This window comes from Plutella xylostella, chromosome Z (genome assembly GCF_932276165.1).
Source record: "Plutella xylostella chromosome Z, ilPluXylo3.1, whole genome shotgun sequence".
Classification (NCBI taxonomy): Eukaryota; Metazoa; Arthropoda; class Insecta; order Lepidoptera; family Plutellidae; genus Plutella; species Plutella xylostella.
Window position 1 is genome coordinate 8,989,638 of NC_064012.1, and position 50,920 is coordinate 9,040,557.

Consider the following 50,920-nt stretch of genomic DNA (forward strand, 5'->3'; position numbering starts at 1 on the left):
ATTGTGGTAGACACAACAACATTTAATTCTAGAGGCACAAAGAAACTGAGCCAAATACAGGGTGGCCCATTGTTTGAGCAGCCACATGATGCTGTTGGAAATTCATCTTAGGTTCATCGTTGGGTTACATAAATAAGTTAATATGTCAATGCCAAAATATATAACTAATAAACTATAAACTCGTGATTTTACATTGATTGCATAAGTACGATTATGTTCTATCAAATAGCTGCATTATATTATGGTGCCCATAAGGGTAGGTTTTGGGTTATTCGTAATTGGTCATGGTTAGTCTGAAATGTATCAGAATACTTATATTATTCAATTTAAGTACTTATATTACAATGAACCAATTAAGTTACTTATATAATTTATTTTAGTATCCGTTAGTACATTATTCAAGGTTTCCAATAACCATAATGAAGCAAAAACTATGACAAGTGTCTCATTCACAGCCTGTCAAGAGTTAAAATTAAAACTTAACCACCGGCTAGAAGAAGCACTAAAATTAAACCGGGTAACAATTATTTTCAAACTAGGTAACAAGACCACAAGAAAAACTTAAAAGACGCGCTAACTAAAACACAGAATGCAACACAAAAGCCAGACGCGCAGAAAACAAAACATTGTTTGTTTTTTTTTCACATAATTTCTGTGTGTTTTGGTTTAACAGCTTATATAGATTATGTGAACAAAGGTGCTGCATGAAGTGCGTAGTTTTCGGGTGGCGGAGTCCCCGAGGCGGCGGCGGCGGCAGGACCAGGCAGGATGGAAAGTCCGCGCTCGGTCTCGCCATGACGCACGCGCGGCGCGACGAAAGGCACCGGGGGTGGGAGGCGCGCCTAACACTATTTAAACTGTTCTTACGTTCCAACATTATGCATTGGTCTGTTTGCAATCGCAAAGTTTAGTTAGCTACTGTAATACGACAGCTCAAGTCGTAGACAGACAGGCAATCAGCCCGTGGTCGAGACCAGCTCCGCAGACGTACGCTAGCTAAACGCGCAGTGAACCCCGTGTTCAGGCACAAGATACCAGGAAACCAGTGGTGTGATCAGCAGACATGGCAGCAGTAGCAGCAGCCCAGAAGAACCGCGAGATGTTCGCCATCAAGAAGTCCTACAGCATCGAGGTGAGCTACCACCTGGCATACCCTGCACACCCCCTAGATAAACGAATAACAACAATACACTATTGCACAAAATTATTAAAATAAGTCAATGAGTCTAGAATTAAATAAAAAGTATTTTTCAAAAGTTCTGAGCTATAAATTCCTGAAAATTAATTTTAAAACTGCAAAGAAACTTTTGCGGAAAGTTTCTGAAACTTTTACCGGGTATTTGCAGCCAGTCAGTGGTTCTTCTGTACTGTTTATTGTTTGTTTATCTAACTACCAGCATTTAGCTATAATATGATGAATTACTTATAACGTAAAATATTAATTCAGTTACAAAAACATGTAGTACTTTCTTATGTTTAAAGATCCTGTGAAAAGCTCTCCTATTGCAAAACTTTATTTATCATTGTGCAACTGTGCAGTTTTTCTTATAGAACCCTTTACGTTGCACCATACAGTAGAAATTGCAAAGTTTACCAGGGATCTATTTAGATCTTCGATTAAAAAATAATCCAATAATTTCAAAATTAAATAAAATATAGGTAGATATTCTAAAAGCTCGTTATCACATAAATAGGGTATAATTTGAAAACCTTTCAATCATTTTTATGTTGATAAATACTGTACCTAACGAAAACCAAAATATCAACAAAACTTTATTTACTTCCGATGAAACACCTGTTGCCGCAGTAAAGTGTGTAAATATCAGTTACAGTTCGTAAATCTACTCACAATCTTCAGTGTTAACTTTTAAAACGCGTAGGTAGAATTCCATAATTAAATTACCTCCATCAATAAAATAATAACAAATTACAAGAGGCTGTAAAAAAACTAATTACTCATCTCAGTACTAACTTTATGATACAATGCAAGAAGATAATGCTAATTTATGTATTTACGGGCACAGATTAGTTCTTCGACAACAACCAACATAGTTAAAAATATGTAGTTAGTATGGCAATTATCACCGGGCCTGTGATTAATATGCAGTACCTACTTGTCAGTAAAAAATATAAAATTGTAAAGTCCCATTGTATGAGCAACGCGTAAATTGTGCAGCAACAAAGCGTCTTGCGTAGAACCTTCTGGAAGGGCGGGTGGGACTATTAGGTATGAGTTCGTGACACCCCGAGTGACCTCTGCGTCGCCGGTATATTGCACGTCATCTCCACTAATCGCCATCACCTAGATGCTACTTCTCCAATCACCTCCGGCCTTGTACATGCAAACGTAAACAATGGACACCGTTGCCTCCAAGTAGTTCGATACCACTTACAACTCAGCTTAATACTCACATTAACATAATCACCTCAACGTACCTAGGCAGAGTTATTTATCATCCTACACTAGAGTACCAGTGCTGCCTGGCTAGGTGTCTGCCACCGGGAAATCACAAAGCTCTATCGGAAAATCCTCGCTCAATTCACGGTATTTACGGCTTTGAAGGGCATTCACGGACTTCCAAATATAAAGTTTCCGGGTCACATAACACTAAAGCACTTATAGAGTCGTGGAGATTGAATAATGTAACCTTTATTCTGGAAATCATCGAATTACTTAGGACCCGTAATTAAAAAAGCTCAATCTCAAAATAATGTTAACAAGTTCGTGAAATCGTGTGAAAGTAAATGTCAAAGATATGTGCCCAAACACCTCGACAATATGTGATTATAATAAGATGGTAAATGTTTTCACTGATCTTTCGCTAAATGCGGACGAGCCACGGTTGGGGCTGCAGGCTCGGCCTCGTATTGTCCCAGGTGTAATCACAATTAACTCTCGAGTGTCGCAGATACCTTACTTTCTCATCGTGTGACACCTTGCGTAATACCAGAAAACAAGAATTTCATCAAAACAAAAATCATTGTTGACAAGATTCACCGACGAAACTGGCTCATGTGTGAACACCGCAACGCGCTGCCATCTGACTATTCTTATTGTTACAAAACAGAAAAATTCCGTTTGTAATTATTACATGATTACATTCATTCATGTTTGTAGCTGTAATTGTTCGCATTTATCGAGTTACTGCCATTATTATCGTTTGTCTAAGCCTCTGCGATTTATTTTCTAAGAATGCTCTGCGATGTCGGTTGCTGCCTTGCGACAATCCAATGTGTAGTTTTCAATTACCGCATTTGTAGTAATAAGTAAGCATGCGCATTAATGGTCATTGGGTCGGTGTATACTTGACCGACAAAGCTGTGTATCAAGAGCGTCGCCGCAGCGACCGGCGGCGGCGGCGCGGGACGACCCACGCTCATTATTAGATAACAAAAAATGTACTCATCAAGTTATGGCTAATTTAACATCGCCTAATAGATAAACCTCCAACTTTAAATTCGCATGTGCTTTAAACTAATGTTTTCCTCTTTTTGATATTCCTTGTAAAATAGCGACCTCATTCCGGTTAAATTTTATAACATAATAATCCTAATCATCACGCAAAGTCAAAGTGGTTTTTAACTGTTTACTACAATTTGGAGGTCACCAAGAAGTGTTCTTGACCGTGCAGTGATCCTCTCGGGGTCACTCAGCCACCGCGGCCGGTATGTCCCTGATCTCTACTATTATACCGTTCACTGATCTTATACATTACATAACATGGGAAGTATTCCAATTCGGTAAATCTGAATGAGTGCGACTCATTAGTCACTAATGACATTAGACCGTAGGGGATTCTTAATTGGTTACTCCGGGCAAACCTCACTCGTCATAGGTATAACCGCTGGTTATGATATTATATTATATGCGACTTCAATTAATTGCTACGCGTACGGTGTACAGCGGAGTGGCTATCGGCGATCAATCAACGTAAGCGTCAAGCCTCTGTGGCGTATTCCACATGGTGACCCAGTCATTAGACCGTGCATTTTCATCTCATTGAAATTAATCGCGAGAACCTAGACGAGCAATGAAATATATTTTCAAGGGTATCAGATTAACGTGGTCATTACTGATTAATCGCTTCAGTAGTGAGTGTAGTAGGCGTGTGTGTGTACATAGCATTGAGTCGGTGGTGTTAGCGGCGCGGGGCGGGTGCGGAGCGCGCTGCCGGGTGCTCGGCCTCGCGCCGCGTTTAATTACCCGCCGCAGATTGGAGCGGCCGAGTGGCCACTCCACCACCAAGGCTATCAACCGGATTCTGAATCCTGCTCCAGTTAGGCGAACCTTTAAAACTTAACAATGACTCGGCGCCCGTGATCTCGACGTGACAGTTCACGGACACACGAGTGCAAATTTAATTTGTGTCCTGCATTTTTTTGTTTGGAATCGGTTAATTGAATTGCAGGAAGAACGCCAGTCACGAGAACAATATAAAAGTCAATGACGCGCTATTAAATCGTAGCTTCGTTAGATTAGACAAAAGAAGAGTATTTTTTATGATTCTCGTACAAAAATGCATTTCAGGGTCCAGTAACAATCGCGAGTGATTAGCACAACCCTTGACACAGTTAGAGTGCGCGCGGCCGCTCTAGTGGAAAATGCTTGGTCTCGGAACGACGCCCGCGCAACGCTCGAGTGTCGCGCTACTGCACTCCACTGAACGATCAGCCACCGCCTGAACGACCCAAGAGGGGATTACTTGTGGCGAACTTACACCAATAAATCATACTACGATGTTAAATCGATACGGCTTCTAGACAGATGCAATCATCTTTTACGGACTCCGCTACCGCAACAGTTTGATGTATAGCTTCATAATTGCGACTGAAATTTCATGACATTTATACCTACGTTCTTGGCACAATAGAGCGAGTAGTGGTACTGGGGAGCTGCAGTCCGCACTGTAATTGCCTACATCCGGGCCCACTCGGATAGAAAGTTCGTGCTCCTTTGAAGGATTTCCATTGCGAGATGGCGTTTCCGTCGCGGAGAGAATAATGGAAGCACTTTACCCCGAGGAAATAAGCTTAGAAACTTCGTAAAAGCAATTCCTGCTCGCACATGAAATATAATGCGATGTGACCGCTTTATATTTATAAGGTTTTAGGAGATCAAGCTATTTTTAGCACAGTCCGTTCTTTTATGTTGGGATCAAATTCAATGGAGAGCTGACCTATATTTTTGTACTTTATCCGTTTATCACTTATCGGAAAAGCGTTACACGTGCACTCTTTGATTATCCTTTCGGGGATTATTGAAAGTCAATCTTAATTTGCTTATTGCATAACATACTTCTTATCAATAGTAATTCATCATATTATGCTAATGAAACTGGTTGAATAATAATTTACATACAACAACAGAGAAGATGAGCTTATCGATATTGATTGTGGTGTGGTTGTCAACAGAACGGGTACCCGTCTCGCCGCCGCTCGCTGGTGGACGACGCTCGCTTCGAGACCCTGGTAGTCAAGCAGACCAAGCAAAGCGTTTTGGAGGAGGCCCGCGCCCGCGCCAATGGTTTGTACCACCATTTTTTACCATACCGACCTTCTTTTGTTGAATTTTCTTGTTTTCTTTCTTTGTTTTATATTTTTATTTCATTTGTTTTTTTTTCATGTCCTTATTATTTCTTTCTTTTCTCATGTAGACTCTGGCTTGGATTCCGAACTTATCCAAGACGATGTCCTGATTGGCACCGGCGCTGTCACTCCAACTGTTGAGGTGGGCACTCAGCAGGACGACACTAAAGATGGTCAACTCGGTAATTGTTTTTTTTTCTTTGACTTATTTTGTTTGTATTATTTGTTTTTAAATTTTGGTTCTTATTTTTTTTTCTTTTCTTTTCTCTATAGCCGATGCGGAGGTCGGTGGAATAGACGGAAATGCAGATGATGGTTAGTATATTTTACCGTTTACTCACACGCAATCAGTGAATCATTCATTATTAGCGAGTTTATTGCGCTGAACTTGCAGCGGTCACGGACTGCGAGGAATTTCGTTGAACCTCTTTGTGATGTTGCAGATTACACCTTGACCGAGGAGGAGGTGATCTTGCAGAACTCCGCCAGCGAGTCCCCGGAGGCCGAGCAGGCGCTGCAACAAGCGGCTTTGCTTCTGCGCCTGCGCGACGGCATGGGCTCGCTCGCGCGCATCCTCAAGACCATCGACAACTACAAGGGCTGCGTTCAACACCTCGAGACCCGCCCCTCCAACGCCAACGACATCCAGTTCGATGCTCTCATCAAAGTGAGCATGTCCCGCGGCAACCTGCTCCAACTCATCCGATCTCTCCGCCAGTCCACCGCCTTCGCCGGCGTCGACCTCATCTCCGACAACGTCTCCAGCAAGACCCCGTGGTTCCCGCGCCACGCTTCCGACCTCGACAACTGCAACCACCTCATGACCAAGTACGAGCCCGAGCTCGACATGAACCACCCCGGCTTCGCGGACAAGGAATACCGCGCGCGCAGGAAGACCATCGCCGAGATCGCCTTCGGCTACAAGTACGGCGACCCGATCCCGCACATCGTGTACACGGAGACGGAGAACAACACGTGGTCGCGCGTGTTCAACACGGTGCTGGACCTGATGCCCAAGCACGCGTGCCGGGAGTACAAGGCGGCGTTCAGCAAGCTGCAGGGGGACGACATCTTCGTGCCTCACCGCATCCCGCAGCTGGAGGAAGTGAGCAACTTCCTGCGCAAGCACACGGGCTTCACGCTGCGCCCGGCCGCCGGCCTGCTCACGGCGCGCGACTTCCTCGCCTCGCTCGCCTTCCGCGTGTTCCAGTCCACGCAGTACGTGCGCCACAACAACTCGCCCTTCCACACCCCCGAGCCGTAAGTACCTTTACTATCCATCTTCTTTCAAACTTCAACAGGTTATGGCTAGAACTACGACTAAACACGCTGACTTTGATTACGCTATATTATTATTTAGAACCGATATCTGAGTTACCTTGTGAATTTTACGGAAATGTTATGCAACGTGTCCTTGTCAGTCGTTGTGTTAATTGATCTCGTCAAATTTTAATTTTATTACGACGCTAATGAGATAATTTATTGTCATTTTAAAGTTGGTTATTGAAATAAGCTCTTTCATGATGTCGTAAAGTAAGATTTTAGCTGAAATTGGCAGACCGGGCGGAGGCTAGTTGCCCGTGATGAAACTATAACTCAGTTAGAGGCCCGTTTAAATGGTGACGGCATCGAGTTAGACCCGCTTCGGAAAATTCAGACAAAACTTTGGTGTTTCAAAGTGAATCTCTATTTAATTAAAACATTAGTTACAGAAGCTTCAATTTGAACTACATAACATTGTTAGTCGATTCCTACGACTAAAAGTTCAAAATTGGGTTTTGATAACTAGAGATGGCCATATGATAAATTGAGTTGAATAAATCTAGGAAAAACTATCCTTTTTTTCTAACCATGCACAATCATGGATTTTAACGTTGTTTGTTGTTTCCAGTGACTGCATCCACGAACTCCTCGGCCACATCCCTCTGTTGGCCGACGCCAGCTTCGCCCAGTTCTCTCAGGAGATCGGTCTCGCTTCCCTGGGAGCTTCTGACGCTGAAATCGAAAAACTGTCTACCGTAAGTCTCTTTCACCACCACCATTCACTATTAATTATTTGTTTATTTGTTGCTCTATATTAAGACTTAAAGTTTAAAGTAGTGCCTCATTGATACTCAAAACGATTGCTTCTCCTCCAGGTGTACTGGTTCACGGTGGAGTTTGGTCTCTGCAAGGAGAACCAGCAACTGAAGGCTTACGGTGCCGCTCTCCTGTCTTCCATCGGGGAGCTTCTGCACGCTTTGAGCGACAAGCCCGAGCTGAGGTCCTTCGAGCCCGCGTCCACCTCCGTGCAGCCCTACCAGGACCAGGAGTACCAGCCCATCTACTACGTCGCTGAGAGCTTCGAAGATGCCAAAGACAAATTCAGGTAATTACTACCTAGATCTTCATGTGTTTCCCATGGCGTTATGAGGAGTAGTACTCTCTAGACTAGAGTTTAGGATTCTGCTATTGGTCAAATACCTTTAGGTCAATAATGTTCCTTTCCAAAATGACCCTTCCTTAAATTGCTCTTTTCCCTAAATGTCCCTTTCTCAAAACCGACATACATAAGCTAATGGGATGTTTGTTTGTTGCAGACGCTGGGTGTCGACCATGTCTCGGCCGTTCGAGGTGCGCTTCAACCCGCACACGGAGCGAGTGGAGGTCCTGGACTCCGTGGAGCAGCTCGAGACCCTCATCTCTCAGCTCAACACCGAGATGCTCCACCTCACCAACGCCGTCAAGAAGCTCAAGGGCTCCCACTTCGAGTGAACCGCCCCGACCCCAAACCCCTACCTATTCTTCAGTGCACGCGGCCTCGCCGCCTTCTGTATAGCTAGTGATATTTATAGCGGATAAGACTGTTGTCGATATTTGTGGAGCGTGAGTGCGAGAGTGAAAACCATCAGATGGTAACTAAGTATTTTTTTTCGTTGAATTCCTTTTTTTTATATGTACCTTGTATTGTATTATTTATTTAGCCGAGCTGCAGCCCGGTTTCGGATGTGCACAGAGCTCCCGATTGCCCATTCACGGAGGCTGTGCGCATCTCGACAGTCCTACAAACATTTAGTATTAATTTATAATTTAAATATAATATAAAAAAGAAAAGAAACAAAAAATGGAGCACCCAAAAAGAATATTTAAAAAAATCGAACCTAATAAATTGTGTTTGAGCAAAACTTGACTCTTTTATTTAACCGCCTTGTACTGCGTAGTCAATTGGAGCTTTTAGAATGATATTGAAGGTAGAAATGGCAGATATTGAAGGCCGCCATCCACCTGCCCGTAATGAGATTTGCGCCCCCGCGTCTCCAGGGAGTATCATCGCTCGGCTACTAATCAAATTCGCAATATTTTAATATTTCGAGTCTCCAATTCTGAAGGTATTATGTCTATCGGTATGACCTACTACCTCAATTTAGACTGCAACGTATTATTGTGGCTTATTTATGGTTGAAGTCAGTCGAAGTAAAAATATTTAAAATTAGACTGGCTTGGTTATTTCATAAAGTAGGTTCAATACAGTAAAGTTACTTTGATGAATAATAGCAATGGCCTTCAATAACGATATATTTAAATAACTGTATTATGTACATAGATAGAACATAAATTAAACCACTTCAATAGCCAGGTTTACATAACTGGTTCAAATAATTGGGTACAAAAATGATTTAGTACTCTTCAAATTTTAACTTTAAAAGTTTTGTGTACCTTATCTAATGATTTTAAAGTTTATATTATGGATTGAAGCGACGTGACAAACCAACAGATCGACACATGCTGGTTTTGAATTAATAAATACTTTTAAGGTAAACGACTCTGATTAATGCGGAAGTGAATTAAATTATACCGATTAAGAATAAAATTAAATTGCATGGAATTTCATAGGTAGGTGAATATAAGATAAGACAAATGTTAAATTTTATTCCCTTTTTCAGCATAGAAATCTTGGCCTTTGTTTACAGTGTATAGGTACCTACTATACAATGAAATTGTTAAATTGTTAATTACCTAGTTATTGCCACTTGAACTATAAACAAAAGCACTGAACATTAATAAAAAGGCTGTCTAAAAAAGGACATCATCCAAAAAAGGATTACTCATAACATCATTTCGAATTTTGAACTTTTTGTATTAGCAAAAGTACCTATATGTTTGTTTATTAATTACCTCGAATAATTATTAGAAGTTTGGTCATTAAAAAAATCTACGACCTGTGTCCACTTTTGTAGATAAGGTACACACTCTGGTATATCTAGTAGGTAGGTACTTACAAACACGTAACGACCACTATACACAATTACACATGCCATAAAACACAGATATCAAATTGATTGGCTAAATAAAACATAGCAAACAAAGACTTGGAATAAAACCTGTTATTAAGGTCAAAACAGGTTGCGACGGAATGGGAGCAATTGAGACAAAAAAACGTTATATGGAGTAGGTACGAGTACAGATAGTTGGACTCGCAAAAAGGTTGCTCGTGTAGGTACGTTGACATTATAACGAATCATTGAATCAGACAAGGGCACTCGGTATGAGTGACTGAAAGACTTTAGCGGAGTAAAGGTAGTCACGTCTATACGAGGCCCTGAAACATTTGTAGTTTTGGTGACTGAATGGACAAAGAAGAATTAACAAGTGGTGCACGTAGGAAGTAAAACTATAATGGCGGTATTCATTTGATAGTAGAGTTTAAGTACATAAAAAGAACAGCACTTATACATTCATCAAAATTATGTTATAAAAGGCTCTTGCTTTATAGAATCTAATGTATACCTATAATCTCATCGGATGTTTGAATACTGTACTAGTAGCAACATGATTTAACAACATTTTTAAAAAATTAAAATAACCAAGTACCAAGGACAAAGCTTTTTATTAAACCACAATAAAACGAAAATACAACATAAACGTACAAAATAAAGACTAACTAATAAATCGTTGCGATCCACCATCACGACTCGCGGTACAGAGAAATCGCAGGGTTCTCTTCATCATCCAGCATGATGCTGGAGTAGTTGGTCTTCAGAGATGTGACTTCCTGCTGAAGGGTACGAAGTCTGATCTCGACTAAGTCGTAATTCTCCTTCAGGTTGTTGACCTGCATCAGTATCCGCTGTCGGGCCTGTTGACAGTTTCATAGCATTTACTTTTAGTTACGGAATTTCTAGGGCACATTACGAAAAGAAATTGTAAATTTTTGTAGCACTAGATAGATAATTCTTTATCTAAACACAGAAATTACAACAGGAAATGCACAACATAGACGGTACAATTGGCGGACTTATTACTAAGAGTACTTAATTTCTTCCAGACTACCTCGGAGGAGAGAAATTATACATAAGAAAAGAGGAAAGGGCAAAAAAAAATTACTGTAGTAAAAAAACTTTGTCCAGCACGAGAATAATATGTACATTCTACAATAATAGAATAGTTAGTTTAGGGATTAAAACGCTACATGATACACAGAGAGTTCTGCATTTTCGACTATTTATGCTTGATGAGATCATTATAGTGAGTTTCGGACGATCGATTGATGATAGATAGAAAATTTCTATGTACAGATTTTTCTAAAGCCATATTACAAAAGTTGCCCAGAATGACACTGTATAGCAGTCATCAATATGGTAAAAATAAGACTATGACTGTCCTAACCTCATCCCTCTCTCTAAAAATAAGACAGCGAATGTCCTAACCTCATCCCTCTCTCTCTCTGGCTCGCCCGACACTGCGCCCGACTCTCCGAGAGATGTCTCTCCAGCTCCGACACCTGGGCTTGCAGCTGTCGTCGTATCGTCTCCGAGCGTTCCTTCGACCACACCAGTGAACGGTGACTCTCGCTCTTTTTAAATGTGACAATGACCAAGAAAATATCTACATACAGATTTTTTTAGCAAATTTTCTACAGTTATAGAACAAAATTTGCTCAAAATGAGACCCTGAGTGACCCTATTTCGCAACACTCTTTATAGCTGTCATCAATATGGTAAAAATAAGACTATCACAGTCCTAACCTCATCTCTCTCCCTCTGGCTGGCCCGACACTGCGCCCGGCTCTCCGAGAGCTGTCTCTCCAGCTCCGACACCTGGGCTTGCAGCTGTCGTCGTGTCGTCTCCGAGCGTTCCTTGGACCGCAGCAGTGAACGGTGACTCTCGCTCTTCAAGTCCTCCAGATCCCGCATTACTTGGTTGACTTCACTCGACTTCTCCCGGAACCTTTGGTCGAGGTTACTGAGTCTCTCTTCAAGACGAGTGATTGTGTATCTGTTGGATGTTTGTTTCAACTGTGTAAATTATTGGTTGTATTGAAAATGTTTGTAAACTTCAGTATCTAAACTTGAAAGACTTTATTCTAACTAGCCATAATGATTATTAGTATATTAGAGGTCTCTCACTTGCTACACTATTGTTATCACAAAAATAATTTTATTGAGCATTATATTTGGACGCATATAAACGGTGCAGCACTTAGTATGCTGACTAAAGCCATAAAAGCCTGGGTTTAATTCCGGACCAGTATAGTTTGGTCTCGTGTCTTGGATTTGGCTGAAGGATGACCCATAAATTACATGAATCTTCCTAAAAGTGGATGCGGCTATGCACGCACACCAGACATACGCATCTATAGTAACGGACATATGCACCGGGGACAAGCAAAACTAATTTCAGGATACAAGCTAAGTATCACTACAGAACAGAGAATTAACTCACTTAGACTCCTCAATAAGTTTATTTAACTGGACAATTTCGTTTTCCTTCTCTTCGAGTTCAGCAGTAAGAGTTTTATTTTCCTCCAAAATTTGATGCTTCTCGGCCTTTTCATGTGTGTAATTATTTATAGCGATAATAAGCTGAAAAATACAAATATCACTGTTAAACGATAGAATATAAATACATACTAGTATACTCGTTATTCTATGGTTATACCTAGTATCTTGAGAAAATTTACATGTCTCCTCTGATTAGATTTATTTAACCCTAACCTATGTCCGATATGTGGTTCTACCTTTTTTGGCATAAGATTTTTTTGCCTAATCTCGTATTGCATAGTAACGTTTGGTCAAAGTCTCGTTACGCCGAAAATCGTATGGCATAAATCTCGATTAGTAAAAAGTTATTTCGCATAACATTGTTTAGCCTAATAATTTTATGGCCAAATCTTGAATAGCCTAATAATGCTATGGCATAGGTTTATACAAAGTAATAATATTCGTTTGGCTTTAACTTTGACGGAGCGTCTCCCTACAAAGCGCAAACTGGTGCCTTGTATTGTATCCGCTGTTTGGAAAACGCTCCGCTCCGCTTCGCTGCGCTCCGCTTTGGTTTTGATGAACATGTGCACCTAACACGCTCCTCCTCGCTTTGCTCGTCGTCGCACCTATTTTTAGGTTTCGATCACATGGGGTTTGTAATAATTATATTGGTCGTTAACTTTCGATTTTTTGATCATACAATATCGTGATTTTCGGGATGTAGGAGAAAAATACCACAATTTGTACATTTACTACATACTTAATATATTGTTTATTAAGATAACATTAGGAGAAACAAGATTATACATAGGTATAGACGAACATAAATTTGAGCAAACGAAACTTAGGTGTTTAAAGATTGTGCCTAAAGAGTTTTAGACGAAACGAGCCTTATGCCACATAAGTCTTGGCAAAGTGATGGTTCGGCCAAAAAATTTTAGACATACGAGTTATGCGAAATGAGTTTTGGTCAATAAAGATTATGCCAGATGAGCGGAACCCCCGATATGTATAATATGTTATTTGTCACAGGATTCTAATCTCCACTTTACTTATATCATTTGAGTAAATCTAAGCAGAACTTAACTGTGGACTCACAGCTGCTGTCTATATACTTATTTAATTGCTGTTTAATTTGACATTTTCAGGTGAGAAAACTGACGGCAACCGGCATATTAGCCATTTCAGTGTAATTATTTTTATCAAATTTTGGTCTCAGTTCCGGCACTGTCACTTCACTCGTATGTGTGAACCGACTTTAAATCCTATCTCGCTATCCAACCTTTGCTTTGTTCCACAATATCCTACCTTCTCATTAACTCTCTGCAGCTCGGCGGAGAGCTGGCGGGAGCTGTCTTCAGCCAGGTCTTGGAGCTGCTTGGCCTCCTGCAGCTGGATCTGAGCGTTCTTCAGGAGGTCCGGAAGCGGTGACAGCTCCATCAGTTTCTCTTGGAATTGCATCTGGAATCGTGGTTTTGATACGATATAGTTAACCCTTTATTTTGACGGCACCGTTGCCGGAACGGTATCGGTAGTGAAGCTGCTTCTCAAGCTTGGGGAAGCTGGTTCGAATCCCGCCCAGGGCAAATATCTGTGCGATGAGCATTAGTGTTTGCCTGGTTGTCGTTTATCTATTTAATATGTATCTATATATTATTATGTATTTGTGTAGATATATCAGCTGTCCGACACCCATATCACAGACTCTGCCTAGTTTCGGGTCGGATGGCCGTGTGTGAGATGTCACCACATAATTTATTTATTTATTTGTCAGGCAGAGTAAAGTCAAGTCCATGTAAAGTATAAAGCTCAAAATATGATGGTCATAATGTGACCCAGAGCCTTATAAAGGGTTAACTCGGGTTTTAACCTTAGTTAAAACTGCGTCCTCAGTAGATAAACTATTTGAAGGCGACTGAGTTAGGGCCGTATCGGGTTGAGCCGTATTGAGTAAACTAAGATATCTGTATAACTACTTTTACGGAGATGTTTAGGAAGACATGATGAATTTCGGCGATTCCACAATTTTGTTTTTTTTTACTTATTGTTTTTTTGCATGCCTACAAAAAAAAAGCACTACAGGATGTAAAAATATCGCACCCGGAAACTCAATCAAACCACTTTTCATCACGCTTGATCACTTTTCCAAGTACTTACCTACTACTTAAGTATTAAATAATTAATTCAGTTCCCGACACCATAGTGTTTTTACATCCTGTTATAATTATAAATTATAATAAAGGCGTCGTGGGCGTGATATGCAAAAATAGTTATTATTAATAGGAACCTTCATTTTTTGTATTTCAATTTGTACTTGTTCCGAGACTTGTCGGTTGTCGTAGTCGAGTACTTCCAGCTGTCTCTTGTACTCCATGGCTTCTTGTTGGGCTTGGAGGTACTGGAAATAAGGTGATGATTGGTTTACATTTATTGAAGAACTGATAACCGATGGGGTAAACGTGTTCTGGAGTGGGGTGCTTTTTGCTTTGGGATATGCCTTCATCTAGCAATGGACTGGTGATGAGTAGTGGTGGCATCCAAACTTTGTGATACTATGCGCTACAAACACAGCACTATGATCATCACTATGCCTTGCTGTGTATACTACTTTTATTTTTTTCCAATCTATGTACTTCAGTATTAGCTACGTAGCTAAGCTACCTTATTTCTATAATCTTGAAGCTGCTCTGCATTTAGTTTGAGTTCCTCTATCTCATCTTTCAAGTCTCTGATCTGAGATTTCAGTGATGAGTTTTCCGCTTCCAATTTGCGTTGTTCCTGTAAAGTGAAACTGAAGCTATAGGAAAGGTAGGAACGTAATACCATCTGATACCTCGTTATTGATAGTTACCGAATACCTACATAATATACATACTTTGCACTGTGCACACACTTTAATCCTATTGGGACGATCATAATATGCTTAACTATGTTCTCGTATTTCAAAGATATCTACTGTGTCGTTGTGGTATCATTTTTAAAACTAAGGATATGCCTTTATACCCCCTTATTCATAGAGAAGTTACAATACGTTTTAACTAATAAACTGTTTTGTCCCTCTCCGACAAAGAACAATTTGTTTCTTGACAGAGAGGGACAAAACAGTTTATTAGTTAAAACGTATTGTAACTTTTCTATGAATAAGGGGGTTAGTCTTTATACCTGCCGTAAGTACCAACAATTGTTCTTCTTCGTTCTTACCTTACTCTCAGCAACTGGCTCAGCCGAGCAAATGCTATTCAACTTGTCTTCGAGTTCGTTCACTTTCTTCTCCAGTTTTTCCCGTTGGATTCGTTCTAGTTCAGCCACACGTCTGGCCCTAGTCAGATCCTCCTGTAAATTATAATCTTTAAAGGAATTAAATTTTAAACTTGGTAGTTGAGGTTTGAAAAGCTACAGAGCAACTTCTAGGTTCGCCGACTAGAAGTGGTTAAGCGGCGCGGCGCGAGTGCTACGAGTGTTTTAATAAAATAGTTTAGGTATAAGTTTAAAACTGATATAATCGAAGAAATGAATACTTATAATATAATATTCACCGCAGTGGCACGCTGCCGTCAGGCCCCATCCGATGCTGATTATCTAACCGAGCTTTGATGAAAAATAGGCCACATATAAAATATGATATAAGTACCTATTATTCTCAAAAATATTATTATTATAGAAAACTCTTTTTCTGGAGGATGTGATTCAATCTTGCCGTTCCGTGACCATCTGGTTGTGCCATCAGCCATGGGTGGTCGTAGGAGGTAGCAGTACCTATAAAGTAAGTACCTAGTAAACCTTATTATTTAAATATGTACTTACATGAAGTAAAATTACTCCGACCAATAATACTAAATCCCGAATTTAACGCATTTAAGTTTAACCAACTCACCGCCACCACCGCCGGTTTCCTAAGTATGTTCAACTTCTCCTGACGAGCTGTGTCGAGCTCCATGTAGGAAAGTATTGACTCTTCTTGTGTTAATAATCAGCTTCGTTCTGTATAAAAAAAAGATCCCGACGAATTCAGAACCTCCTCCTTTTTTTGAAGTCGGTTATTAATAAAGATATATAATCTAGCAGTGGGCACCCTAACTACAGTTACAGTTAGTTTAGTGAAACCTCTCCTGGTTTCCCCGTAGTGTACCTACATAATCAACCACTGCTGAACAATGAACATAATAACACTTATAATAAATTATATAATAGGCCTCTCTCAAGTTGTGGCACTGCTCAAGTACCTACCAATGAAAAAAAGCTAATATACTTACTCAATTGATATCATAAAGCACACTAAGTACTTAAATAAATTATTTATTAACTTACTTGTAACGATTAAATGTCGTTAATCTAATCTTATTTGATTTACAGCGTGATGGGCATTATTTTAATAACAATAATAACATTTGTAATAAATACACAGAAATTAAAAAATCACTATGACATCATGATGACATCCAAGACATTGACAATGTTGATAACAATGACGAAAGACAAAGATAATGAAATCATCAGGAGCAGGGAGGACCATAGATGACTGGAGAGGACTGAGGGTGATTTGGATGGGAGTGGTATTGGTATCTGGTATGGGAGGTTTTCCGACAAATCATTAAAAAAAGAACAAAATTATTATAGATGGCGGTAGTAAAACCTTAATCATCTCTGCATTTCTTTGTTGTAAATCCCTCGAAAATTAACGAATGACATCTAAAATGTATGTATTTGACAGCTTTCATAGGGTTCATATTTTAAAAAATTTGAAATAGTTAGCGCGTTTTAGTTATTATTGTGATAAAATAATTAAGTAGGTATTTCTGTGTTGTAAATTGTTATGCATAGAACAACGCGAACTCGGGTGTTATGTTTTAATGCATGGTAGTCCTTGATGTGTAAATGGTAGTCTGAATTATAATGGTGAAAACCTGTCAAATGTTGGAAGTTTCAACCCATCTATCGAGCGAAAGAAATGGGAAGTGAATGAAAAGCTAGTGGTTGGACTAATTACCCTGTTGGCTATTATTTTGGACTTGTGTGACTCCTATAGCCGACTGACCTTTGCACTTTCCCTGGCCTTGTGACTTGGACTGGGGGATTGTGATTTACTGGTGTAAACTACCAACCGGATAAAGTTATCTCGCATGCATGTGATGCTAAATTTTATTAAGTACTTATAGGTAACAAGTACTAAAGTACTATTATTATGTGGAACTAACAAAGATTTTTGGGTTGTCTCAATAGGACTAGATTCCAATGATGCCGGTCATTAAAACCAACTAAATAAAATGCAGTGCTGTTAGTATGAAGACTATGAAAGGTATACTAGCGCCATCTTTAGTCGTTTTTTTAGTAACTGTTTTATAAGGCGGAAAATCCCTCATTGGAATCCGTAGTTGAGCCCACTGAGGAAACAAAACACTACGTGTAGACCCGATGACTCTGGCAATGATCATGTATCTGACATCTTGACATTAGGTAATTATAAGTCCCTTTTGTAAAACGCCATCTAGGATTTTACGTACCTATATGCTAACAATACCATGGATCAGCTATTAAAAGAATTGAATTTTTTTATGACCTACAGATAGCGGTAACCTAAAATATTCAGTTCACTCCAACTATGACGGCCCATGTCACACGTTTTGCCGGAGACGTTTTCGTTAAATGTTTTTACTAAAACTTGTTCGAGTATCTTTGAGTTAATTCAACAATCTCATCATTCAACAAAATTACTACTAATTCCGGCGTACAGTAACTACCTTTTTTAAAAAAAATGTATGTTAACGCCATCTGTATTTTTATACAGAAACTTGAACTAAAATGTCTAAAATGTTTGTTTTGAAAATTTTCTTGAGTTAGCGCCATCTGTATTTTTGTACAGCAACTTGAAACATTACGTGTATACGAGAACTAAAACTTTAACAAATTTAACTAGCAGCGCCATCTGCACATAAACATATAAACTAGAATAAAGATACTGTTTGATATTATCAGAGCAGATTTATTTCTAGTGCTTTTGTGTTTATTTAAATATTTCTTTTATTTAAGTATTGTCATTCTTGCATATCTGTATAAAAGTATAAAACCTAACCATTGTTTACTTTTTCTATGGCGCGGATGTTGCGCGATACGCGGTTCGTGGTTGGTTGGTGTGCCCGTTCGCGCAACTCGCAAGGACATCTCGGCATCTCGGTCGGTATCAGCCTCTCTCACACTCACAACTTGTTCTGTGGTTGCCCAGAGCAGAAGTGCGGTTGCCTAGGCAAATTAAAAAGTTTGAGTAGCTTTTTCGAGTTGACAGAAAAGTTGCGTATGTTTTGTTCTCCATGCTCCTGTGTGAGTCATTTATTCAGCAAAGCGATAAGACGCCCGAATACGAAGAAAATGTCCAAACATATTGTATTTGAGGGCTGGCTGACTAAATCTCCACCATCTAAACGTATTTGGCGGGCGGTAAGTGTTACAATAAGTTACAATACGATTTCCAAACATTGTTGACAAGTTTGACTTGATGCTGGTAATAATAATATTATGGTAGTAAGAAACTATGGTTATCCTTGTTGCAACATGTGAATTTCTTAATAACTTTGGCCAGGATGTATCGGGAATGGTGTTATTAAATTCTGGTAAAACTTTCAGAAATGGCGAAAAAGATGGTTTGTCCTGCGTCAGTCAGGGGAGTTGCCTGGGCAGTACTTCCTTGACTATTATGCCGATCGAAACCGCAGGCGCATGAAGGGAACCATCAATTTAGACCTTTGCGAACAGGTAAAATTATGGCAAATATTCAAAGTAGCGTTCTAACTATGCCACTGTGTCAATGCATGCACATTCTGTTCATTATGATAAGTGGTTTAGTCAGGTTCAAGGAAAAGCACTTTATCATCAGTGTCTGGTTCAAGTGCATAGGTGAAAGCCATGTTATGAGCTTTAATACATTAGTGCAACAACTACCTACATCAAATTGACATGTATGCCGTTAAACATGCTATTACATTTTCAGTATCAGTATTTAATAGCTATAAATTAAGCCTGTAAGAGATTTTTCAGTGTCTTGGTAAAAGTCATGCTTGCACACTAAAATTATAATTAGGATACTTAGCGAGAGTATGTTTATTTTCACTATCACAAAGATTTCATTTATCCAGACATTGTGAATCAGACTCAAAACTTTCAGCACATGTTTAAAGTTAAAATTGATGAATTATTAAAAAATATACCACTCTTCTGTGTGTTTGTAAACCAGATAGCCTAGTTAAAAGGGCCAAAAAATCCTCACCTTAAATTATTATAGTTCAACTCAAAATCAATCCCATATCAAAATATAAAAAACTAGCAGTATAAAAAGCTAGCAAGCTCTGCTTCGCCTTAAATGATCCCACCTAACCGTAATTTTGGCTTTAAATACCTAAACCTTTCATGGTCTAAGTATTTAAAGCCAAAATTACCAAAATCAGTCCCATTCCGTTCTCCTCCTTCTATCCCAAATCCCTCCATTGCATTTTCCTTCTACGCTCACCTGTCCCCTCCCCTTCACTCCCTTTCCCTACCCTCTACACTCTTTCCCTAACCTCTACACCCTTTCCCTATCCTCTACACTAGTCTACACCCTTTCTCTACCTAGTTGTCCTAGTCAAAATATAAAAAAGTAGTGGTATAAAAAGCTAGTGAGCTCTGCTTTGCCTTAAATGATTCCACCTTTTAAGCCTTTTGTGGTCTTCCATCTTCTTCTTATAGTGCCTCTCCATCATTGAAGGTTGGCAGTCAGCTCTTTGCAGCGCTCTCTATTCCTGGCTGTTTTAAATAATTCTTCCACGGTTTTTACACCGTGTGGTCTTCCATAAGTATTCAAAACCAAAATTAGCAAAATAAGTCCCATTCCCTTCCTCTTCCTCTCCTCCTATCCCAAATCCCTCCATTATATGTTCCTTCTACGACCACATGTCCCCTCCCCTTCACTCCCTTTCCCTACCCTCTGCAGTCTCTACAATCTTTCCCTATCCTTTAAACCCAATAATAATGTAATATTTGTACAATAAAGAGTTAAATAAATAAATAAACCCTTTCCCTATTCTCTACACTCAAAATATAAAAAAAAAACTAGCGGTATAAAAGGTAGTGAGCTCTGCTTCGCCTTAAATGATCCCACCTTTTTAACTTTCATGGTCTTCCATAAGTATTTAAAACCAAAATTAGCAAAATCAGTCCCTTCCCCTCCTTCGAATGTATCCCCAATCCCTCTTTTGAATTTTCCTTCTACAATTACCCCTCCCCTCCCCTTCGCTCCCTTTCCCTTCCCTCTACACCCTTTCCCTTCCCTCTAAACCCTTTCCCTACCCTCTAAACCCTTTCCCTCCTCTCCACACTCTTGCCCTCCATACTTTTTTTATTTGCTCCTGTGAGCTAGTTTGAAAGTCTGTTCTAGTAGGACAGGCCACAACCTCTGGTTAAATTTGACAACAATTCCAATAGAAAAATTAAGGAAATTAAGTAAAAAGTCTTTTAGTCTCAAATTCTTAAAGATATAATTCCAAAGAGCCTGCATGAGTTAGCCAGTTCATATTCAAATGAATGTGCAACGTGTGTCAAAGCTATAAAAGGAGGCTCTTACTGTTTCTTTAGTGCATTGTATAAAGTATTGAGTGCTAAGTAACTTGTCTTTATAGCTAACCAATATTTACTCAGTCAGGTACATACTCCAATATTATTTTCGTGATTAAATAAAGTTTTAATATGAGATTACTCTAAAATCAAAATCAAAATAATATGACCAACCCAATTTAAAAAGTCGGTTAATAATCAACCAAAAAAACCCTAATAGGCAATATTTTAATGTAGCCTATTATATTTTATTTAATTGAATATTTTTGTTCAGGTGGACGCTGGTCTTCACATGGAAAGGGGCACTGGTACAAGTCTAGACCCGAAAGTCCGTGGTTCAGTCTTCACAGTCCGTACGACCACTCGCATATATCACCTCGAGGCTGACAGCGAAGACGACATGGAGAAGTGGGTAGCTGCCATCTGCCGGGTCTGTGGTCTGCATGCCACTGATGAAACCAGGGAGAGAATGGGTAAGTACCTTTAAATACTTTGCCTGTCTTTTTAATATACTTAAGTTTAATGATAATAAAATGGATGAAGTTTAATGTATCATCTGGCACACATGATTTTTTGCTGATGCATACCATTTTATTTTATCTAAATAAACCTCAATATTAAGCTGACTTGTTACGTAATCACTAATCATGAAACTCAGCTCTCTGAAGAGTTTTTTTTTAATTACATTCATAAATTATTGTGCACTGCTTGTATTAATTCTTTGTGGTGGAGGCAGATTATAGAACCGTTCACAGTTTTGATGATTTCAAAATACATAAACAAGACGCTACTCAACAGTGTATTGAAAATTATAGTGGAGTACATATTGGGTAGCTGCATTCCTACCTTATATCAAATTCGCTATTGCTATTGCTGGTTATGGTATCAGGATAAATACCAAATGGCGTAGTATTAAGAAAAATATATTGCTATAAACATTTTGTAAAAACCAAAAAAACCTCTAAACATAAAAATAAATAACCTTTATAAATACTGTTACATATTCATGTGTTGCATGGACTAATCTGGGGGTGAGGATAGATAAAGTTAAGGTATTTTACGATGTCCCAATAGTACCAGAACAAACGGGGTTCGTTAGGGCAGTAGCCAACATAGAACAACGGGGATTTGGTTGTGTATAGCCAATTCCAAGCGAACTACCTACGCAAACGAAACGCCAACGTCGTCGCCAACTATATCGAGCGTCATAAAATTTAAGTTTCTTTATCAGGTTGCCATAATAAAGAGAGAATAAGCACCCCTGAAATTAAATTCGATTTGAAAAATATTTCAATAAGTAGATATTATTTTCCCTTCTTACAGACTTACTTGCATTAATAACACAATAATAATTAATTCTAAATTTATTTGTAAAAAAATTGGTCCTGCCCGCCACACTGTACCTACATATATATTAGTAAATATATCAACTAGCGCCAAACAGAGAAACGGTACAAAAAGCGTGGCGGTGCATAAACGTATATGGCGATGAAGCCAGCTCAGATCAGTTGACCTGATCGACATTGTCGAATATGCTAAATCAGGGATGTGCGTACTTAAGAGTATGAAATCGACACCACGACGTGACGCCTGCGTGAAACCCGAATATAATATTACTATGTGTCTCCTACCTTGGAATGCCGAAGCGAGAAGACACAGTATAGTTTAAATTGGTGTCTTGGTAAAACTTCCCCTGTATATTTGGTAGGGGTGTTATATAGGTAGGTTGTTGCAAAAGTGGTATAATTAACCGAAAGGGGGTGACATCAGCCAGGGTATCAATGTGATCAACTTGTAGAAATTCGTGAAAAAAAATGCTTTTTCATAGTAAAAGGTTTCAATGTGTATGTGTTGTGTTAAGTAAATAAATAACTTATCTATCTATCAATGGATGAGCAAGTTGTTTTTTTTCACAAAAATCCCAAAGTAAAGAGTACTAAAATTTTGTTCAGAATGACTCCCTTACTCACCCCCCTTCGGCTTAGTATACCACTTTTGCAACACTCTGTATAAAAGTTGGACTATGATATAGCTACCGCCATGAGGAGCGGATTTACAGTTGGGTAAAAACAAATGAATGAAGGTGGTATTCATCCGAGTCCGCGATGTTCTTGTAAAACTTATTCTTAAAATAAACTTAGTAAAGGTCAAACTTGCTCTTCTATTTCTCGTGAAGGCGTTACTAGCCTCTAACTTTCAGATTCATGTAAAATGCATCGAGTTGAGACGCGGCCGTGAGAGTCTATTTCAGTTGGTACAAACGCAAAGGTCCCAGTTAACTACATGTCACTGAAATGTCCAACAGGAAATTGCGGTGGAGGCTGGATGTGTCAGCGACTTGATTCAGTATTTACGTGTTCAGAGCTGAAAATGTATTTGTACTAAAACGTGGAGTCATATATTGACGACCGAATGGCGTAGTGGTCAGTGACCTGACTACTGAGCTGAAGGTCCCGGGTTCGATTCCCGGCTGGGGCAGATATTTGTTTAAACACAGATATTTGTACTCGGGTCTTGGGTGTTGATATTTATATTTAGTATCTATCTATCTATGTATTTGTGTAGATATATCAGCTGTCCGACACCCATAACACAGGTTCTGCCTAGCTTGGGGTCGGATAGCCGTGTGTGAGATATCCCCACATATTATTATTACATATTATTATTATATATAAGTACTTATAATACACATTTTGTAATTTACAAACTTATCTTTATTTTTACCCGACTGCCGAAGGAGGAGGGTAGTGTTTTTATAAAAAGTATACCGAACACATCGATCAAACTCATAATGAATATTAAGATCCGCCAAGCGTGCGTGGGAAGTGATTTCAGCGCCCAGTGTGTGCACGAAATACCTACACAAAAGCTGTTTAGATCCTACCATTTTCATTTTGATGGTCGACGAATAGTTATCGGAACGCACATGAGGGTCACTCTCTTAATCGACGGACAAACGAAGCAAAAAAAGAATTCCGGGAAACAAACTTTGAGCTTTAGATATTTTGGCGAACCTTCTACTACATACTTAATCGACGGAAGCTGTTAAAATAAATGTGAAAGCTAAAGCCTATATCTAAATACGATTGTCTGATAGTAAAAAAACCTCAACCAAAAAAATATAATTAAATTATATACCTAGCTCATATTAAACAAATATAAATAATTAAAAAAATAATATTGTTGAAGACTGAAACTAGAGATAACTTTTATTTAATAACCGAACAAAGGTAAAACAAAGAGCACTTTTATTCTTCAATTCTGCAACTGAGGAAACTCAACTGCGCCTAATATTCGTTCCTTCTTGGCAACCAGTTAAATATGGAATAATGCAATTTAGTAGTTCTACTAGGTCTCAAGTGTACGCCACAAAAAATAATGGTAAAAATGATGAGATCGTATTGGTAGCGGGTAAATACTACAATAATATGTGCGTAAAGTATACAGGCAGTCTAGTCTACAGTAACTCATTTTTTTGGGAAGGGGTTCCGTAACAAGAAAGTGGTTTTTTTATTCGCTCAATTTTAAAACTGTATTACAGTTTTTCGGTTAAAACGTTTAGTAGTTTTTAATTTATGTATTCGTAGCTATTTCAACTGTAACTATAAGGACTTATTTTAATTCAACTTCGGAGTAATGCTGTTAATTATATTTTACGTTAAAACATGTACAGTTTAAGAAATATCCTGAAAATAAGAATATTTCTCTTTTCTCTTCATAGCTTTGTTCTTACACTCAAGCTTTTACTAATTTATTACTAAGTCGCACTAACATTTTAATCTAACATACTATAATGTCGTAAAACAAACGTACTTTTTCTCAGATCAGCATATATTTTTCCCTATTGGTTTTTTTTCATATCTTAAAATAAAATCTTTTATTTACTTAAAAGGAAAGGGTTGAAATATCTAAATGTGGGAGGTAGTCTTCGACTAATTAGTAAAAATATCTTTTATTTACATGTAACGATTCTATTTAAATAATGTTGTGACGTTAAAAAATGTTCAAACCTACCTGTCGAGTGGGATCCCTATAAATATTTCCACCTACCACCTCGTTAATTTCAACCCTGTACCTGTATAATATTTACCTAAGCCCTCAGTGTTCTATAAATAACAGAATTTTCCTCCCGTTATAAACAGTGTATCGATTTCCTTTAAGGATAAGTGGTACCTCCATTGTGTTGTATGAATACTAGTATTTATCTTGTCTACCTATCTGCTCTGCTGGCGTCATAAGTGAATATTTTTGTCTTGTACAGAGGAATATTTTCCCGATACAATGGGAGTTAATCTTCAGGTCAAAGATGCTGGATATGATTATGTGTATGAGGAATTGTCTCTTATTCTGTTGGTATTTAATTTTAAGTAAAAGAGTTAAACTGCTCAGCGTGATGTAAATATATATATATATATATATATATATATATATATATATATATATATATATATATATATATATATATATATACTACAGGGCGTTTCAAAAGCGGTATAGTACCTAAGTCGAAGCGTGACCCATAATAGGGCCATTATAAACAACTTTCGTTCATTAATAAATAAAAATGTTTTCGATAGAAACTCTGTTGGTTACATAAATTTTTACCTATATGCTAAACTTAGAAATAGAGAAGCAAATCACTTTGTAAAATTTGCAAATTAAAATAGTAGGTAATATTGTATGCGGGATAATTAGTAATCGTCCTACCAATTATCCCGTATACTGTACTCTTTGAATAATAATGCATTTGCAGTGGATTACCCAATAAGTAATACATTTTCCGGGAGTCAAACATTTCTGAATTATTTAACATATTTAAGTTTATTTAGTCTTTCTCAAAACACAATGATTAAAAGCTTTTTTTAAACTAACTTTTTTTAAAAACCAAAGTTTTGGCTTATATACTTTAGCATACCACCTACACACACCTTCAAATTTTTTTAAAAATTTTGAATAAAATCAATTGTACTACGAAGCTAAGCGAAATAAATAATTATCATCATAACTAATATTATAAATGCGAAAGTAACTGTGTCTGTTTGTCTGTTTGTCTGTCTGTCTGTCTGTCTATCTGTCTGTTACTCTTACACGCCAAAACTACTGAACGGATTTGAATGAAATTTGATATACATACGGTCTAGACCCTGGGAAAGAACATAGGCTACTTTTTATCCCAGACTTGATACTTTGTAAACTTTTTAAGGAGAAGCGAAGCTCGCGGGATCAGCTAGTGTAAAATTAAGTGCTCGCGTCTAACTTACGATGAAACCACAGCCGCTGCGCTTGCAAAACTATACTAGTAGTTTTAAACTTAGTTGTAAACTAGTACCTAATTCTATTGCTACTGCTGCTCATGTCAAAATTTACTATGTGTTTTTTATTAATACACTCGTCACGAGCAATGAAAATGTTACACTTACAAAATATTGACCCAAATGACCCCTAAAACATAAAATTTGTACATATAAATAAATATATATGTTTTTAGTTATTACTATTCTGATTCGCAGTTAAATGTACGTCTATACTGTATTGCAAACGGCGTCATTATTAGCCTTTTCAGTTTAGGAGTATAGTTTGGTGATTCACTCACGGGCAAAGAAAAAGTTCCATTCAGAAAATCACCAAATTATAACGAAACGGAAAAACTAACTTAACGACGCTTTCTGCAATATTTGAGTGCATTTATCGGCGCAACAGAATATTACCAACTAAATACAAAAATATTTCGTTCAAATGACAATGGGCGTTTTGGGACCTATGTCCAATAAAGATGAGACATACATCGTTGGATAGCTCTTTTCAAGTGAGCAAAAAAGTATTATGACGACAAATCCGTATATGTTGTCCATTTTGAAATATATTCGTCGGAAGGAAGTATTTTTCTATGGCATTGCTCTCTCTCTTCTGATGACAGTTAGGGCGTAATACACGTAAACAAGTATTATTGAAATTGGAAAAATTACTTTCAACTGGTTTTATTTACTGAGATAATAAACAAATATAATATTATATGAAATATGATCATTTAGTTATAAAAATTAAAAATGAATGTGAAAAACTAACAAAAGCATTAAAATTACACAAAATAAAATATAAAAACTTTCAAAGTACGATTATTCTTATTGGACAGTAAATCAAGACTAGCGCTTCCGTTATTCATATTCTAAAAAAAAATACCTTTTCAACGACGTATCACTCATTTCTATTGGTGCTGGTCCCAGCTTCTATATATTGGTGCCCATCATCATTTCCTATTAAATGTTTAAAAAAATTGACGCCATTTGGTGTCTGCATTTTGTAAGTGGAAATGTTTCTTTGCCCGTCAGTGTATTTTACTGGAACTTTTTTATTGCTCGTGAGTGTATAATAAGGCATTTGTCCCACCAATCGACTTTTTATACGAGTAGGAGGAAAATACAACTTACCTAAGGATTCTGATTGCAACAGTGCAACGGCAAAGCTCACGTCCTACAAAAAGACGAAAAAAAAATCGTCGTATCGATTTTCCGTGAAAGAGTAACAAAAATCTTTCTATCAATATAGTTACAAACTTTTTGTTTACGAAAATATAATTTTAGTTATACCTTGGTGTAGCATATTTTGTTCAGTTCACCCGACGTACACTGTAAAATGTATAGTCAGCAGCAAATTAAATCAGACTTTATATTTTTTTATCTCCAACCGAAAACATAACCGCAGATGATGTGTGTTGAAATGTTGAATTAGTTTGACACGTGTATATTTCTGATGTGTTGCATGACATCAATGTTAGTGCATACTTTGCTCATTCACAAAATGTGATTTGTTAGATTTCTTCTTCTTTGAGACATGCATCGGCAATATGTGTAAACGCATGGGCCGTAATAGTCCACTACAGGACATGAGCCTTCTCCCAGACTGGAGGGTTATTGCCATAATCCCCACGCTTGGTAGGCGGGTTGGAGATATCACACACATCGGGGATCGAACCCGGGTCCTTCAGCATAGTAGTTAATTAAACACTACACCATATAGCCGCCAAGGTGGCATGCTGCTCAGAAGAAATTAACGCTCAATACTAACGCCTTCGCGATTAGTACCTACATGTAAATTTGTCATCGTATTCAGATTCCCGCTTTAGACTTGTAATCAAATTATGAAATATTCCACCATATCATCCGTATCATATTAAAACATTTATACAGAACTAGTTTTAGACCAAAAAGATTTTTAAAATAAAATTTGGGACTTTTTAAAGGGATTACATTTTACACGTGCCCCTCAAATGAAATACGTCAGTTGCAATTCAGGTAGCTATTTGAACTTTGGTATTAACGTAGCCGTAGTAACATACAAATCCCAACCCTATTTCCAGTTATAAAGTTTCAGTTGCGAATGTTGTGATAGGTACACAGTTTTCCTTTTACAGGCGAGTTCAAGTTCAATACGAAATTGTTTGTGAAAATGTAAAAAGCTTTTAAAATTAAAATCATAAATAAACATTTTAATTGAAAACTGAAATGAAAAATGCTGTTTGAAAGCACAGCTTATGTTGCGGACTATAACATAAATAAAAGCTTCTAGTACTGTCTATCTTTGTTACCTTAAAATATTATGATGTCTAATGGATTTTTTTAATCTCTGTTAGTACATTTTGTGTTCATGTACCTACTTTTAGGTAATCCGCTGCATTGAGGACCTCATTTATCGATCGCCAAATAAATCAGTTTTGCTTGTCAGAAGTTCCCTTTGAGATCGTTTATTTTTATATACACCTAAACCTCCCGCGCCAACTAGTCACCATTATCATGGCATTGGTATACAGGGTGTCCACGGCGATGCCACATGAAGGGAAAGTAACTGAAATTGCATTCAAACTATTTGTCTCGCATGGCTGATTCGGGAAACTAACCGTGAATAGGTAATTAATTAATTATACATATACAAAGGTTTTGTAATTGTAAGGCGTGGCAAAATACGCAAAGACAAGACTCATTATATTTGGCTCTGATTTAGAAATGTTGTATGAATATGGACAATGTCGTTTATTGTAGTTTAGGTACTCGTTACAAACATACAGTACCTATACATTAATACAGTATTTACACATTAATATCCTTTTATTTATATAGTACACACACACACACACACACACTCACGCCTTGTACTAATGTACTCCCTTGCGGGGTAGGCAGAGGTGCATTGCTGCACCCACTTTTCGACAGAGTGGTATGTTAGTCCCAATGTAATAGGGGGCGGGCCTATTGCCATTCCATCTGCCCCAGCCGGGAATCGAACCCAGGACCTTCGGCTCAGTAGTCAGGGTCACTAACCACTACACCATTCGGTCGTCATATTTATGTCGCAGGCATCTGGTTTAATCTCCTGTTTGATTGAACCGCTAGCCCGTTCATTGGATGACGCTGCTTAGTTGAATGACTAGGCGGAAAGTTGATTGCACAAGCGTCACAAAACGTCCAACTAGTTAGCTGACTTAAAATCAGTCAGGTGGTGAACAAAACAAATATGGCGTCTAACAGCTAACAGCTGACACAAAAAGCACCTATATTGTTAGTTTTTTGCAAATAAATTAGCTTTAAAGCGCGTTATTTGTGTTAAAATAGTGTGACAACATGGATTTACCTATTATTACGCCGCGGGCGGATAGTTTCAAAGAAAAAATTGTGGCGTAACTGGATAATTATAAACAACAATATGAAGGTACGTTTATTGTTATTGTTTAGTTAATTTGTGAGATAAGAGCTTGGTAACATAGTCTTTTTGTTGACTCTTGTCTGGTCATGATCACCCTAACCAGACATTACAAAGTTGCTATACTATATCCCATTCAACGACTCCGCTGAATGACGTTCAGTCAAGACGTCGAACGTTACAATCAACGACTTGACGAGTTGTCCTTTAGTCATACAACTGAATAGCGCCATCCAATGAACGGGCTAGTGGTTCAATCAAACTGGAGATTAAACCAGATGCCTGCGACATTTATATAGTATTTTTATATAAACTGCAAATCTAGCTCGCTACCACATTCAATGTCAAAGGTTTTTGCAAAGGTTCGTGCAAACTGAACAATGTTACGGAATAATTATATGAAATTCCAGGAACCCGGCAAAGGGTGCAGTATTTCTTGAACATTCTAATATCATTAGTTCTCCCTATGCTCCTGCAGTTTTACAGCCAAGTTCAAGGTTAATGGAGAAATAAAACTTCATTAAACTGTTATAATTATGTAGTGTATAGGTTTAGCGGGTCGTGAGTAATAGGACGAGATTGCACCCTGCAGGGTGAGGTTGTAGGTACCAACTTGGCATTTCACTTGACTGGCTTCGGAAGCACCCGAGTCAATGCAATTATGTATGCGAAGCTTCAGTGTTAATCACAAGCTTCCACATACTATCTACGTCAAGATACCTAGAAGAAAAGTGGTTTTAAAGCAGTGGATGACACCAGGTCTTCTTCGTTGTGTCAAACATAGAGACAAGTTACACAGTGAAGTTAGGAAGGATCCAGATAATTATCTTTTAAAACTCACCTATTCGCGGTATAGGAATTTTTGCGGGAAATTAATAAAAAAATTAAAAAGGCAGTATGATCGAAATGAACTAGAAAGTGCTAGCAATTTGGGAATCAAAAAAACATGGGAAGCTATTAACAGCATTACCCACCGTAAACCTAAAAAGGATTCTGCCCAGGACATACTGAAATCGGATAGCTCACCGACTGTCGCTGTAAATAAAACAAACTCCTTTTTCGCTAACGTAGGTAAAAATCTGGCAGAGAAAATAGCTAACCTCAATATACCTCGGCGTCATTCTCCACCAGCGGAGCTTCCAAATTCATTTACAATGATTCCAACTGACCAATTTGAAATAAATGCTACTATTGATTCCCTTAAATTACTTGGCTCAGTAGGATGGGATGGCATCTCCTCAAAAGTCATCAAACAGAACAAAGAATACCTAATATCACCTCTCACCCATATCTGCAATCTGGCCCTCACCACAGGTATTTTTCCCACCGCTTTTAAAAAGGCAATTATTATACCTGTATACAAGGCTGGTGACAGAACGCTGATCAATAACTATAGACCGATTTCTATCTTGCCTACGCTATCGAAAATATTGGAACGTCTATTGAACAACCGTCTTGTCTCATACCTCGAGTCAATGTCTATTTTGTCTCCTAATCAGTTCGGCTTCCGAAGTGGCAAATCAACGGCCGATGCAGTGTCGCAGCTGACTAACTTTGTTGCTACAAATTTAGACAAAGGGAAGAAATGCTTAGGAATATTTCTAGACTTGGCAAAAGCTTTCGATACGGTATCGGTTCCGAAGTTATTGTGCAAGCTTGAAAGCGTTGGAGTTCGTGGTGTCCCTCTAGACTTGTTCAGAGACTATCTTACAGACAGGGTTCAAGTTGTTAGGGTGGGAAATTACACTAGCGATCCATTACCTGTTACTTATGGTGTCCCACAGGGTAGCATCCTTGGGCCAACTCTCTTTTTGCTATACATAAATGAGCTGTGTAGCATAGATTTGCTTAAAGGTAAAATCGTTACCTTTGCCGATGACACAGCGCTTTTGTTTCAAGGGGACGACTGGAACGATACCTTTAACTGCGCCCAAACCGGTTTTAACTTAGTAAACAATTGGTTACTCATAAATAGTTTGACGTTAAATGCAGATAAAACCAAGTATATGTCCTTTTCTATTCGCAAACCTCGGAAATCAATTCAGTCCCTCAAAATCCGGGCTCACATCTGCCCTGGCGATGCTTCATCCGCTTCACGGGATTGTAACTGCACTCTACTTGAAAGTGTTGATAAAATAAAGTATTTAGGAGTTGTTATCGACTGTAATCTTACATTTAAGTACCATATTGCCAACCTTACCCTTAGAATAAGAAGACTGATGGCAATTTTTAGCACTTTACGCCATGTAGCTAACCCTTGTCTCCTTAAAATGGTATATTTTACGCTTTGCCAATCAATACTTACGTATTGCATTAATTCTTGGGGAGGTACGTTCAAAACGTACTTGCTACCACTTGAGCGCGCTCAAAGAGCAATACTGAAAGTAAGCTCTTTCAAGCCCATCAGATACCCAACTTCCGACCTATTCAGAGAGTGCGGTGTACTTACGGTGAGGCAGTTATATATCCAGTGTGCTATAATTCGGTACCATTCGTCTACGCCTTATTCTCCCTCCTGTGCCACCATCGCGACCCGTCGTTCCCATAACATCTCTAAAACTGAAGGCTTTAAGACTTGTTTCATAAACAGATTAGAGACCTACCTTGGTGGATTTCTTTATAATGTTGCTAACAAATTATATAATATTCATGCTCTTAATAAATTTGAAACCAAGCGAATACTTTTAAACTGGCTCAAACCACTTAATTATGAAGAGACAGAAAAAATATTAATATCACCCCTTCGGGGATAATGTAGTTCCTTCTATAATGAAAATACTGTAACTCAAATTAATTATCTGTGAGGTATAACTGCTATTGCTTATAAATTTAGTCTACTAACTAGATACCTACATACATACATATAAAAATAAATAATCTTAGTGATTATATACATACATTATATTACATATATAACTTTCAAAATTGTTTTTCAAGATATTATAGTTAGTTAAGTTTGCATGTTATTTTTAAAATGTTCTTGTTTTTGTCAATACTTTTGTCTGTAAAATTGTATACATTCACATGCTCTTACTTAGATTTAATGGAAGAGCTTGTCACCTATATTACAGGCCTTAAACCTAGTTTAGGTGGCAAGGTTTACCATATTTATAATGTTCACTCGATGTATATTTTTACATGTTTTTGGATCAATAAATTATTTATTATTATTATTATTATTATTACATAAATTATAGGAGACGACGGAGAAAACTGAATGCACTACGTAAACATACATCTAGACATCCATTAAGTTCAAGGCGAAATCAACAACAACTTGGGAATTTTCAATTTCAACGTCAAAGAAACGCGAAGGAAGGAAATGGTGGGATGAAATTTTCATCACAAGAATATCAGAGTCGCAGCAATTTAATGTCAACATCAATAGGGCGTAGGTACACCGCGACACGAGGCTGAAATTCAGAAAGGTCACTCTAGCTTACGATCAACTAAGTTTGTAAGCACTCAACTGCATTAACCACGACTTTAAATGGTTTGTTAATTAATAGTTAGGCACCTTATTAGGTATCGATTGCATGGAAGCTCTCGTGCCTTTTTTGTGAAGGTAGAGTGAGGCTTCAGGTTCAATGTCGGCGTAACAAGCTTCGCACACAAATGGGCTCCAGTTATTTGAATTGAACTATTGGATGCGACATCCTGACGCAGATGGAACGGGCTTTGTTTCGGGTTCAGTTAATTACAGGATAGTTTGATCAATCACTGCTAAAAAACTCAGTTTTCCTATTTTTACTAGATATTTACTACGTTGTTGCACATTTTGTATGACAAAAATCTTGTCTCGAAATTTATTTACTTAAGTAGGTTTGATATTCGGTTGTTACGATGTTACGATACACGTGTACATACGTATACAGGGTGTCCCAAAAGTCAACGTCATCCCTTAAAGGGCTGATAGGTCAGCTCATGAGAGGCCAGAATATCACAGTATGACCTTAGTAAAAACTCGATAATTTTCGAGATATTGACACTTTTATAAATTTGCTGAAAATCGACACCTTGGATCAGTTTTTTGCGTGCCGCCGGTACAATAATCCATATTGTTAGAATTTGTTTGGTGTTGCATCACCCTGTATAGCCCTGCTATTGATCGCAGTCAAAAAAAATATCGAGTAATGCTGTATGTTTAAAAAAAACACGGTTTTCAAAGTCATAAAAGGTAATCGTATTTTTTTATAAACAGCTTTGACTCTACATACTGTAAAAAAAATATACCACGCAAACCTGGCACCTTATTTGAAAAGATTGCTCATTTAATGCAGTTTCCAAAATGGTATGAAACGTTGCTATTGTTTCAATTAACAAAAAGTTATTGCAATTTTAGTAAAAAACGACCTCGATGTAAAATAGTTTGAAGGAAATTTATCTGACTGAATTTATTAAGGGTAAGTCATGTTGAAATGACTAAAAGTAAAATAGGTGATGGGGTCAGCCGTGGCAACATAGACGTCGCAAAAATAGCTAAGAAAAAACTTACCAAACTCTTATAAAACATATTTTGCGTTTTTTACACCTTATTTAAAAAAAATCAAACATTTATTGACTTTTATTTTTATTTCACACCACCAACATAACATATAACACCACATTATTATACTAAGTACATAATCAGCAAAAAATGATACTCATTAATGGTCATAATCATAATTTTGAGAGTTTGGTTTTGTTTAACAATAACTTTAAAATAAATAACAAGTAATTAGAGGTAATGTTAGTGACAAACTGATCTGTCCCTTTTTTGGATACTGTGGGTGTACAATGTACATTAGGGTGGAGCGTCATTGTATGAAGAAAAAAAAAGTTCGTTGGATCGATTGTGAATACCTGCGGAAAGTTGCATTTGGTTGAATTATACCTAATTATATATTTTTTAAATCATTTTTTTATAGTTTTCAGTCCCCTACCTCAGCTCAAAGTTTGAGTAGTTTTGTTAAAATTGGTACATCTTTGAATATTGAAAGAACGTAACGACAATTAACATCTTGGAAATATTTTACCGTAAATATAACAATAAAACATTAATTTTGTAAACCTAAACCTTCATTTTAAAATAACATATAATTATAATCATAAACAATAGCAAAAAAAGGAGGAAAATCATGGAAATTTCGTAAGTTATTCATTAGTATTTTTGGAGACCTTAAAGTTCTGCATTGCAATGAAGGACTTTGATCCAACCAGGTCGCTCAATTGGCTATCGCTGGCAGCCTGTAGGATTGGAGGATATGTTATTTGTGATTCACTCCATACGATCATGTCAGTATAATGGGCCTCAAAGTTTAACTTTGGTACTTTATATATTCTTATCCCTGGTTTCGAGTTCTTCCTGGTCGCGATAATTCGTTTTAATCCGAATTCCCTTATATGTGGTTGGTTGTCGAACAGCATCGCTAGTAGAAGGTTTTCAGGATGCGCAAAAAATGCATTTCTTTGTATGACTGGGTCAATAATCTGTTTCACATCAGACAGAGCTGAAACATCTAGATAATTCAATTAATTTGTAGACGTGAGTTGGTCCTTGTTTAAACGAGCTATCCTTCTTTACATAAAACCATACTGGAGCATACACTTTCAAAACATATTCTGCGAGTTTAATTTCAATTAGATGGAATAGGAGCAAACGCCGTGACAGACAGATTTTAAAAGTTTTCCAAAGCTTTTCCTATTACGCCAGAATATAGTTGAGGGCCACTGGTAGCTTCATCTTACTTAGTCAACAAATACCGAAGGGGCAATTCGTTCGCGTGCAGTTGGCAAATGAACCATTGTAGTGGTCCACCTAACTTTAATTGGATCAAACGAATTACGCCACTTTTCCAGCCAGTGTTTGTAGCTGTACCGTCACACCCGACAACTTGGTGAAATCAATGGAACTCTTAGTAAAATACGAATGTATAGAATCAGCTATAACTTTTCCTGTACCACACAACGTAGTTAAATGGCCTAAGAACAGTGATTCTGGCTCCACTATTAAGGATATGCTCTAATGTAACAATCGTTTTGTGAAAACGTTGGCCTCGCTTTTGAATCACTAGCGTCTTGTCCTTTTGGCCATCGAGTCCACTGAATTCAGAAGAATACTCTTGCCTTTGAATGTCATCACGCACTCGTTTTCTAGCTCTTCTAACTTTGCTTCGATCTACGACGTTTTCTGCATGTTCTGAAGTAATCAGACCGACATCTTGTAGTACTGCACTTGCAACTGCTGCTGCCGATCGATCCGAGATGCCATATCGGTCATAAACTGTGGCTAAGGTAGGAAGAGATATGGGTCGATTACACCTAACGAGTACAATGGCGAGTTAGTGTCCTCGGCCGAGGACTCGATCATTTGCTAGCCGTTCATTGGTCGAGGATTGGCCGAGGATACTGTCCCACCCACCACTGTACTCGTTAGATGTAATCCCCAATAGTCGATTTGTCTGATACGGTATTGGTTGTATCGGCGCACGGTACTGGGTTGAGGTTAAATTAATTCCTGGAAGAGATCGCTTTTAGCGATAAGGTCGCCCTTATTGTATTATAGATTTTAAGTCTTAAATGTTATTTACGTGTTTTATGTACAATAAAGTTATACCTACTAATTCAGAATGGCTGCAGATTCGAGAAGGCGTTAAAGAAGAAGTTTGATTTTTTATTGTAATATTTCGTCCCTTTGACGTCGCATATATTATTATTTTTTATTACGGTTATCTATAAATGTATCTATTATATATCACAATAGTAAAAACAGTAAAGATAAGTCGAAAAAAACAATAAAAGTAACGTAGTTTTTTTTAAAGTTATATATTTAAAATAGGACGATTTAATGATTTTTTCAAATATTCAAGAGGCGGTAGGGGACTAAAAGTAGGTACCAATATTTTTTTTATTATTTTTTCCCAGTAGATAAGATGGTATTGCAACTTTCTAGTGCTATTCAGTAAGTGATATGTAAAAAAAAATATTACGCTCCACCCTAATGTACATGTGTAAGCGTTTTACTTCATTATATCACACATTAGCACTACTCAGGAATGTACGTTACCATGCGCTACATTTATGGGGAATGTGGAGTTGCTATAGTCCACTTTTTTCGAGAAAGATACTCAAAATGCGTTTTTTTTATTAACTGTCACAACGTTGTCTCTTTTCCCACTCCCGGCCACACCACCTATTTTACTTTTACTCATTCCAACATGACTTACCCTTAATAAATTCAGTCAGATAAATTTCCTTCAAACAATTTTACATCGAGGTCGTTTTGTACTAAAATAGCAATAACTTTTTTGTTAATTGAAACAATAGTAACGTTTCATACCATTTTGGAAACTGCATTAAATGAGCAATCTTTTCAAATAAGGTGCCAGTTTTGCGTGGTATATTTTTTTTACAGTATGTACAGTCAAAGTTGTTTATAAAAAAATACGATTACCTTTTATGACTTTGAAAACCGTGTTTTTTTTTAACATACAGCATTACTCGATATTTTTTTTGACTGCGATCAATAGCAGGGCTATACAGGGTGATGCAACACCAAACAAATTCTGACAATATGGATTTTTGTACCGGCGGCACGCAAAAAACTGATCCAAGGTGTCGATTTTCAGCAAATTTATAAAAGTGTCAATATCTCGAAAATTATCGAGTTTTTACTAAGGTCATATTGTGATATTCTGGCCTCTCATGAGCTGACCTATCAGCCCTTTAAGGGATGACGTTGACTTTTGGGACACCCTGTATACATAAACAGTGCAAGTAAAATAAAAATTATAGATAATAAAATGGAACATACTTAAGGGTGATTTTTAAAAAGCTTTAATATTTTAAACCCAAATTATAATAAAACATAAAGTTCTTCGTCGATTTAAATCAGAACCATCCCACGTAGCTTTTAGCTCTCTCGGACAAATGCATTTTCCATCGACTACAATGTTAATAAATATTTTAAATAAGCATTGGGAAGAAAATCCTTTTTAATAAGCTACTGATTTTAAATCCAGGTTTTAATCTTTTATCAAAGTTGTTTTGTATTTTAAAACTGCTTGTTTACTTAATGCAACAAGGAAAGGCGTCAGTCTGATAATTAACAGCATTATTTTCCATTGAAATTTAATTAGTACAAAGAACACGCCTACACTTAGCTTCCACGCAAAGAGGGCTGGGATGATGTTTACGTCAATACTCAGATGTTAAACTATTGTTTGCGTGTATTTTGAGCATAGGTAGCTTGACACATCATAATGGGTAATGGGTAATGTTAGCTGGCATGAGATGAGACTTAAAAGTTTGCTTTTATGATATCGAGTTTCCAAGCTTTGTATTCATGTCATCTTTAACACAATAGTGACGCCTCTCTATTATGAACTATGTTATTATGTTGTTGGTTGGTAATGACTATGACAAAGACTTTGAAGAGCTTTTATGGAATGAATGTCGAGCCAGTGACATTGCGTTCACAAGGGCAGGGAAATTTACCTTCGGTGCAACTCGTATGTACTTAAGATGTGACGTGTAACTCGCTAATGACCAATTTCCATCCGCTCTTACCGATAACTTTAGTAGTAACTTGAGTGTTTAGTAGTTGTATACCGAATAACCTTCATTTTCATCTAATAGATAGTTAACAAAATAATGTGATAGTATCACCAGAAAACTAGTATCTTAAATCTGATATTGGAACTGGCCATAATAATGACGAAGAATTAGATTACTTTATTTAATTTAAATATATCTTATGTATTTTCCCAGGGGAAATTCTTTCATGGCATGCGATGCTCGCGCGGAAAATAAGCTATTTAAAAACACATTAATCGAAGTTTTGTAGTTTGAAATGATAAATAACTTAACTTAGATTCCGGACCGACAAAGGAGGGTTCTTCTTCTTTAGCCTATAGCAGTACAGTGCTGTATGTAGACCTCTCCCAAAGCACTTTACTGGAGAGATCTATAGCTTTCTACATCCAATCATTACCAGCTACCAGCCACCTTTCGCAACTCGTCACCCCATCTAGCCGGAACGTACCTCTGTCATCCTACACTGTGTTTGCCTAGTAGCATCGGTTATCGGTTCTTCAACAGATTTAACCAGCCCAGTGCCACTTAAGCTTACTTCGGTGTGATGTGATACGGGTGACTTTAGTTCTCTGTTGGATCACTTCGTTGCCGATGCGATCTTTCAGAGAGACTCCAAGCATAGCTCTTTCCATAGCTCACTGAGTGACTCTCAGTTTGTTGATCAGTCGTTCTGTAAGTGTCCACGTTTCAGCCCCGTAGGTTAAAGATAAGTAGGTATATAATTCTAGATATAGGCACGTAGGTATCTCCTAAATAAATTATATATTTTGCTCTTTGTAATATGTGCATGTATTCTATAAAATACCAAAGGTATTTTTTAAAATACCTTACATGTGCTTATTTTTCCAACTGTGAGTTTAAGTTAGAGATTTGCATTAAACATTGTTGAACTCACCTGTACCAACTTTACATTACACGTGCATACGGGAATTCCAGATTTTTCTCAACTCGATTGTATAGAAAAGTTTTGCTCGCAAACTTTACACAGCTTTGTTGAATGTTCATGTTTGCAATCATAATGCTACCTATGTTTTTTTTCACAAATCGGTAACACGTGTAACAAAGATTGTTATTTTATGAAAAAAGGTGCCAGTTAGGTGCCAGGAAAAAAGTGGTTTTTACCATGTACCATAACTAGACTTATTTGAACTTCAGCCACGAGCCACTGCTGCATCGTTCACCTTTGATTATGGTTATGTACATAATATTACATTTTCTTCTCATTTTTTCTATAATTATTTGTGTATTATATTTAATAAGTACACCTGCATTGACTATAATAATTACACTTATATCACAGTAGCACACTTCGGTAGTATACCTACTTATTTATACATAGGTATTAATTACAAGTGCAAAAGTATGTTTGTTTTACGTCCGCGTCTAACACCATCACGCTTGTGATTGCACAAAAAAACGAATAATTATTTTAAATAAACAAATTTTAAAAACAAATTCCAGGACCTTATCAGAACAGCATTCCGCCGATGTCCGTCGCCCACGATCAGTATGATGTGTCTGACAATGGTGTTTATATTCGTATTTCAGATTGCATTACTGGGATACGCCCTCAGGTAAATCTCTACATGTCTATGTGTACTGACTGCGTATTCTCTTCCAAAAGGGCTGCGATTGATTTTGAATAATGTGTCCGCTCTAGTGTAAAATCCATTGATTGATTGATTTTGAGTTGCACGGATGATGCTTCGTGATACTTCGGCATGCTTTTTGCCAATATAAAGGCAGAAAGTGAATGAGTTAAGGATAATCTCATCTGTACTAATGCTATTAAAGAGTTCCTGAAACATTTGGAAGAGGATACGTTGTTGTTGTTGAATAGGGCGACTTGCACGAACTGTTTTCAATAAGGTTCTAACATCTATTTGTACCGTTTGTTAGATTCTGTTACATTGATTGATATAATAATTATACAATTTTGTGGAGATAAACAGATAGATAAATTTATAAATAGTAAGATATAACTCGTGCAAGTCGCACTATTTTTTAAATGTAAATTGTTTGTAGTAATATTTTACGATTTGACGAGGACAATAAGGAGGGTTGTCAGCTTGTTATGTATGACTCGTAAATTGTATCTACGTGTTATGTGTGTTTGTGTATAGTGTCAGCAGCGAAACTTTACTGCTTTAAGGATTCTGAATTGAAAATTATATTTTGAGCGATGAAACTTCTGAAGTTCTCGATCAGGGATTGATACTAGAATAGGTACCGCTACCGACAGCAGGATGCCTACCACGGGGCGCAAGACGCGCGCACGTCAAGACGTGACAAAAGTTATTGTTTTAACTAATGGTTCTGCTTTAAAACCCGGGTGAAATGCTTTTTGATATTCCGTGTTCAATGACAACCACTGCATACTCGTATATTATAGTCTTGACTTATAGTTAACTTCACGTTCTTCGTGAATCCGACGGTGAACCTTGTTATTGTTATGCTTTATCCGGACTAAGGAGACAGATCCACGTCCTCTCGCTTAAAATAATTCAAAGCAGACGTGGGTAGTTATTTTGTCTTGTGAAACCTTTGAGAGATTTAGTAAGATAACTTTACTTTTGAATTATTCATTATTTTAAATAAACACAATGGAAACTATGATCGGTGGCACCGTAACGAAACCAGATCGATATTTTCAGAAGTTCAATTGGCCAATGAAAATAACGTATAGTAATAAAAAAATTGCAACTACAGATGCAAAAATCTCCTAATGTAACGTATTAAATTATATTGAAATTATTTGGAATTTTCTTTTCCATCTCCATATTTTTAATACCTGTAGATACTCAGCTCCGCTTATAAATTAAATGATGATTATTTGGGTCGTGCTTTAAAGGGTTGTAAAATAGGGTACTCCATGTCAACAAGCGTTGTGGAAATAAGGGAATCGTATCGATTATTAACTCATGGTATTTTGGTGACACCTATACCATGGAGGAAGGCGTACGTATCAAAAATATATGTACATAATAATATATATTCACGTGTAGGTAAGCAATGGAACAAGCTCACAGATTTAAAACTGCACGTGCTCTGATTGTTGAAGGCTGTGAACAAACATATCGAAATGTATGCGGATTCTATAGAGCTTTTAAAGCGATAGTGTTTTTACAGCACGGGTTTCAATTTTGAAAAATTTCAATTCAGAATTCTATTCATTCCGTAGCACGTACGATAGTTTGTATTAGGCTGTTTTTAACAGCATGCGGATTTGATGAAGCACGCGTTATTGCCCCGCACACTTCCATAAAAGTATTCATTGTCTCCTATTTCTCGTCGTAGGTTGCGTCCAGCGTCACGCCGTAGGCTGCATCACGATGCTCACTACGTCTACGCGCCAACGTCGGCGTGTGAGGGAGACCGCATCAGTACATTTCTATAGTGAGCATCGTGACGCGGCCTACGGCGTGACGCTGGACGAGACCTACAGCGTAAATAGGAGACCCGGGCCTATCGTATGGAATATGCACGCGAGACGCGGGAAAATGACATGCCATCCCGCGTGCGTGATTAAATCCCGATGCAGTTAAAACAGCCTTATCTATCTATTAGAAGCCGCAAGCCACGTGCAATCTTGACGCGTATTATTTGTGTAGGACCGGCGCGCGTTCACTTTCGACGATGAAGATCTGATTGAGAGCAGCAAGTCATTCGAGCGTGACTACTGCGGGCGGCACCCGCTGTCTTACCTTCAGCCCCAGCCGGAGATCCGGGTGTACGCCCCCACCACTCCAGAGACGCCCCCCACAGCCATATACCGGGCGGCGACGGCCTCGTGCTCCGTGTCCACGGGAGCTTCTACGTCTGGACAGGCCTCGATGGTGGCTCAAGATTCTGATGAAGAGTCGTACGCGAGCGAAGAAGAGGATCCGGACAATCTGTCGCTGCTAGAAGGCCACGTCAACATAAGTATTGATGAGTTTTATAATTTCACTGCTACTACACTCGCGAGCAATGAAAAAGTTCCGGTGACAGTATTAGCACCAAAACTCCTAAACGGAAAAGGCTAGCTATATGACAACGTTTGCAATATTGAATTATAAAATAGCGAATCTAAATATTACTAACTAAAATCGTAAATATTTTGATCAGATACCTACTAAATTAGTTTTTTTATGTGCTCATTTGCTGTCGGCATTTTGTAAGTGGAACTTTTTCATTGCTAAGCGTATGGCTTTATCCTGAAATGATTTTCCTATTTATTCATGTTTTTAAATTATAAGCGATCAGTTGACATACAAAGTAAGTCGAATTACAAACAGATACCAAGCCTCAGTAACAACAATATTTGCAATCTCAGATGGATTGATTGATCAAACTTTGTATTGTGCGGAATCAATATTATGGTATACATTATATCCATACATACATATATAGGTACATACAAAGTCTGGCTTTATTTGTTGGACCATATCAGAAAAGATCATCTAACTAAACTATCTGAAACAAAATACTGTAGAGGGAGTAAGCTAAGCCGGAGTAGCCAAGTTCTCAAATGAAAATTTGTGTGACGAGAATGTGAAACATAAACTTTGATAGTTTTTTATACTTGAGGTTTATTCCAGCTTTATGAAAACGATTTAGCAGATCGCACTATCAATACCTACTTCTTTTGCGATCATTGACGAAAGAAAAAGGAGAGGACCCGGCATTAACATCCTTACTTAAAAATATATCGTCGTCTCTTTTTAACTTATTAGTGTTATCGTACGTAAAAAAGGATAACAATAGTTTTGTCCTTGCCTAAAATGACAACATTGCGGCCGGTCGCCATGTTTAATGGCAGCAAACAGCAGCAAACCAACCAATGACGAAAGAAACGTCATTGCAATCAACCAACCAACAAGCACTTCAGTTGTTAAAGCGACTTGCTTGTTCCACTTTTTCAAGGAAATTGGCCGCCATTTTAGTTGGCACGTGAGTTTAGGTATGCACGTTTTTTTCGTGGGTATGTCAAGTCCTCTTTTTTCTTTCGTCATTGATTGCGATGCATGATATGAATGTCACGACAGCTGTCCCAAAGCGAATCGTTACCTTAGGGTGAAGTGTAAGGTCAAGTAGCGCCGCCAATCGGAGGCTATGATTTTTTTTCAATGGCGACGCTAGTTGACCTTACATTTCACCTAGCAAAACTGACCCAACAAAAACCTGTTTGAACTATGCATTAATTGAAAGTAGTTTACCCTACAGACCCGGACTGGGACACAACTCTCAGTAGGACGACATTTACGAGGCATAGACCCCTGAGCGCGCCAAGGCCAACCCCGGCCCCCGCCGCGGCGTCAGCACCAGCGGTAGTCAGCAAGCAGCCGCCACCGCAGCCACCGCAGCCGCCGCCGCAGACGCAACCACAACCTCAGCCGTCGTGCAGCCACTACCCAACCACCAATGGCTTGGCTACGGAACCTAAATTTGTAGGTGAGTTCGTGATGCGTGTGTACCAGTTTTTGAGTATGGTCTCGATAAAGGATTTTTTCTAGAAAGTTTCCAAGAAATGTGAATTTTATGTGAGATCAGCCTGAGGGGAAAATAGACTGAACAAAATAAATTACTTGTGTATCCCTTATTCCAGGCCCACCAGTGCCGCCTCGCCCACCGAAGCCCTTCCAGGGACCGAAGCTGCAAGAACCCACCGAAACTGAGAACGCTCCTGTAAGTTTGATATGCAAATGCATTATGTTTTATGAGGCAACATAATCAATAAAGTACATATTACCACAGACTCGGCAGTAGTCTCTTTTTATATTGCCCAAATCTTGGTGGCAAATTGGTGACCCCGACGTGATATGAAACTGAGTCAATCAAACCACTCAATGGTGTGTGTCCTGCAGCCGATGTTTCACCAGTCGATGCCGTCACCTCCACCTCCACATTTATCCCTCATTCATTCGATATCGCTGACAAACCCTAGTCTTTATAGCTTGTATGTATGCCACTAACACAATCACAGTAAGCCCTCATTTTCGCTTTCGTTGAGCTAGATCACTTTACTAATTTGTGTAGTGACCGTAGTAAATTGGTGACCCGGACGTGATATGAAATGTTTTACTCACACAGGCACAGCCGATGTCATACCTGACGGTGCCGGGGCGTCGGTCGCAGAGCTCGCCGGCGTCTCCGGGGCGCGCGCTCGCGGTGGCCCCGAGCCACTCGCGTGATGACGACGAGGAGATGGCTTGTGCTGCGCCGGTCAGTATTCACACGCTAACGTCGTCAACGTCACGTCACGAGAACAAGATCATTTCAGGCCGAGTTTAATACGACTGCACGGCGACGTGACAGCGGTGCGGTGTAAAATGTATGTACCGCTACTTTGGCGCCGTCATCCAAAAAAGCTAAGGGTATGATTACATCTACCTAGCGGAGACGGTATTTGGCCGAGGAAACTGTCTCTCCACTCTACTCGGTAGGTGTAATTAGGGTGTAAGGGTGGAGTGAGGCCCCATTGGTGCGTTGCGCTGCGTCCCAAAGGAACGGTTATAGAAAATGTATAGCTGCGACGACTTCTAAACGCACTAATGGGATTGACATATTTAAATGGTTCATTTATTCAAAGACAGAAATGCTCTTCTTCTGGCTCTAGCTGTGTTTGATTTTATGGACTTTTAGACGAACACATCGTAAGGGCTTCTCCAATAAACATGTGTATAAAATAGACATCTGTTATTTTCAGTCCTCGCATTACTTCAACCTGACTCTTCCGATGCCGCCGGCCGTGGACCGCGCGCTCAAGCCGCGCCACTCGAGCCACAGCTTCGGCCACCTCTCGCACATCCCGCCAGGGGGCGTAAGTGTCCTCCTTCGTTTTTTATTGCTGGTCAATCTGTAAATAACACTTTGATTGTATGTTGTTATTAAGCGTTCTGGGTGGGGATGGCTTTCGTTGATTTTTTATTCTTATGGTTATGTAACAATAATGAGTTTGTGCAATTTAAAACGTGCGAACTGAGTCGCAAATTACCTACTTTATCAGACTTCTCGCTCGCACTTTAAGGAATATAGGAAATCTATCTTTCATTTCTTTTGTTGTCTGACGCAATTAGCACGTTTTAGCTCTGATATACCATTGCGTTTTCATTTACTTTTAATTCACAACTATGTATGCGTGATAATACTGATGCAGTACTAACCTTAGCCAGAGATAATGTCAAACCTTAGCTCATACCGTAGGGTTTAGGAGCTGACTAACAAGTTTGCTTTTCTTCTCTTCATTGCTTACCGATAGCCACCGCCGATACCGCCTAAAGCGAGGCCCAAACCGCCACCAAGGCGCAAAGTTTTCCAACTGAGGTCGAAAGTAAGTTTTTATGTTGTGCAAATGCTTTATTTTGTGTACGTGTGTTTGTGTGTGTGTGTGTGAAATTGACTGATTTGGCTGGAAGCGTAATGCGACAGTTAAATGATTTACGGTAAAGACCTAAAAAATAGTAAAAAGTAAAAACAATGTATTTTTTATATGTTATAAAGATATTTTATTTATTTATTTCAGTATCCTGACCCTCCTCGTTCGGATGTTCTGCAGTACTTAGACCTTGACTTCCAGACCAACAGACCCCCTATGAAGGTAAATAAAGTTAATTTACTACTATTTACATGTAGGGTTTCTTACCATTCGTACACCGCCACCGCCGCAGTTAAAATAATTCTTATTCATTCTTTCATGATGATCATTGGCAGAGGTCTATCCTTATCCAGTAGTGAACGGTTTAGATGATAATGATTCATATTTGTTTGATTTTGAGTTTAAGTTACGCCTATAAATTAATATGAATACAAATTCACATTACAGCCAGCGGACGTAGCCAAACGAAAGGCGGCCATTGCTGAAGCGAAATCTACTTACAAGACTGTAGACTTTGTGAAGACAGAAGCGTTCAACAGCACCCGTGAGGACGCAGAGGCGTTCCGTTTGCACCAACAATGATACCCGCCTCCCGGGTTCCCCCAAAGGGAATACCGGAAGAGACGAAACTTCCCCTGGTAAACAGCCAGCCGCAAGTGATGAATCTGTAGGTGACAAGTAGCTGATGTTATTGATAAACAATCTACTGACCCATTCTGAAGAGAAACGCAGCCGTCCCAAAGGCAAAGGAAATGACAAACTTTTGGCTTTTTTCATGCTCTAGTTAAAACATACAGTCTGTACAAACAAAAGATGAATCATATACAAAATAGTAGGTCCTTGACTGTTTATGCTGCCGGTAATACATACTTTGTTGGTCCACTGCTCACAAACACGATTCTATTACTAGCTCAACTCGCTTGTCGTTTATCGCCGCCGGTGGGACAACTGCTCTAGGTTATAGGTACATCGAATTTCGACGTTTTAGGCCGCGGCTGAGCAGGTAGGCCGCTTGCTTACTGAGTCACCTTGTGAGCAGCTAAGTAAAACCAACATGTGTGGCCGCGGCCTTACAGAGTTGTCAGTTGCGCTCGGGATGGTACCTATATTATGAATTCGTGAATGGTTTGTAGATTAGGTATTGATCTTTATCGCTCTTGTCATTAGGTAGGCTATGTATGCTGCCTCATATAATGTGACCGTTCAATTTAGATAAATACGTTCTAGTAGAATAAGTAAAAAAATAGTATTATCGACATCACTATTATATATCAATTTTTTATTGCCCCGTGTCCAATATGTCCATTTTTATAATAGTCTAAATATGTTTTACTTTTAGACTATATTTATATGATATACCTACCTTTAGAATTTTGGACCTCATCTTACAAAGTATTTGTCGGATATTTAATTATGTTATCGAAAAATATATATACTTTGATAAATTTAAATAAAGATTAAATTTAAACAATTTTGAACCGATTTGCTCATTTAAATTTACTTTTATATAAATACTTATATCAATAATATCTACTATATTCTTTCATAAATAAGACTTTCGTATACTTTATTTTTTTTGACCGGATGGATGAAGGCGTGTTAGTAAATTACATAAGTAAGTAATAACAAATAATCATTAACTAAACAAAATAGTTATTATGGAACTAATTCTATTTATATGTATAAATATAAATAGATCACCTTTCTGTGACCTATCAGCTTTAATGTTGTTATTAATGTAATAATATTAGCCATTTCAATTTTTATATAAAACAAAAAAAAACTCATATAGGTACTTGTCACTATGTCATTCATAATAAAAAAAAAAAACTCATCGCACCAAAAAAATTAGAAGTATCTATAAATATTAATAAATATCCTTAAATAGTTTAGTATAAAATTTATTAAATTTACCAAAAAATCATTAGGTACATCATAATACCTGCGTAGGTAATATTTTATATTAACATAATAATAACAACTTATAAATAGGTACATATATACATATACCTAACTCATAATGATGTAAAATGTTGTCATGTTAAAGTGGAAAATATGGTCGGAAATATGGTGGTTTGCGAAATGGATTTGATAATAAGGATAAATATAAAGTTTTTAGTGTACTTAATGAAAATTTTTATCATTTTTTTCGCCATATTTAAGTTAGGTTGGATTTGCATGGGTCATCTTAACAATTCCTCCTAATTACTTACTAAAAATAATTTAAAAAATTATCACTCAATGTTCAACGGTCTCGTGACTTTTTGGTTCATTTTACAAGTAATAAATATATTAAGTAATTAGGTATTCATATTATTATGTATGTTGATATGAATGTACGGCATGATAAATAATAAATCGATTTTAAAATACATAATTTTTGATCGTTTCTTATATACAATGTGTGTAAGTACTTACATACGAATAATTTTTATGAATGAAACTCTTGAATGAATTTTACAAAACATCACAGTTGAGGTATTGTACTAATATACTTAGGCATATATGTATTTAATATTTAAAAACAGTATTTAAAAATTTACATAATTCATAACTTTATTAAATCATCATTGTGCATTAGAAGAGAAAATTTGAGGTTGTTTTAAAAGTGAGATAAAAATATACATACATCTATGTATGGTACGTAATGAAGCATAAGTATTTTATATTTATCATAATTAGGTATATACTATGCATACTTTAATAGTATTGATGGCACGAGTGCTGGTGGAAAATTAACGTATTACGATACGCACAAATGATTAAAAATAATAAGTATTTAATTTATAAAAATATTTCTTATAAGACTTACTTATATAAAACATGTTGTTTTAATTGAACGGCACTTAGAGGCAGCATTACAGAGCTTAGCATATAAATACCTAGATACTACAGATTTGTAACACTATTAGATATTTATAGTAATTATACATTCATTCAAATTTGATCATTTTACCAGTATACCTACATTATTTAATATAATTAATATTCTTGAAACTGTTCCGTAGATTTGATATTAAAAAATATAGTAATGTATACAAAAGAGTGTACTATAAAATTCTGAAATCTTTGAAGTTCTACTATTATAATAAGTGTAAATAGAAACAGTTCCCGGTTACATTGTATTGCATCTCTTAATATCATTTTTATTTTCAACAAAAAAGAACTATAAATGCTATTAAAATGGTTCTCAAATCACAATATATTATAATTAGTAAAAAAACAATCTGCATAAATTTATATACAATCATGTCGATTTTAATGAAATGGAATGGTGTGCCTTTGTGGAAATTGTGAACTGTGTTACAGAGAGTGAATATATTTTCAGTCATACTATAAGTAGGTTAGTAATTAAAAAGAAAGTGGCATTGAATGTGTGTCTCGCTTGTAAGGATATAAATAAAATACGTAGGAAATTAGTCCAGCTTTACAACGATCTGTACCTATTCATAAAATACACAATTTTCTGTTTGTCAATAATGATGGAATATCAAAATGTATATAAAAGTGTATTAAACATACATAGGTTTAAGTGACAAAAACAGGATGCTTGTTTTAAAATCTTACAATTTTAGACTGTTCAATCACAAGTATGAAATTATTTTTCCAAAAGGGTAAATATTTACCCAACATAAGACAACAAAAAGGATGGTGATCTATCGCATTTTTTTAATTTAGTTAATATTCAAAAAGTTTTTATATTTTCATTTTATAGCTTAATAAATATTTAGTAACATTTTGATTTCAGTTTTTTTTATTTTTATTTCCCTTGTTTTTCCTATGTGTGCTTTTTCAGTGCGATTTTAAGTTTTATTACTACGAGTACTTATATTTATTTATGAAGAAAACTAGGTATTAACTGAGACTGGAATATGATTTACTTCCGTGTAATTAAGTATTATGATAAGCACGCACAACACTATTACGGTGTTTAATTATTTAATTATTTTCTATAAGTACCTACATGTTAATGAATCTTATTATTATTGCCTAGTTTGGGGTCGGGTGGCCGTGTGTGAGATGTCCGCATATTATTTTTATATTGGCGACTCATGCACTACACTGCCTAGATGTGCATTATGCAGAGTCGAGTGGAAAACAGATGGGGCAGAGGAGTAGTGTGCAAAGCCAGAACTTCGCATTTCATACCAAAACATTGTTTTCTGAATCTCTACTGAATAAAACCATTACTACAGATATTAATAGCATTAAAAGAGGTACTTAAGTACCAATATTATAAATTTTATATCAGGTAAAATGCAAACTTAGTTATTGCAGCGTTTTTACTAATAAGGTATATTCTACAGTAAATAAGTATCTACATGTTCTACTATTTTCTGTAGATTTTTATAAAAAATATAAATAAAAGTTAAAAAAAATGTTGATCTTAGAGAAAAAAAACAAAAAGTAAAAAAAAAAATATTGTGACATTTAAAATTACCAAACTGTAAGTGTTTATAAAATATTATGTATATGTAACAAATGTTACTTGTTACCCCTTTGATCTTGTTAGGTAAGTACATTATTTATCTATTTATGTATAACAGCCTAGGTATTTGAATAATCTATTTATCTTATTGGAAATGAAGTGAGAATGTTGCCTATTTATTAAAGATGGAATGTGTGTGCCTTGCCCGGAAATGGGGTCACCTGAAAGTTAGCTACTGTTTAAAACAGGACTAAATAATGTAAATTATTTACAACCTCTTAGACCGACGTTCTCGATAGATTGGTATAGCTGGATATTGTATGGAATTGAAACAGATGAGCTATAATCTTATAATATATATTCTTGTACAAATATGAAAATATCTTTAGCTTTACATAAAGGAATCAACCCGCACTGGAAAGCGTGGTGGACTAGGCCTAAAACTAAAATGATGGAAGTCATTGGAAAGAGACTCGTGCCCCAGCACGTGGGGACGTCATGGGTCGTAATTATAGTGAGATTATAGAATGTTAATTTAAGATTATAGGTAAGGTTAAGGTGTACAAGGGGTCTTTATTTTTATGACACCTAAATCGGGTGCGAAATTATTACAAATGTAAGACTTACCTAACTACTCTGCGGTGGTAAGTTAAACTCCACAAGGTATGTTTTATATTGATATAAGTAATAATAAATAATATAATAATTATGTATGATTAAGCCGAAGGCAACTACACTGGACTGCAAAATAAGTATAAGTATGTAGGTACTTGTATAAGTTTGTGTATACTACATTTTTAATTTTATCTTTTTTCTAATACAAAGGTACTTTCCTGTAGGTACTAGTTATTGCAAAAGGTGTATGGCGATAGAGGGATAGTCATCCACATAATTCTGAACAACTTTTGTGTTAAGATAATGTAGTTAGGTACATACTTAATACTTTTTTTATAGTGA

The 50,920-nt window shown here is 37.3% G+C and overlaps 3 protein-coding genes across 3 annotated transcripts; 2 read left to right on the forward strand and 1 right to left on the reverse strand.

Annotated features, from left to right (window-relative positions):
* The first annotated feature begins 1,063 nt into the window (after positions 1 to 1,063).
* Positions 1,064 to 8,340, forward strand: Th (tyrosine hydroxylase). The gene is given in 8 exon segments (NM_001305520.1): positions 1,064 to 1,132; positions 5,413 to 5,524; positions 5,655 to 5,768; positions 5,860 to 5,901; positions 6,030 to 6,846; positions 7,478 to 7,604; positions 7,725 to 7,954; positions 8,166 to 8,340. Coding segments are annotated over 8 exon segments (1,686 nt in total).
* A 2,094-nt stretch (positions 8,341 to 10,434) lies between these two features.
* LOC105380540 (interaptin) lies at positions 10,435 to 16,795 on the reverse strand. Its single transcript, XM_011550118.3, has 9 exons — positions 16,638 to 16,795; positions 16,204 to 16,310; positions 15,531 to 15,662; positions 14,991 to 15,107; positions 14,617 to 14,727; positions 13,638 to 13,790; positions 12,289 to 12,428; positions 11,592 to 11,841; positions 10,435 to 10,702 (listed from the first exon to the last, which is right to left on the reverse strand). Exons 2-9 carry the CDS (start codon positions 16,264 to 16,266, stop codon positions 10,532 to 10,534), a joined length of 1,137 nt encoding a protein of 378 aa, XP_011548420.3. The 5' UTR covers positions 16,267 to 16,310; positions 16,638 to 16,795; the 3' UTR covers positions 10,435 to 10,531.
* Positions 16,796 to 18,416: 1,621 nt separating this feature from the next.
* On the forward strand, positions 18,417 to 44,450 carry LOC105380539 (protein daughter of sevenless). The gene is made up of 8 exons (XM_048632883.1): positions 18,417 to 18,761; positions 18,948 to 19,076; positions 21,184 to 21,382; positions 39,639 to 39,751; positions 41,789 to 42,101; positions 43,383 to 43,610; positions 43,765 to 43,844; positions 44,250 to 44,450. Exons 1-8 carry the CDS (start codon positions 18,417 to 18,419, stop codon positions 44,448 to 44,450), a joined length of 1,608 nt encoding a protein of 535 aa, XP_048488840.1.
* Positions 44,451 to 50,920: the final 6,470 nt, after the last annotated feature.

Coding starts and splice junctions, on each gene's coding strand:
- LOC105380539 (XM_048632883.1), top strand. CDS start 18,417: ATGGCGCGGATGTTGCGCGATACGCGGTTCGTGGTTGGTTGGTGTGCC. Junction 21,383..39,638: donor TGAAACCAGGGAGAGAATGG/GTAAGTACCTTT, acceptor AACAAATTCCAG/GACCTTATCAGAACAGCATT. Junction 43,845..44,249: donor CCGAAACTGAGAACGCTCCT/GTAAGTTTGATA, acceptor TTACTCACACAG/GCACAGCCGATGTCATACCT.
- LOC105380540 (XM_011550118.3), bottom strand. CDS start 16,266: ATGGAGCTCGACACAGCTCGTCAGGAGAAGTTGAACATACTTAGGAAA. Junction 15,108..15,530: donor AGCCAGTTGCTGAGAGTAAG/GTAAGAACGAAG, acceptor TTCACTTTACAG/GAACAACGCAAATTGGAAGC. Junction 11,842..12,288: donor AAACTTATTGAGGAGTCTAA/GTGAGTTAATTC, acceptor AACATCCAACAG/ATACACAATCACTCGTCTTG.